Genomic DNA, 72,089 nt, shown 5'->3' with positions numbered 1-72,089 from the left:
AAATGTTTTATAATGTATTATGATGGCATTATGGGTCCTTATGAGTGTTTATAACTGTAATTATACAGTTTTTAAAAGCATAATCACAATGCATTTATACTTGACCTTATAAGTCAGTACAGAATGCCTTATGTGTTATGATTATTGTTATAAATCTATCTATCTATAAAGTATTTATGTGTGCTTATTACTATACAGTTATAAGCAGATTATAATGCATTATACGTTATGCATTATAGACATGGGATGCATAGCAAGGGTTCTGAAGTGACTCCAATTCAAGTATTACTTGTTTGATGTATCACTGTGCACATCATTTAGTTTTACAATCTAACTTAGGTATTTATTATTTACAAAGTGTAATCAGAGTAAATATCATAAACTCTAGTCAACAAAAGGCAGAGTCATTGACCATGTAAATACTGAAACAAAACTATTAAATGCTACAAAGTAATAACTAGGATACCAGGTACGCAATGAACCTTGCATCTGTTTAAACAACATGCTGTCTAAATAACATACTGTACAAACTATGATAACAAACAGATTCACCATCAAATAGTGAATGAGCATCTCTCATCTGCACACAGTGGGTTTCAATGTATTATGATTACATGTAGGGGTGCAAAAGTTAATCGAGCGAATCGATTAAAAAGATATAAAATAATTGATTGTAATAATATAATAGATTTTCCCAAAAAAATGCAGATGTAGGTCTAGAATTAAGCTCCCAAGTGAGCTTGTAGATATCTCTAGCCTTTTATCAATGTTTGCATTATCATATCTACGAGAGAGTCTCAGCGGCCCAGATTGCCCTGGCATGTCACCAGCCAAGCCCGTTCTTCTCCTAACATGTACAAAATGCTAAATATAAGGTGCTTACCCGCTTGCCCCACATGTTAACTAGGTGTCCGGAGTATTTGTGCAATGTATTAGTCCATATTGTTCAATAAAGAAGCGATTTAATCACGTCTGTGGCCGATTCTGTCGGCAGTCAATGGGCGGTAGTGACGGGGCGCAGCCGGAATTACACTCAATGTAAACAGGAAGGGAAATGGCTTTCGCCCACACGGGATTAAAACACTTCTTTATTGAACAATATGGACTAATACATTGCACAAATACTCCGGACACCTAGTTAACATTTGAGGCAAGCGGGTAAGCACCTTATATTTTGCATTTGTACATGTTTGGAGAAGAACGGGCTTTGCTGGTGACATGCCAGGGCAATTTGGTGGGTGGTCGCTGAGACTCATAGATGTAAAAATGTCAAAATACATCTACGATTCTTTTTTTGCATAACACCATTGTACAAAACAATAATAAAACAGGCTTAAGTAATCAGAGCAATCAATTTAGTCTATTATTTAAAAAATATAATAGATCATTATCTAAAATATTTGACCTGATTCATTGATTTATAAAAGATAAAATAAGTTAGTTCAACTCACCTAAGGGTGATGGTGGGTGCAGGTTTGCAGTGGGTGCAGCGGCCAGTGGATAAACACCCAGCAGGGTGACACAAAACACAACACTGCACATTCCTGCCAGGTGTAGATCCATGTTAAAACACATTTAAAACGTTCAACCCGTCGATTAACTTTGAGCAGAGCAGAGCTTACATGTGTCTGATACCAGGAGCACAAACAGAATACGACCGTTTGGCTGGATGTTCACTTGACGTGAGTCGAGTCGAGTTCACCGTGCAAACAGGTTCCAGCTTGCAAAAAAAATGCCGATCTACAAGCTCACAACGCTTGGGGATGCGACGCGTTGTGGGCTTGTAGATCGAAGTATAAAATCGGCCACTGGCAGCACTTCCTAGGTAAATAAGCCCTCCCGTCAAGCGCAAGAAAGCCTGCTGGTTTGTATTTACTGTTCAAGTGTTCACATCCGGCCTAGAACCCGCCCTACTGTATCCCGTCATTTACCCGCACACACACATGAAAGCACAGTTTCCGTATCCGCTCCGTGGTGCCAGACCGGATCAGGAACCTGCAGAGTGATTGATCTCTGTCTAAAGAAGACACGCCCCCAACAGAAGAAAGGTTTATTGTTATCAGCTGTTCTCGTTCCAACTCATTTTAAAGCTTGTAATCTTGTTTTAGAACTTATTTGAGTGAATAAAAAGGTTATTCTAATCAATTTGGGTGGAGGAGTACCCTATCTTAATACTTGGGCAAAAAGTGTTGATATTTTAGCAAATGTAGCACATTACTTATTAGTGTCACTTGTGTTGAACACAAAGGCCAGCAGGTGGGGCAAATGTTCCACTGAGAGGATCATTGGCACCATTGGCACACATACCCCTACAGACTGCATAATCTGTCTGTCTGTCTGTCTGTCTGTCTGTCTGTCTGTCTGTCTGCCTGCCTGCCTGCCTGCCTGCCTGCCTGCCTGCCTGCCTGCCTGCCTGCCTGCCTGCCTGCCTGCCTGCCTGTCTGTCTGTCTGTCTGTCTGCCTGCCTGCCTGCCTGTCTGTCTGTCTGTCTTTTCTGCAACTAACTTTAGTGATTCTAAGTTAAAGAAGAACAGACCTGAATAATACTGTGAAAGTGGATTCACAGTATTCACAGATGGCAGCAATTCCCTGTAATAGAAAGCAAGTCCAGTCCTGCCATGGGATAAAAGTGTCCACCCAAAATGTTGAAAAGTCCTTTAATACTACTTTTTTTTTTAATAGCATATCTACAAGCTCACACGTTGTGAGCTTGTATATCTGCTATTTTCAAATTATCGGTGTATATACTTTCTCTTCCAACTTGATTCAATTGGAAGAGAAATACTGACAATACTGCTGTATATATCTATATATATATATCTGCTGTCTGGCAGAAACCAGCTATCTCCAAAATGTTAATTTGTCAGGAAATGACAAAAAAACAAAACAAAAAGTTTTAGGAGGTTTTGTTCATCATTGATAAGAACAGCTGAATGGACCTCCAAGCTCACAATGAGGTTGGAGGTCAAAGGTGGAGCCTGGAGTCAGCAAAACCAGCTAACTCCACCCCTCTTTGGTGGATCCAGTGGAGTTAGCTGGTTTTGTCAGAAGCGCTTTTTAATACTTTTCATTGGTTCAATATTGTTCTAATCAACACACACACGTAAAGGGTGTTCAATAGCACTGATTTATGGGGGGGAAAATGCTAAAGCGGAAAAATTGAGTTAGCTGGTTTCTTCCGGACAGCAACAACAACACTGTTCATGTCTTTATATTTACAAATATAAAATAATACAAATATGAACCCGCTGTTATTTTTCACAAATTGCAACCTCATTAATATGAACATTGAAGCATGAGGGGGAAAAGGAAAAACATGTACAAATTCAATAACGGTTTGATTAATCTTTATTTACACAATCCTTGTAGCAGTGTGTGTGGATCTATTGGAGACTTCATGTCAAAACAGTTCAGTTAAGGGACATACCGTGGGATTATGCATATTTCACATCTATCTGTCATGTTCAGTGGAAGGAAATTAATAACAAAGATAAAGTGTATAGCATTAAACTTTACAGTGAAATACAGTGCCCAATACCACATAAAGTGTATAGCATTAAACTTTACAGTGAAATACCTGAATATACCTCCAGTTACTTTAAAGTCCCCCTCTAGGGTGCGCTCCCACCAAAACATGGTTGGCTGCTGTTAAACGCAGGTTGTGCGCGGCCACAGTTTTTTGCAGCCAGCGGATTAAAAAAAACGGGAGTGACCCCCCTGTCACTGACTTTCAGGACCCTCCCCGTAGCCCGCACGCCTTCTGCCTTGAGCACCATGGTGCTTACTGAGTCTTAGGACAGTCCGCCTTACCCAAGTTGTGTAGAGCGGATAAACGCAAGGTCTGCGCGACAGGCGAAAAAATGCGCTCTTGCGTGAATCCACGCATTTACATTGACAAAGCATTGGCAGATTCCGCCCCAGAGGTAAAATAAAAGTGCGGTGGGAGCGCGCCCTTAGATACATTCTAAAGTATGTAAGAATACTCTGCTATGATCAACATGGTTTCTTTTAACATGCTTATCATGGTTTTCCTTCATTAAAAAGTAAAAAGCAAAACTGAAAAAGGGACTAGAAGCACATCCACTCTTTCTCCCTCATTGAGAAATCCTGGATCTGAATATTCAAATATGAAAATATCTCAGGCATCGTGCCGCGCCCCCAAACCGATGTCCAAAGCAAAGTGGTTTCAGGGATCAGCAAATAGCAAATGTGCATATTGAACCGTGATAGGTTCGCAGGGATTAGTGACATCACACGGCCGGCTCAGATTGTGAGGAAGTTGCAGAGAAGCTCCTCCTCCAGCATCAGAATGTTAAATGGTTAAAAAACTAAGTTGTGCCTCAAGAGTTTTTGAGTGGAGTGGAGTGGACTTTTAATCAAAACAAAACATTTCAAACAAGTAAAAAAACGATGTAATCAACTATAGACCATACTAATAAATGTACTAAGATAAATGAATTACAGACTGCGGTTAGCAAAGGTTCTTGGAGAATCGGTTCCATTCAAGCTCGAGACACAAGACAGTTCAGAGGGATTGTTATGAGTCATTCATATTCCTTTAAAACATGGGTCTTCAACAGGGGGTCCGGGAACTCAAGGAGGTCCTCAGACTAATGCAGAGGGGCAACCAAATGGTTGTGTCTGTAGGAACATTAAATGTTCTGTTTTTCCAACAAAAAAAATGATGGTTTAATATACCTTACAGTACTTGAGTAAATGTAGTTACTTTCCACCTCTGAGTGGGCTCCCTGCTTAGTCTCTCTCTCAGCTAAGGTCCTTTGCCTGACAAATGTTGAAGACCCTTGTTTTAAAACATTACCAGTGAAATACAAAATGCAAAATACAAACTCACCAAACCCCATTTGAATGTATCTACATTGTACCTACAGTGAGCTGGTCACTAAAGCTTGGCACATTAGAGCTATTTCAAAACAATCATAACATATTGACTGCTTCCCCCAGTGGTGTGGAGGTCTACCAACCGTCCCACTTCCTGTCGGACGAGAGGGAGGGACCTTCTCCTAGCCCCGCCTCATGCTGCTGTCCATCACACAGATTCACTGGCTTGGAATAGTGGGAGGTACCAGCCCTGTCAATCAGTCTGAAACCCCGCCCCTCAACATGGCTCCTCCTCCTCTGCTGCGATCAGTCTGAAACCCCGCCCCTCAACGGTTCCACTGGCTCCTCCTCCTCGGCAGGCAGGTCTGGAGAGAACACAGAAAGGAAGTGATGTCATTGTTCACACAGAATTGATGCACCGCTGTTAGCCGTCCGTATTTTAAACATGTAATTGGACACTGATCAACCATGCTTTAGCAGACTAAAGCCTACAGTGTGCAGGTCAATAAGAACAAAGTTATGTCGGGCGCTCGGGTGGCCCAGTGGTAAAGTGCCTGCCCACCATCGCAGAGGCGAACCCACTGCGTTGCATCCAGTTTGTTTTGCACCTCCAATTAACGGAGAGCAATAGCACACACTTTGTCCACTGTGCATGTCACCAGAAATGACGGAATCGCCTGGGTAAATGATGTTAAAGCATAACAGACTGTCGATGTAAACAAACCGCAGAGATCTGTGGTAAAAAAAAAAGTAAAAATATAGCTGCAAGCAGCGATAATATGGGGCCAGGAGAGAGAAAGAGAAATGATAATTCCTTTAACAGGTCAGTTCATGAAAGTCCTTGCGGTCTTGTTTCCAATGAGTGCCTGTGAGCAATTAGGGGTTAAGAGTCTTGCTCAGGGACAAATTTCATCGACACATTTGCTGACCTGGAATCGTACCTGGGGCAACCAGAGTCTCTGGCTCCCTAACCACTCAGCTATGGCCACCCCTCAGAGAGAGAGAGAGAGAGAGAGAGAGAGAGAGAGAGAGAGAGAGAGAGAGAGAGAGAGAGAGAGAGAGAGAGAGAGAGAGAGAGAGAGAGAGAGAGAGAGAGAGATTAATACGGAATAGATTGAAGAGACTGAGAGAGAGACATGGAAACGGAATAGATTGAAGAGAAAGACATGGAAATGGAATAGATTGAAGAGAGAGAGAGAGCGCCATGGAAACGGAATAGATTGAGTCATGTTTTTTGCATTTCAACTTAAATGAGTCTGCATCAAGTGAGGCTTAAACCGGCAACCTTACGGTCATGAAGCACTCTTAGGTAGCTGCAACACTACCTATAGTGCTATATCTTTGTCCAGGCTGATATCGTCTGTGGAGGATCACAAACTCTTGCCTTCTGTCATGACCCAAGCCCCTGTTTCACTAACACTAAGATCACTCGTTCACAAACCATTTACCAATGAAGAAATTGTACATCTCCTCAGAACCAAAATTAGTGAAAGTAGCCGATCTACAAGCTCACAAACCATTAAAAGTTGTCAGATTGTACATCGGCTATTTTCACAATGAAGTATGTTATACATTGAAAAAACATACTCTCATTGCTATCTGAAAAGTTGTGAGATTGTAGATCAGCTGTATGTAAAAAACACTGAATTAAGTATTTCATGTTATCTTTAACAATTGCAGATGTATTCATTGATAGTCATGTTGTGTGAAATGCAACTTAGATGAAGTCTGCACCAAGCGAGGCTTGAACTGGTGACCTTCAGGTTGTGGGGCACACATTTAAGCGAGAAGCCACCAACAGACAAGAACCTGTGAAAGGAGATCACACAGATGATACAGTTTCACGCAAATAGCTGAAAAATCCTGGGTTTAAGTGTTTTTCAAACTGCTCAAGATTGCGGACAATCTAAGGGCGGTGCTTACTGGTCAACGTGATAGATGTGTTCCTCATTAGTCAAGGCACATGTGTAAGCAGGTCTAATGGCTGTCGGCCAAACGAGGCATGACTTTTGCCTGTTTAAAGTTTCAATTTTCAAAAAATTGCTATAGCGCCCCCGTTTGACCAATTGGAGTAAGATTGGTTTCAGTGATATTTGGAATGGCCCTTTACATTTCTGCAAAGTTTCAAAGAATGGTAAGTCTGCATGTATGTGTTAGGGGCAGATGAATAATTGTCATAAAACTGCAATATTCATTGGCTCATTAAAGCTTCATTTTTTCACTTATGGAAGATATTTTGCAAACGTTTTTTGGTATAGGTCCAAAGTTCATGTGTAAAAAGTTTCGTGCAGATTACTCAAAAATCCCAGGAGGAGATAGGTTTTAACTGTTTTTCATATAATTCCAAATGGTGGGAGATCTAAAGGTCAGAGGTCAAAAGTCAGAGTGTGAAAGTTGTTCAGCATGAGGAGACGCATGTGTGCATCGAAGTTTCATGGCTGTAGGTCAAACACGGCATGAGTTGTACCTGTTCAAAGTTGGCATTTTTCAATTGAGTGCTATAGCGCCACCTTTTGACGAAAGATTGTGAGAATTATTTCTTGATCGTTTTTCATGACCATCTATCATATGGCCGAGTTTCATAAAAAGCGACTGCACGGTTCAGCCAGAACTGCCAAAAGTGGCAGAAGAAGAAACGGAATAATGCGAATAACAATATGGGTCCATGCTGGAAGCCTGGCCCCATAATAAAAAACCTAGATCCAACACAACATACAGTGGGTGGATCTAACACAGTCTTTACCAAACACTGGGTTGGGACCCATTTTTGGGGGGTCGCGAGTAAATCTCCCTTTTTTTCGTGTCCTACTTTTTTATTATTATTATTATTATTAAAAAAATCAAAATCGTTCATGAATTAATACATTTCAAAAATAAAATAATTTCATAAATACAAAAACAAAGAAAATCCCATGAATAGAAAAATAGATGACAACTTTTAAGAAGTAGCTAAAATAGCCGATTGTCGTGATGCGACGCTTTGTGAGCTTGTTGATCGGCTATTTTCACTCGGTGCCCAGCTAAAAGGTTTGGGAAGCACTGGTCTAACGCTCAGAACTCAGAGCTGAGCCACAGTGAGTATAAAACACAGGTTTGTCCTGTTAATTTAACTCTGAGAGTGAACACATGGTACCAAATGGACCCTTACATTAGTGCAAATAGTCCATGAGCCAGAGCCCCAAAATTGAGCAATGATTACCGAAAGAGTGGGCAAAACCATACCTATATTAAATTGTTCATAGGGTCAATACGAATAAATAAATATATGATAACCTTTCCACAGGAGCAGCTTTTTCATAGTTATCACACATTTTGTTATTTTCCCCATACGTACATGACAGGTGAAAAAAATGACAAAATTTAAAAAAGAGTTATCATGATGAAACTTCCCCAGTTGATTACTTACATGAAGACAACGATTTATCGTATTACAAGTTTTCTGAAATTGTATATTTAAATATACAAATTAGGCATTAGGAAAATATGCCCACATTTGCATAACTTTCCAGAATCAACATTGGAACATTGGACAAAGCCAGAGTCTTATTTCATTTTGTTAAGATGTTGGAGTCAAAGGTTTTTAACGAGGGAATATTCAATATCTGGCTCAATTTTGGGGCTCTGGCTCATGGACTAAATGCCTAATTTGCATATTTAAATATACAATTTCAGAAAACTTGTTATACGATAAATCATTGTCTTCATGTAAGTAATCAACTCAGGAAGTTTCATTATGATAACTCTTTTTTAAATGTTGTCATTTTTTCACCTGTCATGTACGTATGGGGAAAATAACAAAATGTGTGACGCACCTGCGTACGCACGCAGGTGCGTGCGTACGTGTGTACTGTATGTATATGTTTGTATGTATGTGTATATTGTGGATTGACGGGTCATGTCCTGTGAAATTATGTAATGAATAAATACCTGCCGCCTGAGGCTGGTGGTCTCCGGGGTCGTTGTTGTCATGACAACAGACGTGTTCTGGGGGCCAGCGCAGTTCCCCGCTCTCCACCTCCCCGCCCTCACTGAGGTCCACCACGATGGAGGGGGTGAAGATATTCTGTAACAGGTCATAGAAATAATCCACTTAATCACTTAACGGTCGGGTATAAGTGATATTTGTTATGATAGTAAATATTGCTATAGAGTGTTTTTGTTTCATCAAAAATACACTTCTCTATTACTCATTAATAGAAAAAGAAATAGATAGAATGATCGCTAAGAAGATAATGGATGGTTGAGTACTAATCTATAACACACACACGCACGCACGCACGCACGCACGCACGCACGCACGCACGCACGCACGCACACACACACACACACACACACACACACACACACACACACACACACACACACACACACACACACACACACACACACACACACACACCTTATCATCCTTAGGGTTAAGTTTAGGGTTAGATCAGGCAATGTTTTTGGGATCCAAAATGTTATCACTGTTTCTGCAAAACACACATGTGTGTGTGTGCGTGCGTGCGTACGCATGTGCCTGTGTGTGCGCTTGCGTGTGGGAGTGTGCGCGAGTTTGTGTGTTTGTGCGTGTGCGTGCATGTAATTCTACCTGAAAGGGGATCCTCTTCTCTCCCGAGGCTCCGCCCATGCTGAAGTCCCCTCCAATGCTGAAGTCCCCTCCGGACGAATCACAGCTCTTCATCACCTCTGTCATCTCGTCCAATCAGAGCCTAGAGATGGTACAATGCAGAGCCTTCTATTAGAGAGTTGCGCCAATGAGGGGTCAGAAACAGCGTCGGTCACGTGGTTCATCTGGCTGGAAATAGTGACAAGGAGCCGTCGACTTCAATGCATTCCATGAACTTCCGGTTCAGGGATTTGTCACTATTCGCCAATGTATGTGTATGTAGAAGACCTGGCCCAAAGAAGTGAACGGAGTTGGCGTAACTCTCTAATAGATGGCACTGGTACAATGCAGTCACTCCGTTTAACTATTAGAGGTGGAACATCAAGCAGTGAAGACATTGTTCAAGGCACTGCAGCATGCCACCACCAGAGTAGAATAAATAAGTAAAATAAACCAGTTCAGTTTGAAAACTACAGCAGATTAAAAACATGGCAGACAACACAGCTGCACCAAACACATTATTAATGAGTATGCTAGATTTGTGTGTCCATGCAGAGCCAATAGGGCATGCCTAAAATCTAACACACCCATTATTAATTTGATTGGCTGCAGCTGTGTTGCCTACATCACTGTGTAGGTCAGCGTGATGCAGGCTGCCATGTTTTACCCTGCTGTAGTTGTTAACCTGAAGTGGAAAATCAGCCCAGGATTTCATGCCCAGCCGTATATACTTGGTACGACAAATACTGTGTGCAAGTGCATGTTGTGAGCTAGATATTTAGAATTTTAAAAAAATACGTTTTGATAAATGTTGTTGTTAATGTGGTTGAAAACATTTTTAATTATATTGTTAAATGGTGATTTTATCAAACACAAGTCTACATTTCCCAAAAGGAAAATCATGTGTTTAATCCAGTCTGACCAGAAGCAGGGATAAAAACATATCCCCTCACCGGACATAAAAACTAATTACCAGGAGGGGGATATCAAAAGCAGAAGGCTTGAACATCTGCTATTTTTGAACATTTTTGACAAATCTTGAAAGTGTTGAAAAATTGGTTGTATTTTGTTTCCTTGCTCTTCTATTGAGACATTAGATCCGGTGTCTAGGTGAGACGTGACCTTTGACATGATGTTTCCGGTTTGACACAAAATTTGATTTTGATTTTGAAGATTCAATTTATCCCCTGAGCAAGCAGGCAGGCTCTATTAGCGCAATGGCACGTGTGCAGGAAACCCGGGTTCAAATACGGGGTGAATAGATAGAGATATGGAATGGTAACGCACGCACGCACGCACGCACGCACGCACGCACGCACGCACGCACGCACGCACGCACGCACGCACGCACGCACGCACGCACGCACACACACACACACACACACACACACACACACACACACACACACACACACAGAGTACAGAGCATGTGGACTGATACACACTTGCTGATCGCATTGCTTTTGAATGGTGGTTCATGGTCGTAAATATACACACATAGCCAACACATCTAGAGCCTGTATGTTGTCTAAACATGATCACACTCGGCTAAAGAAATCCAGCTATTTCTTCACTGCAGCCTTCTGTATTGCATCATACTTAAATGTTGAAATCACATTCCTCAGCCTGTGTTCAGGCCTGCAGAGTTACACACATTATAGTAACTAGACCATACCCGGTCGGCGCAGCGCATCCGTGGGGGGATATGCGCACATGATCTGGCAACCCGGGAGGCAGTTCGTCCCATAGCTGGGCAGCCGCAGCTATGGGACGACATTCTTTGACACCAAAACGCTAATAAGAAGCTGAGATTTGATGAAATTGAAAAACGGGCTTCACAGTTAAGTTCAGATGGTAATGGTCAATGGCTGTGTGCAAAATCAGAGCAATTGGTCCAGCCAGTGGGGAGAACCGGGTAGCTTCACCACCACCACTACAAACGCACGCACAGAGGTTACTAGAATTATAGTAGGATATTACATGTAATATCTGTTTTCCATAACAATTACTATAGTGTTTGTTCAGTAACAGTGTTAAACAGCTCTATATTGTGACCGTAATCATTGCTATAGAGTGTTTGTTCACTCAGTAACAGTGTTAAATAGCTCTACTGTGAAAGTAATCATTGCTATAGAGTGTTTGTTCAGTAACAGGAGTGTCCTTGTCTCTCCAGCTCTTTAATAAACAGCAAATGCAATCTCAGGGCAGGATATACATTTTTATCCAATCAGGATAGAGAACTCAGACAGGATACAGATTAAACAAGTGAAATTGGAAGTGATGACAAAGAAATGAGCAGACAATTGGAACTGTAGAGACAACTGGAGCTGAAACTGGCTTCTGATTGGCTGACATTTTGCCACAGACCTGAAAACGTATTTTCTGTTTAATAAAGATCTGGGGAGACATGGAGACTCCTGCTACTGAAAAAAACACTCTATTAATGCAGGGGTTCTCAACCTTTTCAGGCCGCGACCCCCAAAATAATCATATTATTTCCCGCGACCCCCCGCGCGCGCAAAGCGCGCGCGAAAAAAAATTGCGGTTATTGGCGGGTTTTCCCCCGGTTTTTGGTTACTTTATTTCGGTTTTAGGGTTAGGGTTATACAGGGTTAGGTTATTTAATTATAATAGTTTTTTTGCTAATTATTTATTATAATAATTATTGGGCGGATTGGGTTTGTTTTATCCCGGTTTTTGGTTACTTTATTTCGGTTTTAGGGTTAGGGTTAGGTTATTTAATTATAATAGGTTTTTTGCTAATTATTTATTATAATAATTATTGGGCGGATTGGGTTTGTTTTATCCCGGTTTTTGGTTATTTTATTTCGGTTTTAGGGTTAGGGTTAGGTTATTTAATTATAATAGGTTTTTTGCTAATTATTTATTATATTAATTATTGGGCGGATTGGGTTTGTTTTATCCCGGTTTTTGGTTACTTTATTTCGGTTTTAGGGTTAGGGTTAGGTTATTTAATTATAATAGGTTTTTTGCTAATTATTTATTATAATAATTATTGGGCGGATTGGGTTTGTTTTATCCCGGTTTTTGGTTATTTTATTTCGGTTTTAGGGTTAGGGTTAGGTTATTTAATTATAATAGTTTTTTTGCTAATTATTTATTATATTAATTATTGGGCGGATTGGGTTTGTTTTATCCCGGTTTTTGGTTACTTTATTTCGGTTTTAGGGTTAGGGTTAGGTTATTTAATTATAATAGTTTTTTTGCTAATTATGTATTATAATAATTATTGGGCGAATTGGGTTTGTTTTATCCCGGTTTTTGGTTACTTTATTTCGGTTTTAGGGTTAGGGTTAGGGTTAGGTTATTTAATTATAATAGGTTATTTGCTAATTATTTATTATCAAAACATTTTTTTGCAAAAAGTGGGGGGTAGGAAATCACAGCCACAGCACGCCTTCACGGTGTGGTCCAAATTAGCGATAATAATGCAGCACAACATTAATTCCTCAATACCCGGCCAGCTTGTATAGCCAAAATTCAACCAGTTACTGTAGGCCTAAAATAAACATTAAAGTGAATTCAAACATTTTAGGGGCTGGCATTCATGAATCATTAGGCTGAATGTTTTTCTGACAAAAAATATAATAAACAACACAGACACATGATATGATTAATGACGCATTTACTTTCTTATTGCTGCATTAATTAGGCTCATAACATTTTCACATGAGAAACTGTCCAGCAAAAACAAAGGTGAAACAAATACAATATGTGAAACTATACACTGTTGGTTTGCATTTCCACACAATATATTTTAAACGGCACTAAAACATCTAACTGCACTTTTAAAGTCTGTAACAATGTATCAATTGTATTGGCCGTACCTTGTTGTGAAATTAATGGGATGGTTGCGCCTGTTTGTTTGAACAAAGAAGCGCTATTCTGGGCTCTATGTTGCTCACTGCAACACGAAGATCATCTTCAACTCTGCTGAGTCGTGATCTGTATTTAGTTTTTATGCAAGTGAGCGCAGAAAATGTCTTTTCACAGAGATATGTGGAAGGAAAATGAATCAGAACATCCATTGCTGCTTTTGACAGTCCTGTGTATTGCGCAGCCACAGAGAGCCAGAATTCCTCCAGTGTGGATGATGTGAATTTGATCTGTAATGTCCGATCAGATGAAAGGTCCAGCAGTGAGTCCTGAAGTTCTGATGACAAGTGAGCTCCCGCGGAGTCGGACTCGGTGAAAGGATAACGTATCCAATCATATCTTTCTGGAGCCTCATCTTTTGGGAAGTACTTGCAGAAACAGTCAATCAAACCTCTCAGATGAGAGACGATAACTCCATTAATTATGTCTCTACTTATGTCGTAATTATCCATAAAATCCACAAGCTCAGGAAACATTTCAATATTCCCCTCATTGACTCGTGTTGCCCACCGTTCCAGCTTCCTCTGAAACGCAGCGATTTTATCAGAGATATTGAGAATGTTAGTGTTAGGGCCTTGGAGCGACAGGTTTAGTGAGTTCAGTTTATCAAATATACCTGCCAAGTATGCCAGGCCACAAACCCAGTGAGGGTCAATCAGGTGGGCAGCAAGGGGGGAATTACAATCTGATAAAAACATGCGGACCTCTTCACGCAGCTCAAAAAGTCTGGTCAACACTCTGCCCCGTGAGAGCCACCTGACCTCTGTGTGGAATAGGAGGGATTCATGCTCAGAACCCATTTCTTGGCAAAGTGTAGCAAATAATCTGGTTTTTAGCGGGCGGGATTTTATAAAATTAACCACTTTAACTGCCGTTTGTAGAACCTCCTGCAGCTTTGGTGGTAGGGGTTTGCTGGCCAGGGCTTCACGGTGAATCATGCAATGTGTGAATTTAACATGCGGTGCTACCTCCATAACTTTGGCTTTTAATCCCTTTCTTGATCCCTGCATAGCACCAGCTCCATCTGTACAAACAGATTTGCAATGTTCCCAACTTAGTCCCTCCTCCCGCATTTTACTGTCCACTGCATTAAAAATGTCCTGACCAGTGCACGTTCCCTCAAGGGGCATGCAAAACAGCATGTCTTCATTTATTTTCCCATCATAACTGTACCTTGCAAACACAAGCAAATTGGCAGAGCTGGCAACATCCGTGGATTCGTCCATCTGCAGTGAAAACGCTCCACTTTTCTTCAGTCGCTCAGTGACTTGACATTTAATGTCATTTGCAATATCGCCGATGCGCCTGCACATAGTGTCATTTGACATCGGGATGGTCTCATATGATTTAGCTATTGTGTCGCCATGCATATTTCTTGCCATTGCCATCGCAGCAGGGCGGATCAGCTCCTCTGCAATTGTGTATGGTTTCTTTAATTTGGCCACAAGGTGCGCCACTTCATAAGAAGCTGACAGGGCTTTGGAAGGGATTGAAGCATATTCAGTTATTCTTTTCTTTTGTCCCCCCATGTCACGCTCCTTTTCCCGAAAAAATGCTAATGGTTGGTCGATCTCAGACTCATGTTTCGTTTGCAAATGTCTCTTCAGTTGGAAGGGTTTCAAGCTCTCATTAGCAAGTAATTCACTGCAGAGAACACACAGTGGGTAATCAATATTGTCTTTCACATGGCACGTAAACCCATACTGCAAAAACTCTGGTTGATATTTTCGACGCTTGGAGGTGGAATGTGTAGAATGTGGAACAGTTTTTCGTCTTGCAGCAACAACCTTTGCAGAACATGGTTCATCTTCATCTCCTGTTGTTGTTGTTGTTGAACTTGTTAATGGCTCCTCCTGAGACGGTGGTTCTGGTTCTTGGCCTGTTTCAGGGGGCGGTCGTTTTCTGATAACCCACCTGTCCATGTTTTTTGTGTCATGGACCAACAATGTTTTACTTATTTATTTTCAACTTTACTTTTATTAAAAAAAGAAAGACAGGTAGCACGTTTCACTTGTTTTAGTGGCAGGCTGGTAGCTGTCCAGTTACGTTGTCGTTGAGAATGATTTGTGAGTTTCCGGGGTGAAAGGGAGGAGGGGGAGGAGCCTTACAGGCCAACCCAGGACACACACACGCACATCCACACACACACTTTCTCGATTTTTCTCTCATATAAAAATGTTTTCCTAATGTTAATAATGAAATATTTTTTATCTTGAATTTAGTAAATTAACTGATAAAACATGAATTAATAAAAACATAAAAAAATATTTTGTGGAAAAAAAAAATTATAAACTTTTTTTTTTTTTTTCAAATTCACCAAAAAATCTGGCGACCCCTCCAAATTATTTGGCGACCCCCCTGGGGGTCGCGACCCACAGGTTGAGAACCACTGTATTAATGATTGCTATTACAATACATAGCTTTAACATTTTAACAAAAAACATTTTGTTTTAACCAAACAATATCACTCTCTCTTCCTTTAATTAATTAATTTAAACCTATTTGATCCCATGCTCAGGGAAACCTCGACACATTGCCGGGGCCGGGAATCGAACCTGGGACCTTCTGTTTTAGACAGATACTAGGTTTGATGTTTGCCTTCTACCACTTTCTCAGAAGCACTACATGTAAATGGTCTGACTATCTAGCGTGTCATTTAACACGTGTTTGGGTTATAGCGTTTAGCTAACAACAGTGTGTGGACTCTTATTTAAATGTTTAAACTTTATTCTGTGGAAGCAGCATATAGACAACAAACTGTACTTACACAAACTGAGGCATTATTATTTCCCTAATTTATAAATGAACTATGTTTTTTGGGGGGGAATTGGGCCGGATGTTAACATTTATGTGGTGTTATCCAGGTTTAACTATAAAGAAACTGCTTCTATTCCACTGAACTAAACATCCACAAGTCATCGATCTACTGTAGTACCGTCAATTTCAAAACCACACACACACACACACACACACACACACACACACACACACACACACACACACACACACACACACACACACATACACACACACACACACAGCGAACTAATTTAGAAAATGGCCTTACCAATAGCAGATATACAAGCTCATAGCGCGGCACCGAGTGCCGCGCTATGAGCTTGTAGATCTGCTATTTTTGAAAAATCTTGTTTTTTTTTTGTTTTGTTTTTTAAAAAACTGCCAGGATTTTTAAGAATCGCTTCAGGTCTTAATAGGTTAAAAGGTTGATGTCCTCACAAGTGTAGTAATACAAACGTGTGTGTGTGTGTGTGTGTGTGTGTGTGTGTGTGTGTGTGTGTGTGTGTGTGTGTGTGTGTGTGTGTGTGTGTGTGTGTGTGTGTGTGTGTGTGTGTGTGTGTGTGTGTGTGTGTGTGTGTGTGTGTGTGTGTGTGTGTGTTATAGGCCTACTGTATGTAAAACTATTCAAATGTCCAGTCACCAGAAGAGTCATACACACACAGCTCGCATGACAGCTGAGAGATTTTGCAGATGATGATGATGATGATGATGATGATACAAGAAGAACAAGAAGAAGAAGAAGAAGAAGAAGAAGAAGAAGAAGAAGAAGAAGAAGAAACCTGCATTAAACGGTTAATAATCTGCTCTGTAATTGGTCTCTCCTGTGTGGGAGACCAAACTCCTACCGCTCATTAAAAGCCAACATAATATGGCTAGACAGAATAGTGTTCATGTATATTTTGAAACATATAGTAGGCTATGTATTGTCCTACAGTATATGTTGAATTGGTCTGCCAGACCGTCCCAGTCTACACCAGGCTATATAATCAGGGTCAGAATGGAGTGTGTGGCATGACCTGGCACGGCCCAGACCCGCTTACATCACAGCACCTCTGGGTCCGAGCGCTTCTGACTTCCATCCACACGTCCTCACATTCACTACAACCCTCAGTATCCATCTAAAGGAGTAGTTCACCCAAAAAAAAGTGCTTTCTTTCCTATCAATTACACACCCGCATGAAGCCGTGAATTCATAGAGATTCTTTTGTTTCTTGTCACATTCGTGACCCAATAAATTGATGACCGGATCATCGGTCAATAGGAGACCGGAGACTCTGCTGGTCATCAAATTATTGGCTTAGGAATGAGACAAAAACAAAACCAAGGCTCCATGGGGTGTGTAATTGATAGAAAATGAATAATATTTTGGTGAACTACTCCTTTAAGTGATATGTGTTGGTTTTTAATGATTTTTGATAGTAGCCATTGAGCTTTCTAGTAAACTGGAAATACATATATTCAGGTCAACTCAGGATACCAATTGTATAAGATAACATTGTCTGATTACTAAAGAGCTGGAGAGACAGGGTGACCCTGTCCCCTGTTACTGAACAAACACTATAGCAATGATTACTATCACAATATATAGCTATTTAACACTGTTACTGAACAAACACTCTATAGCAATGATTGCTGTCACAATATAGAGCTATTTAACACTGTTACCGAACAAACACTCTATAGCAATGATTGCTGTCACAATATAGAGCTATTTAACACTTATTTTAACTTTAACTCAGAGTGTTTGTACACTATCAGAGTTACAAATTAGATGACAGAGATTACATTTCAAATATTTGAGGGAAAAAAATACTTTCATAGAATCTCTAAGAGGTTATTTGTTCCTTGGAAGTCACTCTCAACAGCCTATCAATGGAGATTATAATGCATGTGAATAAACTAGACAAAATGTGTTCATACCTGAGTCGCTGATAATCCTTTTCCGTGCAGCACAGATAGAGAGAGAGAGATAGACAGATGGGGTTGTTTGTCTGAATCAACGGGCTGAATGTGCTGGAGAACTAGACACACCTGTACACCACATGAGAGAGAGAGAGAGAGAGAGAGAGAGAGAGAGAGAGAGGAGGGTGGGGGAATGCAATTGTGTGTGTGTGTGTGTGTGTGTGTGTGTGTGTGTGTGTGTGTGTGTGTGTGTGTGTGTGTGTGTGTGTGTGTGTGTGTGTGTGTGTGTGTGTGTGTGTGTGTGTGTGTGTGTGTGTGTGTGTGTGTGTGCCGGAGGGGGAGAGAGTGACAGAGAGAGAGAGACACACACACACACACACACACACACACACACACACACACACACACACACACACACACACACACACACACACACACACACACACACACACACACAGAGAGAGAGAGAGAGAGAGAGAGAGAGAGAGAGAGAGAGAGAGAGAGAGAGAGAGAGAGAGAGAGAGAGAGAGAGAGAGAGAGAGAGAGCACACAAGCCTGCAATTTGGCGGTTATGAAAATTGCCACCATTATTTGAATGATAATAACAATGTAACAATGTAACCAGCCAGTACTGTTGGCAACATCCTATAAACACACACGCACGCACGTATATACGCACGTGCGCGCGCACGCACGCACGCACGTACGCACGCACGCACGCACACACGCACACACAGGCAGGCAGGCAGGCAGGCAGGCATTGTCATGGATTCAGCATGTGTTGTACAATGTCCACAGTGATTGATATGAGGCAGCAGTAGGCCTACTGTTGCTCAGGAATTCAAGTGACCGTCTTGGAATCAGAAGGTTCCCGGATCGACTCCCGCCTCCTTCTAACTACGTGTTGTTGAGCAAGACACTGAACGCCTAACTGCTTCTGATGAGCAGGATGGTGCCTCGCAGAGTCTCCACCGTGTGTTTGCGACGGGACCCGGGGGTGGGGGGGGGCTGGGGTGTGACGGAACGAGCAATAACCCCATGTTTGCAACTACTTTCGCCTGCGCACTTCACCGGGGATGGACTAGTAATAATAATAAGAAAAATGAGGTATTCCAAACTTCTTTCACTGTATTTGAGATTGAAGCCAAGCAGTACATTAAAACAATGTATGACTCAAATAATAAGAAAGCTGCAAGAACTGTCCTTTTGTGTTCACTCTTTAATGTTTTCTGTTAGTAAATCTTCCTGGCTCTGATGTTGTTGTATTGATGTACAGTATTGATAACTCCTTTGTGTGTGTTGGTTGTTTGTGTTTGTTTTGTATTGTATTGTATGTCATGATTGTTATAAATAAAGATTTGTGAAAGTACAATAACAAAAAAGGAACAAAAAAAGAGCATCCTAGCATCCCTGTTCTGTGGCAAAGACAGAGTGGAGGGCCAAAGGGAACAGACCTAGTAGCCCTGGGGGACCCGAACAACTAAGTATTTAGGGTTTAACTGGTTAATAGGGAGGCTGGGCAGCAGTACTTCAACCCGGACAGAAGACTTTGCCTCGGGGGCTCAAGTGTGGATGTTCGACCCATCACAGAAAGGGGATCTCCCCCAACCTCTGTAGCACATACAATGGGTCACTGGTCAGTCATTGATAGCCCTCCATCGGTACAGACTGTCAACCTTACTGGCCCCTCGCCAGCACAGAAGAAAACCCATGGGGGATACGGACAGACCGCCCACACCAGACCACCCTGACAGGCCATTCACACTGCACACTATAAATGTAACAATAACTATAACTATATAAACCACTGTATTTCTTATAGTTGTGATTGTGAACTGCCATCCACTTGACTCGGTGTGAATGGCCTGTCACACTGGAGCACTAGAACGTATACCAGGGCTGGGAAGGAGTTTGTGTTGGGTGCATTGGCAGTTGACCAGAGCTCTATACAAGTAGGTCTGCCCCCCCCCCCCCCCCCCCCCCCCCCCCCCCGATTATATATGGGAATCGATAAGAAATTGGAACTAACGGGTCCCAACCAGGGACGTGCACAGATAGACTCTAGGTGGTGCTAGAGCACCTGCCCTTTGCCCTCTTGACCAGAAGTGCCCTTTTGAAAAAAAGGGCACAGCAGGGGTCTTCAACAGGGGGTCCTCAGAGTTACTACAGGGGGTCCGCCAAATCTTTGTGTGATATGATTTTTCTTTTTACCATAACCACTCGAAACCTATTATCCCTTTTCTGAGGAGAACTTTAGCCATAAATAGCAGATCTACAAGCCCACAACGCCTCGCGCTGCGAGGCGTTGTGGGCTTGTAGATCGGCTATTTTTGGCAAAGAGGTATAGGTGTAGAGGGAAAAAAGAGCAGACCAAGTAAACAAAAAAAAGTATAATTTACTTGAGCGCCTGCCCCTCAAAATGTCTGTGCACGCCACTGGTCCCAACCCTAGTTGTGCCGCGTTTTGATTCATTGATGGAATATTTTATTAGGCAGAATGTAAAAACAGCACAAGTACAGTTAAAACACGTTGTCTAAAAGGTCCGTCCAAAAAAGTCCTTGCGGTCTTCTATCCATTGAGGTCCTTGGTATTCAATTCATTCGTGTGTGTGTGTGTGTGTGTGTGTGTGTGTGTGTGTGTGTGTGTGTGTGTGTGTGTGTGTGTGTGTGCGTGTGCGTGTGCGTGTGTGTGTGTGTGTGTGTGTGTGTGTGTGCGTGCGCCCTTGTCTGTGCATGTGTGTGTGCAACTGTGTAAGTTGGTCATACCATCCATGCCCTGTTCCTTCTATAATTGATCAGCAGACTGTCAATAATTAATCGGCACCTATTGATCCAGTTACATTGATGGGCATGCAGGTTCTAAGTACAGTTTAAGTACTATCACACACACACACACACACACACACACACACACACACACACACACACACACACACACACACACACACACACACACACACACACACACACACACACACACACACACACAGACACAGCAGTGTGTCATTGTTGATCTATAGTGACAACAGGTTTTTCTGTATGAGTGTCCTTTCAAGTGTAGATAGTGTGAACATTCAGGTCAACATCAAGAATCAAGATAATTCCCCTTTAACACAAACAATTATTAATGTTTTCATGTACACACCATGTCTAAAAAAAAATCAGTTTTGTCAGTAGGCTATACCATCACTTTTTGGTTTATTTTTGTATTGTTCAATGTCCTCATTTAGTGCTCTGACAGCTGCTGGGGAAAAAAACAATTTTGTTCAGCCTCGAGTCCTTGGCTGTGAGGCATCTCAGACGTTTCCCATTCCGCATCATCATCACAAACAGTTTGTTGCCAGGATGATGTTTGTCCTTCATAATCCTTGTCGCCCTGTCTGTCTCCTGCAGAGCTGGGAGAGAGCTCCCTGTGGTGCGTTCAGCCACCTTCACCACGGTCATAAGTCCTGTGAAGAGCTCTGTCCATACCAAGGTCATGCCCCCTGACAGGATGCTCTTGAGTTGTGGCGTGAACCAGTGGCGTGCACAGACATTTTGAGGGGCAGGTGCTCAATTAAGAAAAAAAGGGCACCTTGCACGGCGCGCGGAACCGCCGGCTGCCTTAGTAGTGTGAGATTTATAGAAGAAAATTGCAACGCACATTTTGGGGAATTGTTAATATATTAGAAGCTTTTAATCCAGAATTGATCTATGTCACCATGGGCTACGTACTGTAAACCAGGGGTCTTCAACGTTTTCAGGCCAAGGACCCCCTAGCTGAGAGAGAGATGAAGCAGGGACCCCTCTATTTTGTATAAAATTGTGTTTAAGATTATACTTTTTTTTGTTTACTTGGTCTGTTCTTTTTTCCCTCTACACCTATACCTCTTTGCCAAAAATAGCCGATCTAGCGCGAGGCGTTGTGGGCTTGTAGATCTGCTATTTTTGGCTAAAGTTCTCCTCAGAAAAGGGATGCTAGGTTTCGAGTGGTTATGGTAAAAAGAAAAATGATATCACATAAAGATTTGGCGGACCCCCTGTAGTAACTCTGAGGACCCCCTAGGGGTCCCGGACCCCCTTTTGAAGACCCCTGCTGTAAACCTTTTTTCTTTTTTTCAAAAGGGCACTTCTGGTCAAGAGGGCAAAGGGCAGGTGCTCTACCACCACCTAGAGTCTATCTGTGCACGTCCCTGGCGTGAACGTTGTGGCAGGTGCCATACCTTGGCTCCAAATTTTTTTTTTTTATAAAAGATTAATAGTAGCCTAATGCAGGGTGTAAGACCATTGTGTTTGTATTGTGTTATAGGTATAATGCATAGTTTTCTAAGCATTTTGTAACTTTTGTTTGACCCCCAAAAATGATTTTGGCCGCTCGCCCAGGATAGGTGTCCCTTATTTGAATCTCTGGGAGTTGGCAACCCTAGCGTTGTGCCATACCTTAGCTTTTGCTGAACTGATGCCACTGGGCATGTAAAAAAAGCCTTTTGGAGCTTTTTTCTCACCTGTCTCATGTGGAACAAGCTTTCTTCGCCACACAGCCTCAGTGTGCAATGCATAGAAGGCTTTCTTAAAAAAATGTAATATGAAAATTGTTGAAGACCCTTGTATACATGATAATCGTTTTGTAAATTGTTGCTGTCAAAAAGAAACCTCTATCTCCATTTTTTCTGTTTTGTTTGGTAAATTAATGCCCTACTTTGTCCTACTAATGTCACACAAAAGTAGCAAAACTAGCCGATCTACAAGCTCACAATGTGTCTCATCGCTCAATGTGTCTCAGATCGGCTATGTTTGCTATTTTTGTAAAACGAATTGAGTGAAAGTGGAAGTGTAAAATAAATGATATAACTACACTATAACTAGTTTTTTTTTTCTGTGTCCTGAAAAGTAACCTTTTTGGTTACTTTTCTTTTGGTGATAAAATGTTGGTTCCATACTAGTGGAGAAGTGTTCACAAGATAAACAAACAGCTAACTATAGTTTGTTTTTGTCCTTGATCTTGTTTTGGACTTGACAGCACGCACGCACGCACGCACGCACGCACACACACACACACACACACACACACACACACACACACACACACACACACACACACACACACACACACACACACACACACACAGAAAGCGAGAGATCTCTAGTCTTTCCACTGTTGGTTCTCAGTGGAAACCAGGGCAAGGTTTCAAAGGTCATGACTCAGCCCCACTCTACATCTGATTGGCTGAGGGCAGTGTGATGTCATCAGTGGAAAGTCGCTCTCATGGATGGAAGTGATGCTGTAGCGTGCCAAGCTACCTCCAATCTGCACTGGCTCCATTACCCAGCAGGCATTGGGTGTCTGGAGAGAGAGAGAGAGAGAGAGAGAGAGAGAGAGAGAGAGAGAGAGACGGACGGACGGACGGACGGAGAGACACACACACACACACACACACACACACACACACACACACACACACACACACACACACACACAGGGCATGGAGGCACAAATGTTAGAGAGCTTTAATGAGTCACCATGGTGTGCAGTCCACGTTGACCAATCTACTGATGTGGATAACAAGGCTGTTTATGTAACTGATGCAGTTTTTGTGTTTCATTTCTTTATCGCACTGCTGGTCCCCTCGTAAGCTTGTATTCTTGTATTGGTCTTACTGAACTTTTAATGTAGGCTATGCTATTGAATGACCTCTTCCACTAAGGAAAGGATTCCAAATAAGCCTGTTGGCTTCTTCCTTTTCGTGCACAATAACTTTTGATGTGTATCGTTTCTATTTTATATTACAATGTGCTAATAAACTGTAACAAAAAAAACATCACATGGATGCACGTGGGACGTATCATCAGTGTTGTAGCCTGGTGTCATAGGACGTTTCGGGTCTCGCAACATACAGGGTGTATGTTTTGAGACCCAGGTGACCCAGCCAGGGTTGATCAAGCCCCGACTTACGTCCCAGGTAGCTACCCACGGTCAGCCCTAAACAGGGAAAGACAGGGCCACTCAATACGCTTGTCCGAAACTACTCTGCCAGGAATGGGGGAGAGGAGAGGCTCTGGCACGTGGAGGGACTAGGCTCTGTGGATGGCCTCCTGGCCGGGCTCCTCCTCCGTCTCACCAGGTCCAGGACTTGAGCTGAACTAAACTTGGCAACAACATGGTTGATGGAAAGAAGATGGGAATCCACGACGTCAGCATTGGATGCGAAAAGTACCCACAAAGTTCAAAGAAATGGATCCACGATGCCCTTGTGAATGGCCCCCATAGCCCTCGAAACCCCAAACCAAACACACAAACGCACGTGTGCACACACGTGACCAAGGTTGAATGTTTCTGTTAAATAGGGTTTTTCATCTTACATTCAGTGCTGTTAATCATTACTGTTTGCTTTGCTTTGAAATAAATTGACAAATGACTTGCCAAAGTTGACTTTCTTGTGTAAATTGGCATCTTGAACCAATATGGTTGCAGTGTTGCTGCAGTCTATGGTTGCAAAGGTGAAGTGCTCCCTCTTGTGCTAAAAATGTTAATTGTGAGTATAACAAGAGTACAATTCTCTAAACGTTGTGGGTTAATAATTAGGCTTAATACATTTCTTATATTATTTTAATTGGATATTCAGTCAGTCAGGCAGTCAGTCAGTCAGGCAGTCAGTCTGTCAGTCAGTCTGTCTGTCTGTCTGTCTTTCTATTGTTGCGAACGCAGCGGAAGGAGGCGCGCCTTCGCGCAAGTGGAGCTTACTATGAAACCGTGCTCGGCTTGTATGTGTCTCTGTGTCTCTGTGTGCAGTATGTGTGCAGCCGCGCCCCCATGTGACTCACGCTCTCATTGGCTGCATGCACTACAGTGTGGCTGAAATCCCCCTGGGTGACTAATTACACTCCTCTGAGATAAATATAGCAGCTACAGTCAAAAATAACACATCTACAAGCATCTACACGAGTTCATCTATTGGGATATCTAAGAATTCCATGTCATTTGTGCATATTTCAGGCCGGATGGCAAGTTGTTATTTACACTCCTCTGAGATAAATATAGCATGACTGTAGCTGCTATATTTATCTCAGAGGAGTGTAAATAGTCACCCAGGGGCAGGCGGATTTCAGCAATTTTTTGGGGGGGGGCAAACTGTCCTCCAACTAAGGCGTTTTCAACTTGCCATCCGGCCTGAAATATGCACAAATGACATGGAATTCTTAGATATCCCAATAGATGAACTTGTGTAGATGCTTGTAGATTTGTTATTTTTGACTGTAGCTGCTATATTTCTGTCAGAGGAGTGTAATTAGTCACCCAGGGGCAGGCGGATTTGAGCCATGTTTTTTTTTTTTTTTTTCAGCCACACTGTAGTGCATGCAGCCAATGAGAGCGTGAGTCACATGGGGGCGCGGCTGCACACATACTGCACACAGAGACACACACACACACACACAGAGACACACCCCGAGCACGGTTTCATAGTAAGCTTCACTTGCGCGGACGCCTCCTTCCGCTGCGTTCGCAACCACTGAAATATACACAACACACTGTTTCTACAGTGCAGTTCTGTATTTCTGTCACCCTGGCTAGGAACAGTATGCACAGTATTCTGTAAATTCCACCTAGAATAGGATTACGTACATATAATTGTTGTTGTAATGCCTAGACAGTGAAGTCACCCATTGGTTTCTACTCGGCTAATTCAAACCCGCCATCTTGGAATTTCCATCCCCAAATGGAACCGGAAAACAAATTGGGAGGAAAGGCAGCGAGGACGGGTCTTCAGGCTGTAGAACCAGCAGCCCTAGAAGCATACCCAAATGTGTCATCAATTTTAAAATGAATGGGGCCATAATGTAAGGGATGCAGAAAAGATCAACGCTGGAGCAGCGCAGGCCTTTTATTATTTACGTGGAAGTACAAAAAGTGACTGACGTTTCGGTCTTACGATCTTCCTCAGAGTTTTGTACTTGCACCAAAATAAAAAAAAATGCTTAAACCAGTGGTTCTCAAACTTTTTCATGTCAAGGACCCCCAAATTGACACTTATTAGCCCGCGGACCCCCATTTCAAAAGATATGCCAGGGACCCCCCATAAGAGAAGATTTTTGTACGGCTCTAGCAGTGATTCTCAACCATTTTAATTTCAAGGACCCCCAGTTTGACATGCATTATGGCTACAGACCCCCATTTAATGGCATTTCTATCACTTGGACCGCAATTTATTGTAAAATCTATGTCAATTTAACTCTGAGAGTGTACAAATGGAACCAAATTACAGACCCATAAGGGTCCATTTGGTGCCTAATCTATCATTTAGCTGGGGACCCCCTGGAACTCCCTCAAGGACCCCTGGGGGTCCCCGGACCCCACTTTGAGAACCAATGGCTTAAACTGTCCGTGCTGCTCCAGCGTTGATCTCTTCTGCCTCTGTTCTCCCTGCCTCTGTGAAGCACCGGACTGGCCGTTTTAGGCTGAGATCAACGACAACCAAGTCCAGATACTAGAATGTGTAAATTGGGACAATGAGAGATTATCTGTGCTGTGCCAAGTGGGCCGGCCAGACACATTAAAAATGCAAATAAGACAACAATAAGGTATAGTTTTATGGTGTGTGTGTGTGTGTGTGTGTGTGTGTGTGTGTGTGTGTGTGTGTGTGTGTGTGTGTGTGTGTGTGTGTGTGTGTGTGTGTGTGTGTGTGTGTGTGTGTCTTATCTCCACCCCCTTAGCATCCTCATTTGAGACAATAAAAGCTTGACCATCAGTTCAGATCAAACACACAACTCACAGTGAGGGAGGACAGACTGTCTTTCCACAGCTACAGGAGGCTCTATCTTCACTTACACACCTCTTCCAGCAGGAGGCGAAAGGCACTAAGAAAGCAACAGTGCCTGGATCATTCAATGCACGTGTGAAACACGTTGACCCGGAAGTAAGTGCGTGTTGTGATCTTTGTCGAAAAAACGTGTCATAAAGGAGGTAAAAACGTGTCAAATGGAGTCTGTACGGCTGAAGATAAATGAGCACATGACGACGGTGGGAGAGGAGATATTGTGTGTTTTGGACAAACAGCAGCGTGGTGCTGATGTTTGTTGTGTGAAGCTTGTCAGAGTGTTTGTGTTGGAGCGCCTCAGTGCGGCTGCAGAGTTCATGTGCAACCTCTTCCAGAGAGAGATAGAGAAGCTAGAAACTCTGCTGGAGAAACAAAACAAACTGATGGACATTGATTTTGATATGGACATCGATCTACACACTGCAGGTATGTCTGTTACACACACAACATCGAACTATACACTGCAGGTATGTCTGTATACACACACACACACACACACACACACACACACACACACACACGCACACACAACATCAAGTAGGCTTTGTTTTGATGACTGAGATTAACTCCTCGCACACACACTTAATATCATAAATATATATAGTCTCTATATATAGTGTCTAGTCCTTATTTGTGTGACATCATAGTCCTAACTAGACACGTCGCAATTGGCAATTGCAAAGTGTGGTTGCGCCGACGCCGGTCGGGACTCGAGTAATACGCCGGGAGGAATACCGTCGGAGACTGCGCCAATTACATTGTCACGTCACTCCTGAGATCACTTGCGTTTAATTTTGAGAGGATTGATCCCCCAAAAATCATGTTTTTGCATCAAACGGTTACATCTTGCGCATTTGTGGCGCCCCCTATGGATCAAAGTGGAAATGCTTTTGGAGATCCGTTGAGTAAACCACCCTTGACATGTGATTCAAATTTGGGATTGACCGGAGGTTTCGTTTGTGATTTTTGGCCTTTTTTGTAAAACGGGCCCCTCCCGCTAACTTTGGAAGCCATTTAAGGGCGAACCGTAAGGACTATCAAAATTCTGCTTGGAGATCTTTATCGCATGGGTCCAGAGATCATGTGTACCCATTTTTGTGAAATTTGGACAAAATATGTGGGAGGAGGAGCTAAAAGTGTGTTTTGAAGAAAATTCAAAATGGCGGAAAATCTGTCCTGACGCAAATGGGCGTGACCTATATGGGGAGTTGCGTCATGACCCAAGGAATCTAGGGAAAAATAAATTTTGATTTTACGACCTACGGTTCAAGAGTTATAGGCCAAAACGTAAAATGGGCTGTTATAGCGCCACCATGTGGCCGACTGGTGTGATCCTTTTTGAAATAATTTTGCAATAAACTATCAACCTCCCCTCCAAGTCTTGGACCTGTAGCCCTTACGGTTTCCGAGAAAGAAATACTTGAATGGGATTATTTGCAATTCCCATTAAAGTGGATGGGGAAATTTAATGCACTAATAAATCAATATCAAAAAATCTATCTAGACGCAAATGGGCGTGGCCTATAAAGTTGCGTAATGACCCAAGGAATCTAGGGAAAAGGAAATTTTGATTTTACGATCTACGGTTCAAGAGTTATAGGCCAAAACGTAAAGTGGGCTGTTATAGCGCCACCATGCGGCTGACTGGTGTAATTATTTTTTCAATAATTTAGGAAAATATTATGAACCTCTCCTCCAAATGTGGTAACTCTAGCTCTTACGGTTTCTGAGCAAAAAATACTTGAACTTGAGTTTTGGCACTTTTCCATGAAAGTGGATGGGGCAATTTAATGCACTAATAAATCAATATCAATAAAACTATTTAACCAATCTCTTAGCCTTATACAAGCGCACGATTCCCGGTCAGGACGGTCATTTTGACATATAGCACTAAATTGGGAAAAATAAACTGTGGGAGGAGATGCGCGGCAAAGTATTGTTTATCTAGAAGAATAATAAGTCAAGTGTGAAGATAACTATAGTCTGGTTGCCCTGTTGGGCAACCACTCTAATTATGAAAGTCCTTCTTCATGTCACATTAAAGACCTTATTATGAAAGTCCTTATTTATATCACATCAAAGTCCTTATTATTAAATTGCGTATTGTATTCCTTCATTCCAGACCAGTGTGTGGAGTCCAGTCTGCAGGTGAAGATCAGTTCTCCAGCCAGGACTGTTTCTATTAAACAGGAACCTGAAGACCACCTTAAACAGGAACCTGAAGACCACTTGGATCTCAGTAAGTTATAAGCACTTTCTCTTGATTTATTTTACTGGTGAAAGTGGGCCGGTACTTAGGGTGTAAAGATTTTTATTTTATTTAAGCATTGACAATGCTTAAATCAATTAATGAATGGGTTCACTGAAGCCGTTCAGTTAATTCTACTTCAATATTAACTAACCAGCTGCAGAAGACTCAACTGATCTAACATTTACAAGTATTTAGTTTAAAGATAATAGGGACTGCCAAGAGTATACCTAGCGCTAAAGTAAAAGTGCAATATATCAGCTACCTAATTTCATAAACAGATGAGACAAAATAGGAAAATCAAATGAGCAAGAGCTAAAACAAATACGTGTATTGAATAAACAAGATCTAATAAAACAATAAAACAAGAGTTTGTACAACCATCAAATAAAATATTTGCAAGATGTGGGCAAAGAGTAATCTCGTTGATACTTTTTCCAGACACAACTGGTCACTGAGGTACTGCAGTGGACGTCAAACCTTTTACAGAGTCTCATTGTATCTTTTTCCTAGACTTCCTGCATGTACCTGTGTGTAAAGAGGAGATTTCACCTGAAGAGGAGCGGAGCCCCAATCTGGTCCAGGAGGAACCGGAACCTCCACAGATTAAAGAAGAACAGGAGGAGTTACTTGAAAGACCAGAAGAGGCTGGTGGGTCAACATGACATTACTAGCAGTGAAAAGCGAAAACTAGCCGCCATTAATTCCGAAACACCAGGACTCACAAATCACTTAATTATTATTTTTTTAAAATAGCTAAATTAGTTGATCTACAAGCTCACAACGCATCACAAGGCAGGATGGAGGCAATTATTCTAGCACTTACCTAGTGACTGCACCTTTCAACTGAACAGAACATGGTAAACATCTATGGTTTGATTTGATTGCATGGTATATGTAAGGCAAAACTTATTGCTACTGGTGATTTCCACAGAGCACCACATGGAGAGGTCTACATTACCTAGAGAGATTGCCTCCCAAACATCTTCAACATTTCCAGAGGAACAGCGAGAGACGGACGAGGGACGTGGACTGTTTGATTCAACGATGCAACCTGTTGTAAAGTTGTACAGGATAGGTATATAATGTTTTATTTACTTTACAACCTGTAGTATCTGCTTGTACGGGATAGGTATATACTGTTTTATTTACTTTACAACCTGTAGTATCTGCTTGTACGGGATAGGTATATACTGTTTTATTTACGGGTAGTTTAAACCTGTAGTAAAGTTGTACAGGATAGTTATTAAGGTTGGACGATATGCCAAAATATGTAATACATCGTCGCCCCCAAACATTGCAGATTGACGACATATTTGCTCTAGAAAAGCAATATTGTGAGAATAGATCCCTAGTCCTTTAAGCTCGAGTTATACTTCGCCGTACAGCGGGTCGTGTGTCGAAAATAGCAGATATACAAGCTCACAAGGTGTCGGGATGCGACACATTGAGAGCTTGTAGATCTGACATTTTCGGCGCACGACCCCGTCGTACGACAAAGTATACATTTGGCTGTGACATGTAACTGCCATCACACAGTTTGTGTACAATTTAAGAAGCAAGGCAGAAATGTGTTTTAACAAAAGTACAAAAAAGGTTTTATTTAATTAACAGGTTATTTCATTCTTTTCAGTCTCATCAACATCATTATCATTAAAAGGTGAATGTATCCAATGGGATGAGTAATAACAACAGTGGGTTAACAATAAAATATACTGGGCATATATGGGCCAGTGCTGGGGGAAGATGGGCAGGCTGACCGGCCCAGGGTAGTGGCACCCCAATAGATCACAGCAAACCAAAGCAAAATAAACAACATGAATTAAACAATAGCAAAAACCACAGAAAAGGGGCATTACCTCAACCATTAAGCGGCCGTCACCTGTTCCCAACGTGGATCCCCAGCACCAGGACTGTAATGGAAATGGTCATTAATAACCCACAGCAAAATATATGAATCTTTATTTATTTTATTGGTGAAAGTGGGCTGGTACTGAGGGTGTAAGGTCTGATATGAATCAGGTGATCGATTTAAGCGTTAACAATGTGACTACATCGATGCATGGACCCCTGCATCTATCTAAATGTACCATGAATAGCATGATGGTTCTGTTGTAAAGGTATTAATGGGTTCACTGAAGCTGTGCCGTTAACTCACCAGCTGCAAAAGACTCACTGAACTGGTCACTGAGGTACTACAGTGGAGGTACAAGATTCAAAACCTTTTATAGTCTCATTGAATATTTTTCCTAGACTTCCTGCACGTCCCTGTGTGTAAAGAGGAGGTTTCACCTGAAGAGCGGAGCCCAAATCTGGTCCAGGAGGAACCAGAACCTCCACAGATTAAAGAAGAACAGGAGGAGCTACTAGAAAGACCAGAAGAGGCTGGTGGGTCAATGTTGACATTACTAACAGTGAAAAGTGAAGATGATGATGAAAACAGAGAGACAGAGCCTGTAGCCAGCACCTCAGCTGAACACATGAATACACAAGCTGATGGAACATCAGTTTACAACAACAACATCCAGTTTACGCATGCTGTAGTGAAGTCTTGGACCAGGACTTCGCAACAGCCTAGGGCTGAGGCGCAGGAAGCGATGCAGGAAGCGATGCAGGAGGAGGTGCAGGAGGAGGTGCAGATGCAGGAAGCGATGCAGGAGGAGGTGCAGGAGGAGGTGCATGAGGAGGTGCATGAGGAGGTGGAGGAGGCGCTGGAGGAGGCGGTAGAGTGGGCGGAGTGGACGCCGGAGGAGGCCGCGGCGTGGGCGGCGGAGTGGGGCCCAAAGGGCAAAGACCACGAGGACAGACTGGATGGCTCTGCAGCCCATCAGATGGTCAAGTTCCCACCCACTGCGAAAAAGTCTGGTCCAACTAGGGCATGCCGAGTCTGTTACCGCCGGGGAGAACGGAAGGAGACAAGATACGCATGCAAATCCTGCAAGGTCCCCTTACATCCTCTTTGCTACTCGGTGTATCACTGTAAGAAGAATTATTTTTGAAAATCTCACACACACACACACACACACACACACACACACACACACACACACACACACACACACACACACACACACACACACACACACACACACACACACACACACACACACACGCTTTATCTCTTTTTGCATTTCATGTAACATGGGCAACTATTGACCAGAGAAGTCAAGGACTGAAACATGATGTGATGATGTGATGATGATGATGATGATGATGATGATGAGGAGGAGGAGGAGGTGGTGATGATGATGATGATGATGATGATGATGATGATGATGAGGAGGAGGAGGAGGAGGAGGTGATGATGATGATGATGGTGATGATGATGATGATGATGAGGAGGAGGAGGTGGTGGTGATGATGATGATGATGAGGAGGAGGTGGTGATGATGATGATGATGATGATGTGGTGGTGATGATGATGATGGTGATGATGATGTGGTGGTGGTGGTGGTGGTGATGGTGATGGTGATGGTGATGATGATGATGATGATGAGAGATCAACTCAGAAAATGTTTTCTTGCTTCAGTATGTCCTGTAACAACCCTGTAATAACCCTGTAACAATTGAGCCCACACACACACGTGTTCAAAAGCAGTTTTTTTTTTTTATAAAGTATTGTTTACATGACTGTCAAAGGCGAAAAATAAACGTCAAAGACTTGAAATCATTTTTTATTGTCTAAACGTGTTTCTTTCACTAAAACTCTGAATCCAAGAAAAAATGACAGTTTTTGGTGAAAACAAGCTGTATTCAACTACCTCTAGCTAAAAAACAGAACATGCTATAAACTCAGATTTTTCTCGGATGAAAGAAGAGATTCTAAGCTTTATTTTGAGATATTCCATGTGTTCATAGTCCTAGCACAAAACGTTTTATGACTCTAAACGTGTTTATTTTACTAAATCGCTTATATCTCTGAATCTAAGAAAGAAAGGTCATTTTTTGGTGAAAGCAAGCTGTATTCAACTACCTCTAGCTAAAGAACAGAACATGCTAGAAACTCAAATCCCTGGCACTGAGGGAACCTTTTCTGAAAAACCCCTCTGGCAGGGAATGTGTTAAAGTGCGTATTGTATTCCTTCATTCCAGACCAGTGTGTGGAGTCCAGTCTGCAGGTGAAGATCAGTTCTCCAGCCAGGACTGTTAAACAGGAACCTGAAGACCACCTTAAACAGGAACCTTTAGACCACTTGGATCTCAGTAAGTTTTAAGCATATTCTCTTGATTTATTTTATTGGTGAAAGTGGGCCGGTACTTAGGGTGTAAAGATTTTTCTTGATTTAAGCATTGACAATGCTTAAATCAATTAATTAATGGGTTCACTGAAGCCGTTCAGTTAATTCTACTTCAATATTAACTAACCAGCTGCAGAAGACTCACTGATCTAACATTTACAGGTATTTAGTTTAAAGATAATAGGGACTGCCAAGAGTATACCTAGCGCTAAAGTAAAAGTGCAATATATCAGCTACCTAATTTCATAAACAGATGAGACAATATACGAAAATCAAATGAGCAAGAGCTAAAACAAATACGTGTATCGAATAAACAAGATCTAATAAAACAATAAAACAAGTGTTTTTGTACGAGTTTGTACAACCATCAAATAAAATATTTGCAAGATGTGGGCAAAGAGTAATCTCGTTGATACTTTTCCCAGCCACAACTGGTCACTGAGGTACTGCAGTGGACGTCAAACCTTTTAGAGAGTCTCAATGTATCTTTTTCCTAGACTTCCTGCATGTACTTGTGTGCAAAGAGGAGATTTCACCTGAAGAGGAGCGGAGCCCCAATCTGGTCCAGGAGGAACCAGAACCTCCACAGATTAAAGAAGAACAGGAGGAGTTACTTGAAAGACCAGAAGAGGCTGGTGGGTCAACATGACATTACTAGCAGTGAAAAGCGAAAACTAGCCGCCATTAATTCCGAAACACCAGGACTCACAAATCACTTAATTATTATGTTTTTAAATAGCTAAATTAGTTAGTAATCTACAAGCTCACAACGCATCACAAGGCAGGATGGAGGCAATTATTCTAGAATACCTATAGTGACTGCACCTTTCAACTGAACAGAACATGGTAAACATCTATGGTTTGATTTGATTGCATGGTATATGTAAGGCAAAACTTATTGCTACTGGTTATTTCCACAGAGCACCACATGGAGAGGTCTACATTACCTAGAGAGATTGCCTCCCAAACATCTTCAACATTTCCAGAGGAACAGCGAGAGACGGACGAGGGACGTGGACTGTTTGATTCAACGATGCAACCTGTTGTAAAGTTGTACAGGATAGGTATATAATGTTTTATTTACTTTACAACCTGTAGTATCTGCTTGTACGGGATAGGTATATACTGTTTTATTTACTTTACAACCTGTAGTATCTGCTTGTACGGGATAGGTATATACTGTTTTATTTACGGGTAGTTTAAACCTGTAGTAAAGTTGTACAGGATAGTTATTAAGGTTGGACGATATGCCAAAATATGTAATACATCGTCGCCCCCAAACATTGCAGATTGACGACATATTTGCTCTAGAAAAGCAATATTGTGAGAATAGATCCCTGGTCCTTTAAGCTCGAGTTATACTTCGCCGTACAGCGGGTCGTGTGTCGAAAATAGCAGATATACAAGCTCACAAGGTGTCGGGATGCGACACATTGAGAGCTTGTAGATCTGACATTTTCGGCGCACGACCCCGTCGTACGACAAAGTATACATTTGGCTGTGACATGTAACTGCCATCACACAGTTTGTGTACAATTTAAGAAGCAAGGCAGAAATGTGTTTTAACAAAAGTACAAAAAAGGTTTTATTTAATTAACAGGTTATTTCTTTTTTTTCAGTCTCATCAACATCATTATCAATAAAAAGTGAATGTATCCAATGGGATGAGTAATAACAACAGTGGGTTAACAATAAAATATACTGGGCATATATGGGCCAGTGCTGGGGGAAGATGGGCAGGCTGACCGGCCCAGGGTAGTGGCACCCCAATAGATCACAGCAAACCAAAGCAAAATAAACAACATGAATTAAACAATAGCAAAAACCACAGAAAAGGGGCATTACCACAACCATTAAGCGGCCGTCACCTGTTCCCAACGTGGATCCCCAGCACCAGGCCTGTAATGGAAATGGTCATTAATAACCCACAGCAAAATATATGAATCTTTATTTATTTTATTGGTGAAAGGGGGCTGGTACTGAGGGTGTAAAGTCTGATATGAATCAGGTGATCGATTTAAGCGTTAACAATGTGACTACATCGATGCATGGACCCCTGCATCTATCTAAATGTACCATGAATAGCATGATGGTTCTGTTGTAAAGGTATTAATGGGTTCACTGAAGCTGTGCCGTTAACTCTACTTCTGTATTAACTAACCAGCTGCAAAATACTCACTGAACTGGTCACTGAGGTACTACAGTGGAGGTACAAGATTCAAAACCTTTTATATAGTCTCATTGAATATTTTTCCTAGACTTCCTGCACGTACCTGTGTGTAAAGAGGAGGTTTCACCTGAAGAGCGGAGCGCAAATCTGGTCCAGGAGGAACCAGAACCTCCACAGATTAAAGAAGAACAGGAGGAGCTACTAGAAAGACCAGAAGAGGCTGGTGGGTCAATGTTGACATTACCAACAGTGAAAAGTGAAGATGATGATGAAAACAGAGAGACAGAGCCTGTAGCCAGCACCTCAGCTGAACACATGAATACACAAGCTGATGTAGAGGACTGTGGAACATCACAACCAACTAGTGATGACCAGCTCCTTTCTTCACACTGTTCTGAATCAGACACTGAAGACAGTGATGAGTGGGAGGAGACATGGGGAGATCAGTCAGCTTTAAACACCCTGAAATCACACAAGACACAAACAGAGTGTGCCAAAATGTTTAATCAAAAGGTACATCTGATTCACACAGGGGAAAGGCCCTTTGCCTGTACAGTTTGTGGTAAAGGCTGTGTTAGCATACGTTATCTAAAACAGCACATGAGGAGGACTCATACAAGCGAAAAGCCCTTTACTTGTAAGGTTTGTGGTAAAGGCTGTGCTCGGAAGGATAATCTAAAAACACACATGATGACTCATACAGGTGAAAAGCCCTTTTCTTGTACAATTTGTGGTAAAGGCTGTGCTCGAGAGGGTAATCTAAAAGTACACATGATGACTCATACAGGTGAAAAGCCCTTTTCTTGTACAATTTGTGGTAAAGGCTGTGCTCACAAGGTTAATCTAAAAATACACATGATGACTCATACAGGCGAAAAGCCCTTTTCTTGTTCAGTATGTTGTAAAGGCTTTGTTAGCACAAGTGGTCTAAAAAAGCACATGATGACGCATACAGGCGAAAAGCCCTTTTCCTGTAAAGTGTGTGGTAAAGGCTGCGTTCAAAAGGCTAATCTAAAAAGACACATGAGGACTCATACAGGGGCCTTTAGTTTAAGTTAGTCACACAGACACATTATGATCATTCAGTCTTATCCAGGATGACAATGATAAAGCAGAGAGATAATCTGACAATCAACATGACTGAAGAAAATAAACATTAATAGTTTCTCGTGATGGATTTTTATTTTATTTTGTGTATGGATATTATTTTCTATTCAACATGATGGAATTTCATTTTCTTTTTAAAATCTTTATAGCATTATTCCCTCCAGCTCATTTACTTATTCAGTTACTGGTAGTACAATATGAGCATCACTGTGTCTGTCCACATTTGTCAGGATTTAGCAAGTCATATTCATTTATATTCATGCAATAATTATGTTCATTGATATGCAGTAAATAATAGTGCAGTAAAATGCTGACAAACTACTGGGTTTGTGTAACTGTTCACTGTGTGTTGCCACGTGTATTGTTAAGATTGTTGGGATTTTTTTGTGTTGTTTTGTTTTGTTTAGGGTTTCACCACGGTTTCACCACTACAGTTCCTCTATGTGTGCTATATCATTCAAATATTCAACTTCTTGTTTAAGCCCAGAATGACAAGGATATCCACAGGTTCTGTAGAAATGTGATCCTTCACAGTAATATATATGTTACAGCCCAAGTGAGAAACCAGCAAAAATGAGAAAAACACAACGGCAGGCGTCCTTTTTAACAACGCTAGATTGGCTATTTCTGTGAATGTGTCCATGTGGTTAAGCATTTTTGCTTAAACCATGAAGGTATTATTAAAGCATCTGCCCTGTGCCTAAATAAAATGGCATATATTTTGAACTGGAAACATGTCTCTGCTCCTCTTTTAAACCTGACATTTGGTATTCTGAACTGTGAATGTTGTGGTATTCTCTGGGTGAAACTCCCAGGGTGGCGTAGTCTGGTATTCTGTTCCGGACCTAGGTGCCCTGGTCACATAATACTTTGTACAATCCAGTCGATTAAATGCCCCTTACATGTTATCAAGTGTAATGGACACAGGTAGGAATGGCCTCCTGTGTCTCCTAGTGGTACATGTTGGCGTTATGAGTCTCTCAATGAACGTGCTCCTTCTATAGTGCATTTGTAATAAATGTGCTGATAAATAGCAACGAGAAATCAGTTGTACAAGAAAGCAGTGAAGTACAAAAATCTTTATTTGTCACACTCATACATGGCACAAACAGTGAAACTGTATACATACAATACCAGATAATACTATAAAATAAAACACAACACTGATTGAGAGAAATAAAGGTAGAGGCAGGCAAAACAGTAGTATACTAAACATAATGACAAGTATAACATATTTTTAGCAGTAGTGTCACAAATGTTTAAGCCACAGAGCAGATGCGTAATATATCTGGTGTGTACATCATAAGGTTTATTATCATCCTTAAATTATCTTACACCAATGTTTTCTCAGAAGGTCATTTGAAGAAGAGTGCAGTCTGAAAGTTGAACTGAGGTAATAATGGTGTCTTCTCTGTATGTATCTGTGTGTTTTCTGGGGTCCGACCGTCTTTGTTGTGTTGATGTAGTAAAGCAGTAATTCCTCCCTTTTGTCTTGGAGTGGAGAAACACCTCCTCCCAGCTCTCCTCCAGTTAACTGCAGTCAGGGTCCATTTCAATGTGAAAGGCCCATAACAAAAGACACCTAGATGATGATGATGGGCCATGGTCAGAGAAACATTTACACAGCCACAAGTTTCAATATATTTTTGCTTAATTGATTACTTTTCATTGCCACAGAAAGCAAACCCCAAGATATTATTTCCAAAGTTATTATCAAATTATTCTGTGAAATAAAATGGACAGCTTCGGCTATGTGAATAAAATAAAGTTATGATCTGTGTTGTTAATATATTTATATAATTCTAAAATCTGAACACATTTGCAAGGCATGGAAATGAAATTTTGTTTGTATATCACATTTCAACAACAAGGCAATTCTCAATGTACTTTACAGAACATCAAGCAAAGGAAACACAATTATACAATGACATTATGATGCATGTGATCAATACAGGAACAATCATAGGGCCCGGTGGCGCAGTCGGTAGCGCTGTCGCCTCACAGCTAGAAGGTCCTGGGTTCAATTCCCGCTGTGGGCGCTGGGGGCGTGTCTCCTCCTCCGCGTCATCAGCGCCCATACCCTAGGTGGGGTTGGCGAAAGGGCCCACTCTGTGTGGAGTTTGCATGTTCTCCCCGTGTCTCTCAGGGTAGTTGATACCCTCACAAAAACATGTAGTAATCCTGGTCACTAAACTCCTCCCCCATGACAGCCGGGGCGCCTGATGGAGGGGAAGGGAACTTGTTGGAATAACGTGTTCCTTCCACGCGCTACGTCCAACCAGGGAAACTCCCTCCTGTCAGGTGACAAGAAGGTCAGTTGGCTCTCATGCATTGAAGGGGGCATGAGCTCGGCCCTGGCCTCCCTAGGCTGGTGAGGGGAGTGCAGTGCCCAGGATCACTTAGAAAATTGGCACCGGGTGAAAAATAAGGGTTACAAAATCGTGGGATAAAAAATTTAAGAAAAAAAAAAAAAAAATACAGGAACAATCACTGTGTCATTGTACAGCCTGCATATCTTGTGCTTAAATTATTACTACAGAATACATGATGGAAGTAAGTATTCATTTTACAGTCTGCATACCTAGTTGTTGTTGTTTTTATTAATGTCTCCCCCAGGCCGAAGGTGTGGCAGAGACAATGCTTTTGCCCTTGTCCGTACGTGTGTCCTGTTGCACACTCAATGGTAAATATTGTTGTTTCTGCAGACCACGCATTAAAATCACTGTGTTAATCGTGACTTTTCCTGCCAATCACGCATAAATGCGATCTATTAAATAGCGCACTTGGCCGCCAAGATCGCATAAATGCGTTCTATTGAAAAAATTGGGGGAAAAAAGAAAAAAAAATGTATTTTTTTCAATTTGACCCAAAGACCAAGGAGATATGATTTTTCGAAGGAAAAGACTCCTATCCACTTCCTTGTTAACTTAAAACTTAAAAATGATGTATCTCGGCTCCTGAGTACTTTTTAAATTTCAATGAAAAATCTCTGGCAGACAACAGCAAAAAATCTGAAATAACTCTGGCAGGGAAGGGTCATTCACACCAAGCACGATAACGACAATATTGTTGGGTCAATTTCAACGATTTTATGAAGCATTGACAGCCATTCAAAATCCATCAGACATCTGGGATGCAATCTGTCACTAATCCTCAAAAGATTGTGTTATTAATGTAGATGATGAGGAGACTATTATGCAGCTAACACTAGCTGGTAGGTTAACTGTCATTATCTCAGGTAGGGTACAACTATCTCACCTCCTTATAATTAATAATCAGAGTCAGATTATCCATATACATCTTCAGCACTCAGAGATCTCTCTCCCTTCTCTGTGCTCTGACACAGTTGGACTGCACAGCGTTTGGTGCCTCTGTTTACTGTTTTATCAGTGTGGATGCTCACATACGTATCGTTGTAGTTATACTGTAGTTGTGCTTCCTGTGAATGAACTCAGTAGAGTGAACACAGAAACGTGAACACATTGAACCAAATGAAGTATTGTATTTGTAAGATGCCCATCCAACAGTTAACTGAAATGAACTTTAACATTATGATAGCTTTGCCAGTTGCATGGCTTTGACTTCTCCATGGTCTTTCATCAGGTAAAACACTGACAAGGGACTGACCTTTTCAAAGCTCTGCTTGCACAACATGGCAACCTCAAACACTGTCTCCTCCTTGGTCACATTGACATGGTCGCTGGCTTTTAGTTTTATTAACAAAATACTGGAGAGACATGATACTGTGGCAGGCTTTGAATCCCAGGCATTACCAGATCGTCACATGTATACAATCACATTATGAGACATCAACAAGTCAAATAACTATGTAACTCCTAGACAACAAGCTGAACATGGTTCAAGATGTCTTGCCAAACTCTAAATATAGATTACATTTCAAGTCTTCATTCTTTCAGGAACACTTTGATGAATATAAGTATTGAATATATTTTATATCCATCATACTATTACATTTAGTCATATACAAACCAATGGCGACACCATGTGGTTTGAGATACATTTACCTGAGTTAGATTTTCAATATTTTATACTTCTACTCCAGTACATCTCAGAGTTAAATATGTTACTTCAACACCACTACAATTATTTGAAAACTTGGGTTAGATCATTATTACAAAATACACATTTACCACCTATGACATACTTTATACTTCGGCTTTTCAAATATAGCCGTCTACAAGCTCACAACGCATCATGATGCAACACAATGTGAGTTTCTAGATCGACTATCTTCTTAAAATGCTGATGCTGATGTAAAAGCTCACAAAGTGTTGAATTGCAACGAATTGTGAGCTTGTAAATTACCTATTTTCTGTGAATGTTTGCCTTTTATGACCTGCCCAGAATAGGGTTGCTAGGGTTCATGTGGTTTGCTCATTTTGCTGGGGTCCCCCTGAAACACCCTGAACTAAAGGACCCCTAGTTTTTTAAGTATTTATTTTTAATTAGAGTGAAAATCTGCACAGAGAGATGGGCGTTGAGACGATAATGCTTAATATAATTTTACATCTCCTCTCCTGTTCAGGATTAGCCTGGTAAACGGTTTACCGTAAACCCTCCCTCCGGAAATCTCATTTCCATTTGATTGAAATCAAATGGAAATGAGATTTCCGGAGGGAGGGTTTACCAGGCTAGTTCAGGATTTGGCTGATCAAGAACCTTTGCACTGCACACAGAGTGGGGGAGTGTTTACTAATGAATGACATTGTTTCAGTTATTTTAAATGTAGAATTTCTCCAACTACCACCAAACACATGCGATGTACCGAACAGATATAAGTATATCAATCATGGTGTCTCTAGTTAGTTCTTAATTTGCCATATTGTAGATCAGTGGATCTCATTGTAAGGTTTGGGGACCTCCAGGAGTCCTTGACGCAGGCTTCCAGGGGGTCCCCAGCTTAAATGATTGATAGTTAATCTTGATCATTCCAATATATTCAACTAAATACAACAAGATACAACAACTATTTTGAATTTGATCAGAACTTCACTGTGATCTCCATACCTCCATACCTTATATCATTCGATTTGGGTTCCAGAGATAAACATGGAGTTATGTGGTCTAATGCAAATCTAATGTGGGGTCCTTGAAATTAGAGAGTTTAAGAATCACATGTAGATAAACGACAACCAAGTCTAGATACTAGAATGTGTAAATTGGGACAATGAGAGATTATCTGTGCTGTGCCAAGTGGGCCGGCCAGACACATTAAAAATGCAAATAAGACAACAATAAGGTATAGTTTTATGGTGTGTGTGTGTGTGTGTGTGTGTGTGTGTGTGTGTGTGTGTGTGTGTGTGTGTGTGTGTGTGTGTGTGTGTGTGTGTGTGTGTGTGTGTGTGTGTGTGTGTCAAGCTCCACCCCCTTAGCTGCCTCATGTGAGACAATAAAAGCTTGACCTTCAGTTCAGATCAAACACACAACTCACAGTGAGGGAGGACAGACTGTCTTTCCACAGCTACAGGAGGCTCTATCTTCACTTACACACCTCTTCCAGCAGGAGGCGAAAGGCACTAAGAAAGCAACAGTGCCTGGATCATTCAATGCGCGTGTGAAACACGTTGACCCGGAAGTAAGTGCGTGTTGTGATCTTTGGCGAAAAAAACGTGTCATAAAGGAGGTAAAAACGTGTCAAATGGAGTCTGTACGGCTGAAGATAAATGAACACATGACGTCGGTGGGAGAGGAGATATTGTGTGTTTTGGACAAACAGCAGCGTGGTGCTGATGTTTGTTGTGTGAAGCGTGTCAGAGTGTTTGTGTTGGAGCGCCTCAGTGCGGCTGCAGAGTTCATGTGCAACCTCTTCCAGAGAGAGATAGAGACACTAGAAACTCTGCTGGAGAAACAAAACAAACTGCTGGACATTGATTTTGATATGGACATCGATCTACACACTGCAGGTATGTCTGTTACACACACAACATTGAACTATACACTGCAGGTATGTATGTCTGTTACACACACAACATCAAAGTACACACTGCAGGTATGACACAGCGTTTGCATGGTGAGGTGTTAGGTTAGATCTGTTTTTGGGATCATTGCTTTTAGATCAAATGACCATGCAGCCATTAGGCTCCGTTTTGATGACTGAGTTTAACTTCCCCCTCCACAGCTATTCTCACACGCCTACTTTTAAAGTGTAATGTTATACATATCTATAGTATCTATATATAATCTAGTCACTAGTCCTTATTTACGTCACATCAAAGTCCTTATTATTAATTTCGTGTTGTATTTCTTCATTCCAGATCAGTGTGTGGAGTCCAGTCTGCAGGTGAAGATCAATTCTCCAGCCAGGACTGTTTCTATTAAACAGGAACCTGAAGACCACCTTGAACAGGAACCTGAAGACCACGTGGATCTCAGTAAGTTTTAAGCACTCTTTATTTATTTTATTGGTGAAAGTGAGACGGTACTGAGGGTGTACCTCAGTACGATGGTTCGGTTGTAAAAGTATTAATGGGTTCACTGAAGCTGTGTAGTTAATTCTACTTCAGTATTAACTAATCAGAAGAAGACTCACTGATCTAACATTTACAAGTAAGTACTTTCCAAAATAATATGGACCGCCTCTCATTCAGCTTGCCTCGCATCTTCTATGAGAGCTGCAATGTAAACAAACAAAGGCCACATTATTGTGGCAGTTTAATTAGCAGTTTATTTAGGAAACAAATGCAAATACAGCAATTCAAATGCAATGAAAACAGCTGAGATTCTTTTTTGGACACATGAAGCAGAGGGAACGGCATGATATCATGTGACGTTCTATAGAGTCTCATTGTATCCTTTTTCCTAGGCTTCCTGCTCGCCCATGTGTGTAAAGAGGAGGTTTCCCCTGAAGAGGAGTGGAGCTCCAGTCTGGTCCAGGAAGAATCAAAATCTCCAAAATATGAGAGGAGCCCCAGTCTGGTCCAGGAGGAACCACAACTTCCACAAATTAAAGAGGAACAGGAGGAGCTACTTCAAAGACCAGAAGAGGCTGGTGGGTCAACGTTGACATTACTAGCAGTGAAAAGTGAAGATGATGATGAAAACAGAGAGACAGAGCCTGCAGCCAGCACCTCAACTGAACACATGAAAACACAAGCTGATGTAGAGGACTGTGGAACATCACAACCAACTAGTGATGACCAGCTCCTCTCTTCACGCTGTTCTGAATCGGACACTGAAGACAGTGATGAGTGGGAGGAGACTAGGAGAGATCAGTCAGCTTTAAACACACTGAAATCACACAAGACACAAACAGAGTGTGCCAAAATGTTTAATCAAAAGGTACATCTGATTCACACAGGGGAAAAGCCCCTTGCCTGTACAGCATGTGGTAAAGGCTGTGTGAGCATAAGTGATCTAAAACAGCACATGAGGACTCATACAGGCGAAAGGCCCTTTACTTGTAAGGTGTGTGGTAAAGGCTGTGCTCACAAGGGTAATCTAAAAACACACATGATGACTCATACAGGCGAAAAGCCCTTTGTGTGTACAGTGTGTGGTAAAGGCTGTACTCACAAGGATAATCTAAAAACACACATGATGACTCATACAGGCGAAAAGCCCTTTGTGTGTACAGTTTGTGGTAAAGGCTGTGCTCACAAGGGTAATCTAAAAATACACATGATGACTCATACAGGTGAAAAGCCCTTTTCTTGTAAAGTTTGTGGTAAAGGCTGTTCTCAAAAGGGTGATCTAAAAAAACACATGAGGACGCATACAGGCGAAAAGCCCTTTACTTGTAACGTTTGTGGTAAAGGCTGTGCTCAGAAGGGTCATTTAAAAACACACATGATGACTCATACAGTCGAAAAGCCCCTTTCTTGTACAGTTTGTGGTAAAGGCTTTGTTAGCACAGGTAATCTAAAAAGACACATGAGGACTCATACAGGGGGGAAAGCCTTTTAGTGGAGTTAGTCACACACAGGCACATTTATTATCATTCAGTCTAATCCAGGAAGAGAATGACACAGATACTAAAGCAGAGGAATCACATAATCTCACAATATCAACGCAAATAAAAATAACATAGTAGTAATAGTTTCTTGTGAATCGATTTTTTTGTTTTATCTTGTGGAACTTATTTTTGATTCAACATGATGGAATTGCAAATGTTTTTCTTTGTATAATCTTGTATTATTCCCTCCATCTCATAGATTATTAATGGTAAAGCAATATGATCACTCTTGTCTGTCAACATTTGTCAGGATTTTAAAAAGTCAAGTTCATTATTATATTCATTAATATGCGATGCAATAATTATTATTTCATTGATATGCATGCAATAATGGTGCAATAAAGTGCTGACAAGCGGTTCATTATGTGTTGACATGTGTGTTGTTTGGATTGTTAAATTAGCATAGTACATAGTTGGTAGATGCCAAAGAAGAATATTGATGATGTTTTAAATTTGAGCTATCACACCACCTACTGAACGTGGTCATCACAGTGATGACCACATCACAGTGATGACCGCACTTGAAGAAAAGTATAGCTTTGCATTGAATTTGTAGGGGTTAGGGTGTGGGATGGGGGGTGTACTGTGGCGGCCAATCACAGTGCAGCAAATGTCGATGTCCCAACCTCACTTATAGGGGCGGTTACATCGCCCAACAAAGGAAACACAGCTGCTATAATAGAACAGTGAGAATCATGTAGATCTCAGGATTCACATGGGAACGGTGTGGCTCCAATGATGTTCAGATGTTCATACAGTGAAACTGTATACATACAATACCAGATAATACTATAAAATAAAACACAACACTGATTGAGAGAAATAAAGGTAGAGGCAGGCAAAACAGTAGTATACTAAACATAATGACAAGTATAACATATTTTTAGCAGTAGTGTCACAAATGTTTAAGCCACAGAGCAGATGCGTAATATATCTGGTGTGTACATCATAAGGTTTATTATCATCCTTAAATTATCTTACACCAATGTTTTCTCAGAAGGTCATTTGAAGAAGAGTGCAGTCTGAAAGTTGAACTGAGGTAATAATGGTGTCTTCTCTGTATGTATCTGTGTGTTTTCTGGGGTCCGACCGTCTTTGTTGTGTTGATGTAGTAAAGCAGTAATTCCTCCCTTTTGTCTTGGAGTGGAGAAACACCTCCTCCCAGCTCTCCTCCAGTTAACTGCAGTCAGGGTCCATTTCAATGTGAAAGGCCCATAACAAAAGACACCTAGATGATGATGATGGGCCATGGTCAGAGAAACATTTACACAGCCACAAGTTTCAATATATTTTTGCTTAATTGATTACTTTTCATTGCCACAGAAAGCAAACCCCAAGATATTATTTCCAAAGTTATTATCAAATTATTCTGTGAAATAAAATGGACAGCTTCGGCTATGTGAATAAAATAAAGTTATGATCTGTGTTGTTAATATATTTATATAATTCTAAAATCTGAACACATTTGCAAGGCATGGAAATGAAATTTTGTTTGTATATCACATTTCAACAACAAGGCAATTCTCAATGTACTTTACAGAACATCAAGCAAAGGAAACACAATTATACAATGACATTATGATGCATGTGATCAATACAGGAACAATCATAGGGCCCGGTGGCGCAGTCGGTAGCGCTGTCGCCTCACAGCTAGAAGGTCCTGGGTTCAATTCCCGCTGTGGGCGCTGGGGGCGTGTCTCCTCCTCCGCGTCATCAGCGCCCATACCCTAGGTGGGGTTGGCGAAAGGGCCCACTCTGTGTGGAGTTTGCATGTTCTCCCCGTGTCTCTCAGGGTAGTTGATACCCTCACAAAAACATGTAGTAATCCTGGTCACTAAACTCCTCCCCCATGACAGCCGGGGCGCCTGATGGAGGGGAAGGGAACTTGTTGGAATAACGTGTTCCTTCCACGCGCTACGTCCAACCAGGGAAACTCCCTCCTGTCAGGTGACAAGAAGGTCAGTTGGCTCTCATGCATTGAAGGGGGCATGAGCTCGGCCCTGGCCTCCCTAGGCTGGTGAGGGGAGTGCAGTGCCCAGGATCACTTAGAAAATTGGCACCGGGTGAAAAATAAGGGTTACAAAATCGTGGGATAAAAAATTTAAGAAAAAAAAAAAAAAATACAGGAACAATCACTGTGTCATTGTACAGCCTGCATATCTTGTGCTTAAATTATTACTACAGAATACATGATGGAAGTAAGTATTCATTTTACAGTCTGCATACCTAGTTGTTGTTGTTTTTATTAATGTCTCCCCCAGGCCGAAGGTGTGGCAGAGACAATGCTTTTGCCCTTGTCCGTACGTGTGTCCTGTTGCACACTCAATGGTAAATATTGTTGTTTCTGCAGACCACGCATTAAAATCACTGTGTTAATCGTGACTTTTCCTGCCAATCACGCATAAATGCGATCTATTAAATAGCGCACTTGGCCGCCAAGATCGCATAAATGCGTTCTATTGAAAAAATTGGGGGAAAAAAGAAAAAAAAATGTATTTTTTTCAATTTGACCCAAAGACCAAGGAGATATGATTTTTCGAAGGAAAAGACTCCTATCCACTTCCTTGTTAACTTAAAACTTAAAAATGATGTATCTCGGCTCCTGAGTACTTTTTAAATTTCAATGAAAAATCTCTGGCAGACAACAGCAAAAAATCTGAAATAACTCTGGCAGGGAAGGGTCATTCACACCAAGCACGATAACGACAATATTGTTGGGTCAATTTCAACGATTTTATGAAGCATTGACAGCCATTCAAAATCCATCAGACATCTGGGATGCAATCTGTCACTAATCCTCAAAAGATTGTGTTATTAATGTAGATGATGAGGAGACTATTATGCAGCTAACACTAGCTGGTAGGTTAACTGTCATTATCTCAGGTAGGGTACAACTATCTCACCTCCTTATAATTAATAATCAGAGTCAGATTATCCATATACATCTTCAGCACTCAGAGATCTCTCTCCCTTCTCTGTGCTCTGACACAGTTGGACTGCACAGCGTTTGGTGCCTCTGTTTACTGTTTTATCAGTGTGGATGCTCACATACGTATCGTTGTAGTTATACTGTAGTTGTGCTTCCTGTGAATGAACTCAGTAGAGTGAACACAGAAACGTGAACACATTGAACCAAATGAAGTATTGTATTTGTAAGATGCCCATCCAACAGTTAACTGAAATGAACTTTAACATTATGATAGCTTTGCCAGTTGCATGGCTTTGACTTCTCCATGGTCTTTCATCAGGTAAAACACTGACAAGGGACTGACCTTTTCAAAGCTCTGCTTGCACAACATGGCAACCTCAAACACTGTCTCCTCCTTGGTCACATTGACATGGTCGCTGGCTTTTAGTTTTATTAACAAAATACTGGAGAGACATGATACTGTGGCAGGCTTTGAATCCCAGGCATTACCAGATCGTCACATGTATACAATCACATTATGAGACATCAACAAGTCAAATAACTATGTAACTCCTAGACAACAAGCTGAACATGGTTCAAGATGTCTTGCCAAACTCTAAATATAGATTACATTTCAAGTCTTCATTCTTTCAGGAACACTTTGATGAATATAAGTATTGAATATATTTTATATCCATCATACTATTACATTTAGTCATATACAAACCAATGGCGACACCATGTGGTTTGAGATACATTTACCTGAGTTAGATTTTCAATATTTTATACTTCTACTCCAGTACATCTCAGAGTTAAATATGTTACTTCAACACCACTACAATTATTTGAAAACTTGGGTTAGATCATTATTACAAAATACACATTTACCACCTATGACATACTTTATACTTCGGCTTTTCAAATATAGCCGTCTACAAGCTCACAACGCATCATGATGCAACACAATGTGAGTTTCTAGATCGACTATCTTCTTAAAATGCTGATGCTGATGTAAAAGCTCACAAAGTGTTGAATTGCAACGAATTGTGAGCTTGTAAATTACCTATTTTCTGTGAATGTTTGCCTTTTATGACCTGCCCAGAATAGGGTTGCTAGGGTTCATGTGGTTTGCTCATTTTGCTGGGGTCCCCCTGAAACACCCTGAACTAAAGGACCCCTAGTTTTTTAAGTATTTATTTTTAATTAGAGTGAAAATCTGCACAGAGAGATGGGCGTTGAGACGATAATGCTTAATATAATTTTACATCTCCTCTCCTGTTCAGGATTAGCCTGGTAAACGGTTTACCGTAAACCCTCCCTCCGGAAATCTCATTTCCATTTGATTGAAATCAAATGGAAATGAGATTTCCGGAGGGAGGGTTTACCAGGCTAGTTCAGGATTTGGCTGATCAAGAACCTTTGCACTGCACACAGAGTGGGGGAGTGTTTACTAATGAATGACATTGTTTCAGTTATTTTAAATGTAGAATTTCTCCAACTACCACCAAACACATGCGATGTACCGAACAGATATAAGTATATCAATCATGGTGTCTCTAGTTAGTTCTTAATTTGCCATATTGTAGATCAGTGGATCTCATTGTAAGGTTTGGGGACCTCCAGGAGTCCTTGACGCAGGCTTCCAGGGGGTCCCCAGCTTAAATGATTGATAGTTAATCTTGATCATTCCAATATATTCAACTAAATACAACAAGATACAACAACTATTTTGAATTTGATCAGAACTTCACTGTGATCTCCATACCTCCATACCTTATATCATTCGATTTGGGTTCCAGAGATAAACATGGAGTTATGTGGTCTAATGCAAATCTAATGTGGGGTCCTTGAAATTAGAGAGTTTAAGAATCACATGTAGATAAACGACAACCAAGTCTAGATACTAGAATGTGTAAATTGGGACAATGAGAGATTATCTGTGCTGTGCCAAGTGGGCCGGCCAGACACATTAAAAATGCAAATAAGACAACAATAAGGTATAGTTTTATGGTGTGTGTGTGTGTGTGTGTGTGTGTGTGTGTGTGTGTGTGTGTGTGTGTGTGTGTGTGTGTGTGTGTGTGTGTGTGTGTGTGTGTGTGTGTGTGTGTGTCAAGCTCCACCCCCTTAGCTGCCTCATGTGAGACAATAAAAGCTTGACCTTCAGTTCAGATCAAACACACAACTCACAGTGAGGGAGGACAGACTGTCTTTCCACAGCTACAGGAGGCTCTATCTTCACTTACACACCTCTTCCAGCAGGAGGCGAAAGGCACTAAGAAAGCAACAGTGCCTGGATCATTCAATGCGCGTGTGAAACACGTTGACCCGGAAGTAAGTGCGTGTTGTGATCTTTGGCGAAAAAAACGTGTCATAAAGGAGGTAAAAACGTGTCAAATGGAGTCTGTACGGCTGAAGATAAATGAACACATGACGTCGGTGGGAGAGGAGATATTGTGTGTTTTGGACAAACAGCAGCGTGGTGCTGATGTTTGTTGTGTGAAGCGTGTCAGAGTGTTTGTGTTGGAGCGCCTCAGTGCGGCTGCAGAGTTCATGTGCAACCTCTTCCAGAGAGAGATAGAGACACTAGAAACTCTGCTGGAGAAACAAAACAAACTGCTGGACATTGATTTTGATATGGACATCGATCTACACACTGCAGGTATGTCTGTTACACACACAACATTGAACTATACACTGCAGGTATGTATGTCTGTTACACACACAACATCAAAGTACACACTGCAGGTATGACACAGCGTTTGCATGGTGAGGTGTTAGGTTAGATCTGTTTTTGGGATCATTGCTTTTAGATCAAATGACCATGCAGCCATTAGGCTCCGTTTTGATGACTGAGTTTAACTTCCCCCTCCACAGCTATTCTCACACGCCTACTTTTAAAGTGTAATGTTATACATATCTATAGTATCTATATATAATCTAGTCACTAGTCCTTATTTACGTCACATCAAAGTCCTTATTATTAATTTCGTGTTGTATTTCTTCATTCCAGATCAGTGTGTGGAGTCCAGTCTGCAGGTGAAGATCAATTCTCCAGCCAGGACTGTTTCTATTAAACAGGAACCTGAAGACCACCTTGAACAGGAACCTGAAGACCACGTGGATCTCAGTAAGTTTTAAGCACTCTTTATTTATTTTATTGGTGAAAGTGAGACGGTACTGAGGGTGTACCTCAGTACGATGGTTCGGTTGTAAAAGTATTAATGGGTTCACTGAAGCTGTGTAGTTAATTCTACTTCAGTATTAACTAATCAGAAGAAGACTCACTGATCTAACATTTACAAGTAAGTACTTTCCAAAATAATATGGACCGCCTCTCATTCAGCTTGCCTCGCATCTTCTATGAGAGCTGCAATGTAAACAAACAAAGGCCACATTATTGTGGCAGTTTAATTAGCAGTTTATTTAGGAAACAAATGCAAATACAGCAATTCAAATGCAATGAAAACAGCTGAGATTCTTTTTTGGACACATGAAGCAGAGGGAACGGCATGATATCATGTGACGTTCTATAGAGTCTCATTGTATCCTTTTTCCTAGGCTTCCTGCTCGCCCATGTGTGTAAAGAGGAGGTTTCCCCTGAAGAGGAGTGGAGCTCCAGTCTGGTCCAGGAAGAATCAAAATCTCCAAAATATGAGAGGAGCCCCAGTCTGGTCCAGGAGGAACCACAACTTCCACAAATTAAAGAGGAACAGGAGGAGCTACTTCAAAGACCAGAAGAGGCTGGTGGGTCAACGTTGACATTACTAGCAGTGAAAAGTGAAGATGATGATGAAAACAGAGAGACAGAGCCTGCAGCCAGCACCTCAACTGAACACATGAAAACACAAGCTGATGTAGAGGACTGTGGAACATCACAACCAACTAGTGATGACCAGCTCCTCTCTTCACGCTGTTCTGAATCGGACACTGAAGACAGTGATGAGTGGGAGGAGACTAGGAGAGATCAGTCAGCTTTAAACACACTGAAATCACACAAGACACAAACAGAGTGTGCCAAAATGTTTAATCAAAAGGTACATCTGATTCACACAGGGGAAAAGCCCCTTGCCTGTACAGCATGTGGTAAAGGCTGTGTGAGCATAAGTGATCTAAAACAGCACATGAGGACTCATACAGGCGAAAGGCCCTTTACTTGTAAGGTGTGTGGTAAAGGCTGTGCTCACAAGGGTAATCTAAAAACACACATGATGACTCATACAGGCGAAAAGCCCTTTGTGTGTACAGTGTGTGGTAAAGGCTGTACTCACAAGGATAATCTAAAAACACACATGATGACTCATACAGGCGAAAAGCCCTTTGTGTGTACAGTTTGTGGTAAAGGCTGTGCTCACAAGGGTAATCTAAAAATACACATGATGACTCATACAGGTGAAAAGCCCTTTTCTTGTAAAGTTTGTGGTAAAGGCTGTTCTCAAAAGGGTGATCTAAAAAAACACATGAGGACGCATACAGGCGAAAAGCCCTTTACTTGTAACGTTTGTGGTAAAGGCTGTGCTCAGAAGGGTCATTTAAAAACACACATGATGACTCATACAGTCGAAAAGCCCCTTTCTTGTACAGTTTGTGGTAAAGGCTTTGTTAGCACAGGTAATCTAAAAAGACACATGAGGACTCATACAGGGGGGAAAGCCTTTTAGTGGAGTTAGTCACACACAGGCACATTTATTATCATTCAGTCTAATCCAGGAAGAGAATGACACAGATACTAAAGCAGAGGAATCACATAATCTCACAATATCAACGCAAATAAAAATAACATAGTAGTAATAGTTTCTTGTGAATCGATTTTTGTTTTATCTTGTGGAACTTATTTTTGATTCAACATGATGGAATTGCAAATGTTTTTCTTTGTATAATCTTGTATTATTCCCTCCATCTCATAGATTATTAATGGTAAAGCAATATGATCACTCTTGTCTGTCAACATTTGTCAGGATTTTAAAAAGTCAAGTTCATTATTATATTCATTAATATGCGATGCAATAATTATTATTTCATTGATATGCATGCAATAATGGTGCAATAAAGTGCTGACAAGCGGTTCATTATGTGTTGACATGTGTGTTGTTTGGATTGTTAAATTAGCATAGTACATAGTTGGTAGATGCCAAAGAAGAATATTGATGATGTTTTAAATTTGAGCTATCACACCACCTACTGAACGTGGTCATCACAGTGATGACCACATCACAGTGATGACCGCACTTGAAGAAAAGTATAGCTTTGCATTGAATTTGTAGGGGTTAGGGTGTGGGATGGGGGGTGTACTGTGGCGGCCAATCACAGTGCAGCAAATGTCGATGTCCCAACCTCACTTATAGGGGCGGTTACATCGCCCAACAAAGGAAACACAGCTGCTATAATAGAACAGTGAGAATCATGTAGATCTCAGGATTCACATGGGAACGGTGTGGCTCCAATGATGTTCTCCAATGATGTGAGAAGCTTAATCCACATGGATTAAGCTTCTCCATCATGGAGACAGATTTACATTTGGATTTACAATTGGATTCCATAACTCTGTGTGTGTGTGTGTGTGTGTGTGTGTGTGTGTGTGTGTGTGTGTGTGTGTGTGTGTGTGTGTGTGTGTGTGTGTGTGTGTGTGTGTGTGTGTGTGTGTGTGTGTGTGTGTGTGTCAGGGAGAAACTAAAACAAAAGCCAGAACACAATAAAAGTATCTTAACAGTCCTGCTTTCAATAAACCAAATGAGCACGTGCGCGTGTGTGTGGTCGCAGCCATATATGTTTGTGCACTTTAGTTGGGAAGTCTGGAGCGTGGCTCCCTCTAGTGTTGTTTCTAAATTGAAAGCATGAGCGTGTGCGCGTATGGGTGCGTGCGCATGTGTGTGTGGTCGCGGCCATATGTTTGTGCACAAGCCTGGCTTGTGGCTCCCTCTAGTGTTGCTTCTATAGAATTGCTGGGTGGGTGGTAAAAACGAGTGCGCCTTCTTCAATCTCCCTGGTTCTCCAATCTCCCTGTAACATATTATGTGATTAACATAGCATCTGGGCTGGACTGTTTCAGTAGTTGAGACAGAATAAAGGGAAGAGAACTCATTAAAGTCACTACCATTACTACCAAGCTGATCAGAATAATCCTAAAAGCCCTTATCTTCATGTCATTGCCCCTCTGTCCTTCTCCTGGTCCAGGCTGTTTCAGAGCTCTGAGGACCGAGAGGCAGCAGAAAGATATCACAGAGATGCACACAATGGAAAAGCCCAGAAAGATGTAATACATCACTGTCATGTAAAACAAGCTGAATGCAAGGACCATCAGCCAGACAGCGCAGCAACAGGCCACCCTGTACCGAAGAGCTTTGTACCTGAGAAATACCACAGGGTGAACCACCGCTATGTAACGCTCCACACAGATACAGCACTGGAACGATGGAACAGAGAACCAGAAAAAAAACAACATAAGTAAAGAGAGCAACGATATAAAAAAATAACGTTGTTTGTGTAGAGCCATGCAAAGGCAAAGACAGGGGCCAGGGTAGAGATGATCACAGATACAGTCAGGATGAGATAAAAGAACTCGGAAGCTATCGTCCCACCAGCTCCACTCAGTATCAGCCACAGAACGTAGCTGTTGCTGGGAAGAACCAGGATGAAGTTGATAGCCAGATCGGTGATTTCTGCTGGGGACGCGAAGGGGCTGGAGGAGTTGGTGCCATTTTCTAGGGTGTCATTCATCATGAGGCTCTGTGTGTGCCCTGCAGCCGGTTCAGAAGAACAAGACATAATGGCTGGATTTTAGTGCAGTTGACTAAATATAATAATGACACGACTAAACATTTTAAACAATTCTTCTCAGTGTTCCTCTGAAAACAACTTTTCTACTGAACAATGAAGTGAAGTGAAGTGTAAAGTGATCTCACGTTTTGGATGCCAGCCGAGTGTCACAGATCTCTGAGTCGGGTGTCTTGGTGAAGTCTCTTCTTCAGACAGTCACTGTCTTCCTGATAGAACATCCTTCGAATGATGCACTTTCCACTTTGCCTCCTCTAACCATTCCCTTCCCTGCTTCTCCTCCCCATGTAGCCTTTATTTTCCCTGGTTTAAGGGGTGACTAGTCACTTTCCACTGACTAGAAACACAACAGACCTTTCACTGAATGTCACACAGACTAGCCTGTACTAACCGGTCCCAGACATAATTATTTTGGCTTTGATTTTGATTATGTTTTGAATGTGGGGGGGAGGAGTGTGTGAAGGCCTTGACAGATACAAAGTGACAACAATGATCATCATAATCATATATGAGGCCACCTGTTTACTATCATTTTAACGCAATCATCATAACTACATTTTCAGGTCACTACGCGGCCTTCAAATCTAGCCCTATACTGTGCTGATCACAGATCTCAGTTATGTTCATTTGAAGCGTCAACACTGCTGTAACACTGCTGTAGTGCCCATATGTGTGAAATTCAGTTTTTTTTGTATGCCCATTGTCATACCAGACCCCTGAACAGTGTTTGTGTCGAGTTTTGTGCGGATCGGAATAACAGTGTGCTTTGACAAAGTGTGGCCCTCTGGGGCCCATGGCAGCTGGGTTGTACAACGTGGCCCCTGGGAATGAAAAAGCACAAGACGAAGAAGCCGCCACAGGCTACTCCGTATCAAATGAAGACAGCTTTGGCCTTCATTTATTTTTATTGTGTCTCGAGACACGTTGTGTCTCGTCAATCACAAGCATTGCTCTGCATTTCTCCACCGTCGCCCGTGTGTGTATTTTGCGCATTGTGGTTTAGTAACAATGTCCCATGTGACCTGGTCCTAAGCCATAGCACCCCCAATTAATACAATATAAAAATCATCTGGATCGTATGTCTGAGGCCATACAGTCATGTGGATCTAGCGACCAACAATGGGGAGGTTTTTGTCATTGACTGGCTATAGTAGACAGTGTCCAGGGTGTGCACTCACACATAACCGTCCGTGCGTAAAGGTGATCAGATGAAATAGCCACTGCCGTTTCAAATCAGAAGCCGGGGGGAGGACAGCTTTCAGAATCCGAGGTCCGAATGGTCACATAGGGACTATTGCTATTGCAAAATACGCACACGGCATCGTGTGCATATTGCGCAGAGATTTTCATGAGATGACTTCTGTAGCCTGTGCATTGATAAACGAGGGCCAAATCTGTCTAATTTGATACAAAGTAGGCTATGGTGGTTTCTTCGTGTTGTGCAGGCCAACTGTAACCTGACTCTGTCAAATGGAAGAAGCTTGCGACACACATTTTGTTTCACAGCCTACTTCCATCTGAGACTCCTGAAACAGAATCGATGACAGACGGCATTTTCATTTTTGCATTTTTCAACACGCAGCGGTTCGGGCAGCTTTACTCCCTGAGCGATCCCAGACCTCCTTCCTGAAATCAAATGCAAATGAGATTTCCGGAGGGAGGGGGGTTTACCAGGCTAGGCCAACTGGGCATAAAAGGGGCGAAGACTGAGAGACACAGAGAAGTTCTCTACCCTAGGGTAGGTACCCTCACAAAAAACATGCAGTAATCCTGGTCTCTGTACTGCCTCCCCCTGGTCAGCCGGGGCGCCTGATGGAGGGGAAAGGAACTGGTTGGAATAACGTGTTCCTTCACACACTACGTCATACCGTGCAAACTCCCCCTTGTCAGAAGATAAGAAGCAGCCTGCTCACTCCTCATGCATTGAAGGAATAATTAATTAATTTGGAGCTCTCCCAATGTGTTACAAAAATAGTGTGGGGAAAAAAGGAAGTTCTCTATAAACCTCTTGGCTTTTAGATTTCTCCTACACAATATGGTTATATGCATTTTTTTGGTCTGTTTTAAAGTCTTTATGTGCTAATAAATATAACTAAATACAACTTGCATTAGTCTGGTGTTTTTTGTGTTGTGTATTGTTGATGTGTTTTTTTTTTGTCTGATGAAATCAATAAAAAAATAGCCTGAGGTTACCAAGGAAGGAGGGAGGGAAGAAGGTCAATTATGAATGGAGTCAACTGGCAACAGGAACGTCAGCTGCAGGAATGCTATGCAGTGGAAATGGTTCTCTTCAGGTAACTTAACGCATTCACTGACAGGTATTAATTCATTAATTCATCCAAAACTGCCAGTTTCTGCCTTATGTTGACGATCCACAGAGTCCCACGGAAGCCACGATGTGGACACGGATGTAAACAAAAGCAGTGAAGGTCCATGTGGTCAAGTATGTTTGCTTAAAACCATTAAGGTATTATTAAAGCATCTGCCCTGTGCCTAAATAAAATGGCATCTATTTTTAACTGGAAACACGTCTCTGCTCCTCTTAAACCTGACGTTTGGTATTCTGAACGGTGAATGTTGTGGTATTCTCTGGGTGAAACTCCCAGGGTGGCGTAGTTTGGTATTCTGTTCCGGACCTCAGTGCCCTGGTCACATAACACTACAATCCAGACGATGAAATGCCCCTTACGCGTTGTCAAGTTTAATGGCACACTCATGTGTGTGTCTCCCAGTGGTACATGTTGGCATTATGAGTCTCTCACTGAACGAGCTCCTTCTGCACATATAGTGCATTTGTAATCCATGTGATGATAATAAGCAATTAGAATCAAGAAAATTACACTGAGTGAGAGAAATAAAGATAGAGGCAGGCAGAACAACAGTATAACAAACCTCTTAAGGACAAGCGAGACAACATTTTAGCAGCAATGTCACAGAAATGCAAGTCACAGAGCAAAGGCTTAATATATCTGTGTACATAATTTGCAGCAATACATCATATCTGTGTACATCATTTGTTTTTGTTTGGGACACATTTACCTTTAAAAAAAATACTTCTACTCCAGAACATCTCAGAGGCAAATGCTGTACGTTTTTACTCCACTACAATTGTTTGAAAACGTGGGTGACATGTTAATTTGTAGATTTAGATTATCATAACAATTAAGTAATAATGGTGTCTTCTCTGTATGTATCTGTGTGTGTTCTGGGGTCCGACCATCTGTGTTGTGTTGATGTAGTAAAGCAGTAACACCTCTCTTTTGTCTTGGAGTGGAGAAACACCTCCTCCCAGCTCTCCTCCAGTTAACTGCAATAAGGGACCATTTTAATGTGAATGGCTCATAACAAAAAACTCATTGCTGATGGGCCATAGCCAGAGAAACATTTGCATAGATGCAATTTCAATGTATTTTGCTTAATTGATTCATTTTCGTTGCCAAATAAAGCAAAACAGAAGATAGACATCATTATCAGACCTACATGTTTTATGTCCAAAAATGGCAGGATATCCACAGGCTTTGTATCAATTTGTATCAATTGTAGAAATATTACGTGTTAAATGGCATTTAAAAATGACTTTATTTATTTGGCACCCATTTATATAAAATAATAAATAAGTAACAACTAAAATAAAAGACACACACACACACACACACACACACACACACACACACAAAAATGCTAAAAGGAAAACACAAAAAGCCCTAATGGCTTCTTTCCTTTGTGGTCCTATGTGTTCAATTCATCAAGAGACTAATGGTCTGTATATCCGCAGTGGAGGAGTGTTTACTAATCAATGACACTATATCAGTCATTTTAAATGTTGATGAGTTTTTTTTAAACTACCAAACGCATGAGACATCAGTATATCTGTATTTCTGGTGTTTCTGGTTAGTTCTTCCTTTGCCATACTATTGTGTGATGATCAATGGATCTCAATGGGTTTGGGGACCCCCAGGGGTCCTTGATAGGTTCCAGGGGTTCCCAGCTAAATGATTGCTACTTCATCTTCATCAATCATGCCTAAAGATAAAACATGTTCTTATATTTGGGTTCCAGATAAATATTGTCACAAGGAGTTACATGTAATGCAAATCTAATTGGATTTGAGAATGTGTAGATGTGACCAGTGTGAGCAAATTGGGGGATACTTGGAGACAATGACACCTAAAGTGTGTAGATTATCTGTGCTGTGCTGAGTAGGCCGGCCAGACACATTTAAAATGCAAATAAGAAAACAAAAAGGCCAGTGTGTGTGTGTGTGTGTGTGTGTGTGTGTGTGTGTGTGTGTGTGTGTGTGTGTGTGTGTGTGTGTGTGTGTGTGTGTGTGTGGGGGGGGGGGGGTACTTTAAACAGTGCAGTAGGACAATTTGAAATATTTAACTGTATATGGTGTAATGGAGTTAAACAGTTCATTTTCACCTCCACAATGACTATTTTATTGCACATAAACATGAGGGAAAATGCATTTTATTCACATTTTACTTTTTGTGCAAAGTTTCATAATCAAAGTGATTCCCTTAAATTTGCCAATATATCATCGTATCATTTGGGTTATATTATTATACAGGTATATTTGGTTCCATCTCAGTGTTACAGACACATAAGGGTCCATTTGGTTCCTATCAATCATTTGGCTGGGCACCCCCTGGAACCCCCTCATGGACCCCTGGGGTTCTCGGGACACCTGGTTGAAAACCACTGTTCGACGTAATCAAAATACATCTGATATGATCTGATATAAAGTATAAAGTTATGTGGATTACAGTGAATATGAAGGACTTGATGCAGGCCTGAAGCCCAGAGTCTAATTTGTGTGCCTTTAATTTGTGTGAAATCAGAATAACCATATCAATCAGAAACCAGAGAAACGAATTCATTGTTTTGTTTTTATTTGATACTCATTTCCAGAACACAATGGATTGATTGATCATTAAAATAAACATTCTCTAAACATGCACAGCCCACCATCTGACCAATTAACACGGCGGCCCAGATGGGTGGGCTGTGAACGCTTTGGAGATTGTCAAGTGGGCCCTGATCCAGAAAAGGTGGAAGCCCTGAGGCTGCATCTAGCTTTAATCTCTGTTCACCTGCAGCAAGAGCACTGTTTCTTAAAACATGTGCTATAGATGTTGTTGTGGGTTGTTTTGCTACGATGAACATCGAGAGAGAAAGAGAGAGAGAGAGAGAGAGAGAGAGAGAGAGAGAGAGAGAGAGAGAGACACAACTGTTCCACAATCTCCGAATGCTGTATAGAGTCTGGAACTACACCTAGTTCAAGAATGATATGCATTCACATGTAAAAAGTACTACTGAAACAAGGTCATTCATTCATTATATTAGTAAAGTATATATTAGTAAAAACTCCCCACTCTCAGCGCTCTGTGTGCAGTGCTGATAAAACCCAGAATTTCATACACTTTCAAAAACGAAAAAGGGTGGCATGATGGCGTATCATTGTAATGTCCAACAAACACACTTGTTTTCACAGAGAAGTAACATGTTGTTATCTGAATTCACTTTTGACATAATCAGAATCCACTTTTGTGTCATCACAGGTTTACAAGTGTAATGAAGTCAGTGATTTTTGTTTGTTTCTGGGTTTGCTTTCTCTGAACAGTCAATATGTTGATGAAACAAAACACATTGGAACTGGCATTTATGTAAATGTTTCTCTGATGATGGCCCATCATTGCACTGTCTTTTGTTATGTGCCTTTCACATTGAAATGGCCCTGACTGCAGTGAACTGGAAGAATGTGAGGAGGTGGGAGGAGGTGTTTCTCCTCTTCAAGATAAAAGGTGGTGTTTTCACTCCAGATCTCCACTCTGTCTTCCTGCTCAGACTCCAGGACACACCACAGTTAAACTCTCAGGACTCACATTGAGGGAGGACAGACTGTCTTTCCACAGCTACAGGAGGCTCTATCTTCACTTACACACCTCTTCCACCAGAGTGCGAAAGGCACTAAGAAGGCAACGGTGCGTGGATCCTTCAATGCGCATGTGTGAAACACGTTGACCCGGAAGTAAATGTGTGTTGTGGTCTTGGTGAAAAACGTGTCATAAAGGAGGTAAAAACGTGTCAAATGGAGCCTGTACGGCTGAAGATAAATGAACACATGACGTCGGTGGGAGAGGAGATATTGTGTGTTTTGGACAAACAGCAGCATGGTGCTGATGTTTGTTGTGTGAAGCTTGTCAAATTGTTTGTGTTGGAGCGCCTCAGTGCGGCTGCAGAGTTCATGTGCAACCTCTTCCAGAGAGAGATAGAGACACTAGAAACTCTGCTGGAGAAACAAAACAAACTGCTGGACATTGATTTTGATATGGACAAAGATCTACACACAGCAGGTATGTCTGTTACACACACAACACCAAACTACACACTGCAGGTATGTCTGTTACACACACACACACACACACACACACACACACGCACGCACGCACGCACGCACGCACGCACGCACACACACACACACACACACACACACACACACACACACACACACACACACACACACACACACACACACACACACACACACACACACACACACAACATCAAACTACACACTGCAGGTATGTCTGTTACAACATCAAACTACACACTGCATGTATGACAAGTGTTGTTAGGTTGTAGATCTGTTTTTGGAGATCATTATTTGTAGATCAACAGACCAACCATTAGGCTCCATTTTGATGACTGAGTTTAACTTTGATGACTGAGTTATTCTCACACACCTACTTTTAAAGTTTAATATTATACATGTCTATAGTGTATAATATTAGTCTAGTCCTCCGTATTTATGTCACATCAAAGTCCTTATTATTAATTTAGTGCTGTATTCCTTCATTCCAGATCAGTGTGTGGAGTCCAGTCTGCAGGTGAAGATCAATTCTCCAGCCAGGACTGTTTCTATTAAACAGGAACCTGAAGACCAACTTGAACAGGAACCTGAAGACCACGTGGATCTCAGTAAGTTTTAAGCACTCTTTATATATTTTATTGGTGAAAGTGAGCCGGTACTGAGGGTGTACCTCAGTACGATGGTTCAGTTGTAAAAGTATTAATGGGTTCACTGAAGCTGTGTAGTTAATTCTACTTCAGTATTAACTAATCAGAAGACTCACTGATCTAACATTTACAAGTAAGTACTTTCCAAAATAGTAGGGGCCGCATCTCATTCAGCTTGCCTCGCATCTTCTATGAGAGCTGCAATGTAAACAAACAACGGCCACATTATTGTGGCAGTTTAATTAGCAGTTTATTTAGGAAACAAATGCAAATACAGCAATTAAAATGCAATGAAAACAGCTGAGATTATTTTTTGGACACATGAAGCAGAGGGAACAGCATGGTATCATGTAAAGTTCTATAGAGTCTCATTGTATATTTTTTCCTAGACTTCCTGCTCGCCCATGTGTGTAAAGAGGAGGTTTCCCCTGAAGATGAGTGGAGCTCCAGTCTGGTCCAGGAAGAATCAAAATCTCCAAAATATGAGGGGAGCCCCAGTCTGGTCCAGGAGGAACCACAACTTCCACAGATTAAAGAGGAACAGGAGGAGCTACTTCAAAGACCAGAAGAGGCTGGTGGGTCAACGTTGACATTACTAGCAGTGAAAAGTGAAGATGATGATGAAAACAGAGAGACAGAGCCTGTAGCCAGCACCTCAACTGAACACATGAAAACACAAGCTGATGTAGAGGACTGTGGAACATCACAATCAACTAGTGATGGCCAGCTCCTCTCTTCACACTGTTCTGAATCAGACACTGAAGACAGTGATGAGTGGGAGGAGACTAGGAGAGGTCAGTCAGCTTTAAACACACTGAAATCACAAAACATGGGAGAACAGCACAAACGACAAACTCACTCCATGAGGAGTCACACAGGGAAGAAAAGTTGTACAGAGTGTGGCAAAATGTTTAATCAAAAGGGACATCTAAAGAGACACATGATGACTCATACAGGCGAAACGCCCTTTTCTTGTACAGTATGTGGTAAGGGCTTTGCTCAAAAGGGTGATGTAAAAAGACACATGATGACTCATACAGGCGAAAAGCCCTTCTCTTGTACAGTTTGTGGTAAAGGCTGTGCTAAGAAGGGTGTTCTAAAAAGACACATGATGACTCATACAGGCGAAACGCCCTTTTCTTGTACAGTATGTGGTAAGGGCTTTGCTCAAAAGGGTCATCTAAAAACACACATGATGACTCATACAGGCGAAAAGCCCTTTTCTTGTACAGTTTGTGATAAAGGCTTTGTTAGCACAAGTCATCTAAAAACACACATGATGACTCATACAGGCGAAAAGCCCTTTTCGTGTACAGTGTGTGGTAAAGGCTGTGCTCACAAGGGTGATCTAAATAGACACACGATGACTCATACAGGCGAAAGGCCCTTTACTTGTACAGTATGTGGTAAAGGCTTTGCTCGCAAGGGTCATCTAAAAACACACATGATGACTCATACAGGCTAAAGGCCATTTTCTTTTGCAGTTTGTGGTAAAGAATGTGTTATCTCAAATGATCTAAAAAAACACATGAGAACTCATACAGACGAAAAGCCCATTTCTTGTACAGTGTGTGGTAAAGGCTTTACTGAAATGGGTATATTTTGATGCCAACACTTTTGTACTTTTTCTAAAGTAAAATATCAGATTACTTTCCAACACGGAACAAACAACAGGGTAAATAGTCACACGCATGGAATACAAAGACATCTGTTCATGTGTGGAGTGTGTGTTCTGGGCCCTGGGGTCAGTCTGAGGCTCTGAGCACTGAGCAGGACAGTGTGTTGATGTAGGAGTATAATAAACAGTAACACCTCCCTTTTGTCTTGGAGTGGAGAAACACCTCCCACCTCCTCCCAGCTCTCATCCAGTTAAATGCAGTCAGGGACCATTTCAATGTGAAAGGCTCATAACAAAAGACTCCATGATGATCATCATCAGAGATATTTACATAGACCCAAGTTTCAATGTCCTCATCAACATGCTGACTGTTTTGTGTTCACCAAAGAAAGCAAACCCAGAGATGTTCACATAGTTAATAGTTCATTTCCAATGGGATTTCTGTGTGAAATAAATGGTCAGCTTATGATGAAAAAGGTTATAGTATTTAGTATTCTGGTATGTAGCCTATGTAAATAAAATAAAGTGATGATCTGTGTTGTTAACATTCTTCAAGATTATTCCCAAATCTAAACGCATGGTTTGTAAATAGCTGATCTACAAGCTCACAATGCACCACACTATTTTCAGATATCCTTAGTATAAAACAGGGTAAAATAGTCTGACGCTATATGAACCACTTTGTTGACTGCCTGGTCTAAAAAAAAGCACACAAAGTGTTGAATTGCAATGCATTGTGAGCTTATAAATTGCCAATCGTCTGTGAATGTTTGCCTTTTATGACATGCCCAGAATAGGGTTGCTAGGGTTCATGTGGTTTGCTAATTTTGCTGGGGTCCCCCTGAAACACCTTGGACTAAAGGACCCCTAGTTGTTTATGTATTTATTTTTTAATTAGAGTGAAAATCTGCAGACATAGATTCTTTAGGGTGTTGAGACGATAATGCTTAATATAATTTTACATCTCTCCTGTTCAGGATTTGGCTGATCAAGAACCTTTGCACTGCACACAGAGTGGGGAGTGTTTACTAATGAATGACATTGTTTCAGTTCTTTTAAATGTAGAACTTCTCCAACTACCACCAAACACATGCAATGCACCAAACAGATATAAGTATATCAATCATGGTGTCTCTAGTTAGTTCTTAATTTGCCATATTGTCAATCAGTGGATCTCAAACTAGATACTAGAATGTGTAAATTGGGACAATGAGAGATTATCTGTGCTGTGCCAAGTGGGCCGGCCAGACACATTAAAAATGCAAAGACAACGATAAGGTATAGTTTTATTGTGTGTGTGTGTGTGTGTGTGTGTGTGTGTGTGTGTGTGTGTGTGGGGGTGTGTGTGTGTGTGTGTGTGTGTGTGTCTTAGCTCCACCCCCTTAGCAGCCTCATTTGAGACAATAAAAGCTTGACCATCAGTTCAGATCAAACACACAACTCACAGTGAGGGAGGACAGACTGTCTTTCCACAGCTACAGGAGGCTCATATCTTCACTTACACACCTCTTCCACCAGGAGGCGAAAGGCACTAAGAAAGCAACAGTGCCTGGATCATTCAATGCGCGTATGAAACACGTTGACCCAGAAGTAAGTGCGTGTTGTGGCGAAAAAAAACGTGTCATAAAGGAGGTAAAAACGTGTCAAATGGAGTCTGTACGGCTGAAGATAAATGAACACATGACGTCGGTGGGAGAGGAGATATTGTGTGTTTTGGACAAACAGCAGCGTGGTGCTGATGTTTGTTGTGTGAAGCTTGTCAGAGTGTTTGTGTTGGAGCGCCTTAGTGCGGCTGCAGAGTTCATGTGCAACCTCTTCCAGAGAGAGATAGAGACGCTAGAAACTCTGCTGGAGAAACAAAACAAACTGCTGGACATTGATTTTGATATGGACATCGATCTACACACTGCAGGTATGTCGGTTACACACACACACAACATGAGTGAACTATACACTACAGGTATGTCTGTTACACACACAGCATCAAACTACACACTGCAGGTATGACACAGCGTTTGCATGGTGAGGTGTTAGGTTAGATCTGTTTTTGGGATCATTGCTTTTAGATCAAATGACCATGCAGCCATTAGGCTCTTTTTTGATGACTGAGTTTAACTTCCCCCTCCACACCTATTCTCACACGCCTACTTTTAAAGTGTAATGTTATACATATCTATAATATCTATATATAATCTAGTCACTAGTCCTTATTTATGTCACATCGAAGTCCTTATTATTAATTTATTGTTGTATTCCTTCATTCCAGATCAGTGTGTGGAGTCCAGTCTGCAGGTGAAGATCAATTCTCCAGCCAGGACTGTTTCTATTAAACAGGAACCTGAAGACCACCTTGAACAGGAACCTGAAGACCACGTGGATCTCAGTAAGTTTTAAGCACTCTTATTTTATTGGTGAAAGTGAGCCGGTACTGAGGGTGTACCTCAGTACGATGGTTCAGTTGTAAAAGTATTAATGGGTTCACTGAAGCTGTGTAGTTAATTCTACTTCAGTATTAACTAATCAGAAGACTCACTGATCTAACATTTACAAGTAAGTACTTTCCAAAATAGTAGGGACCGCCTCTCATTCAGCTTGCCTCGCATCTTCTATGAGAGCTGCAATGTAAACAAACAACGGCCACATTATTGTGGCAGTTTAATTAGCAGTTTATTTAGGAAACAAATGCAAATACAGCAATTAAAATGCAATGAAAACAGCTGAGATTCTTTTTTTTGACACATGAAGCAGAGGGAACGGCATGATATCATGTAAAGTTCTATAGAGTCTCATTGTATATTTTTTTCCTAGACTTCCTGCTCGCCCATGTGTGTAAAGAGGAGGTTTCCCCTGAAGATGAGTGGAGCTCCAGTCTGGTCCAGGAAGAATCAAAATCTCCAAAATATGAGGGGAGCCCCAGTCTGGTCCAGGAAGAACCACAACTTCCACAGATTAAAGAGGAACAGGAGAAGCTACTTCAAAGACCAGAAGAGGCTGGTGGGTCAACGTTGACATTACTAGCAGTGAAAAGTGAAGATGATGATGAAAACAGAGAGACAGAGCCTGTAGCCAGCACCTCAACTGAACACGTGAAAACACAAGTTGATATAGAGGACTGTGGAACATCACAATCAACTAGTGATGACCAGCTCCTCTCTTCACACTGTTCTGAATCAGACACTGAAGACAGTGATGAGTGGGAGGAGACTAGGAGAGATCAGTCAGCTTTAAACACACTGAAATCACAAAACATGGGAGAACAGCACAAACGACAAACTCACTCCATGAGGAGTCACACAGGGAAGAAAAGTTTAAGTTGTACAGAGTGTGGCAAAATGTTTAATCAAAAGGGACATCTAAAGAGACACATGATGACTCATACAGGCGAAAAGCCCTTTTCTTGTTCAGTTTGTGGTAAAGGCTGTTCTCAAAAGGGTGATCTAAAAACACACATGATGACTCATACAGGCGAAAAGCCCTTCTCTTGTACAGTGTGTGGTAAAGGCTGTGCTAAGAAGGCTCATCTAAAAACACACATGATGACTCATACAGGCGAAAAGCCCATTTCTTGTACATTGTGTGGTAAATGCTATGCTCAAAAGCATGATCTAAAAAGACACATGATGACTCATACAGGCGAAAAGCCCTTTGCCTGTACAGTTTGTGGTAAAGGCTTTGCTACGAAGACTCTTCTAAAAAGACACATGATGACTCATACAGGCGAAACGCCCCTTTCTTGTACAGTATGTGGTAAGGGCTTTGCTCAAAAGGGTGATTTAAAAAGACACATGATGACTCATACAGGCGAAAAGCCCTTCTCTTGTACAGTTTGTGGTAAAGGCTGTGCTAAGAAGGGTGTTCTAAAAAGACACATGATGACTCATACAGGCGAAACGCCCTTTTCTTGTACAGTATGTGGTAAGGGCTTTGCTCAAAAGGGTCATCTAAAAACACACATGATGACTCATACAGGCGAAAAGCCCTTTTCTTGTACAGTTTGTGATAAAGGCTTTGTTAGCACAAGTCATTTAAAAACACACATGATGACTCATACAGGCGAAAAGCCCATTTCTTGTACATTGTGTGGTAAATGCTATGCTCAAAAGCATGATCTAAAAAGACACATGATGACTCATACAGGCGAAAAGCCCTTTGCCTGTACAGTTTGTGGTAAAGGCTTTGCTACAAAGACTCTTCTAAAAAGACACATGAGGACTCATACAGGCGAAAGGCCATTTTCTTGTGCAGTTTGTGGTAAAGGTTGTGTTATCTCAAATGATCTAAAAAAACACATGAGAACTCATACAGGCGAAAAGCCCTTTTCTTGTACTTTGTGTGGTAAAGGCTTTACTGAAATGGGTAATCTTAAAAGACACATGAGGACTCATACAGGGGGAATGTCTTCAGTTTAAGACATATGATCATTCAGTCTAATCCAGGATGACAATGACAATGATACTAAAGCAGAGGAATAACATCTGACAATATCAACATGACTGAATAAAATAAACATTAATAGTTATATTTGTATCTTATGTATGGATCTTATTTTCTATTGAACATGATGGAATGTATTCTCTTTTTATTTATCTTTATAGCCTTATTCCCTCCAGCTCATTTACATACTCAGTTAATGGTAGTACAATATGAGCATCACTGTGTCTGTCCACATTTGTCAGGATTTAACAATTATAGAGTTGTCTTTATAGATTCAGATCCCCTTTTATCCCTTGTTTTGTTTAACTAAGGTTTCACCACTACAGTTCCTCTATGTGTGCTATATCATTCAAATATTCAACTTATTGTTTATGCCCAGAATGACATGGATATCCACAGGTTCTGTAGAAATGTGTAGTAAAATGCTAGGCGCGTTTTGGGTCTCAACTGAAAATGTTGAGACACAAAAAACATGAAAGAACCAATGTCCTAGTGGCCTCCTGACCTCCTGTGGCTCCCAGTGGTATATTTTGGTGTAACAAGTCTCTCACTGAACGTGCTCCTTCTGCGCATTTAGTGCATTTGTAATAAACTAGACAGTGTGTTGATGTGGGAGTATAAACAGTAGGTTTTGTCTTGGAGTGGAGAAGCACCTCATCCCACCTCCTCCCAGCTCTCCTCCAGTTAACTGCAGTCAGGAGCCATTTCAATGTGAAAGGCTCATAACAAAAGACACCTTGAACTAAATCTTGTTTATGGATCTTATTTTCTATTCGACATGATGGAATTTCATTATTGTATTTGTTTTATTATGTTTAATTTATCTTTATAGCATTATTCCCTCCAGCTCATTTACTTACTCAGTTACTGGTAGTACAATATGATTATCACTGTGTCTGTCAACATTTAACAAGTTATATTCATGCAATAATTATTATGTTTGATTACATGTTTATATTCTACAGAGTTTTGTGTCTTTATAGAGGTGTTTTTATAGACTCAGATCCCCTTTATCCCTTGAGGAAAATTATTGTGTTTTTGTTGTGTTTAATAAAGGTTTCACCACTACAGTTCCTCTATGTCTGCCATATCATTCAAATATTCAACTTCTTGTTTATGCCCAAAATGACAAGGATATCAACAGGTTCTGTAGAAATGTGTAGCAATTGTAAAAAATAATAAGCGTGAAATGCAAAACTTGCGTTGTGAGCTTGTAGATATAGCCATTTCAATGTGAAAGGCTCATAACAAAAGACACCTTGAACTAAATCTTGTTTATGTTCACTATTAAATAGTGTTTAAAATAGTTTGTTCATGAGGGATTTCTTTTTTGTATGTCTTGAGACACCATGTGTATCTCTTCGGTCCTAGTGGTCTGTTCTATCACATATGTTACAGTACAAGGGCCTTGTGGTCTGTTCTATCACGGTAATATGTTACAGTACAAATGAGAAACCAGTAAAAGTGAGAAAAAGGTAACGGCAGGTGCCCGTTTTAACAACGCTAGATTGGCTATTTCTGTGAATGTAGGAATCTAGGGTCCATGTGGTCAAGTATGTTTGCTTAAATCATTAAGGTATTATTAAAGCATCGGCCCTGTGCCTAAATAAAATGGCATCTATTTTAACTGGAAACACGTATCTGCTCCTCCTTTAAACCTGACGTTTGGTATTCTGAACGGTGAATGTTGCGGTATTCTCTGGGTGAAACTCCCAGGGTGGCGTAGTCTGGTATTCTGTTCCGGACCTCGGTGCCCTGGTCACATAATACTACAATCCAGTCGATGAAATGCCCCTTACACGGCATAAACACACACACACACACACACACACACACACACACACACACACACACACACACACACACACACACACACACACACACACACACACACACACACACACACACACACACACACACACAGTGCTGTCCTGTCCACTGCAGATAGATGATACACTAGTTGGTATCATGGCTTTGTTTGATTGATTGAATATTTTATTAACAGTTTGTACTATATATTGTTAAATAGTACAGTGGTACGATTATACAATGATGCTAAAAGGATAACACAAAAAGCCCTAATGGCTTGTTTCCATTGTGGTCCTATGTGTTCAATTCATCAAGAGACTAATGGTCTGTATATCCGCAGTGGAGGAGTGTTTACTAATGAATGACACTATATCAGTCATTTTCAATGTTGATGAGTTTTTTTTAAACTACCAAACGCATGAGACATCAGTATATCTGTATTTCTGGTGTTTCTGGTTAGTTCTTCCTTTGCCATACTATTGTGTGATCAATGGATCTCAATGGGTTTGGGGACCCCCAGGGGTCCTTGATAGGGTTCCAGGGGTTCCCAGCTAAATGATTGCTACTTCATCTTTATCAATCATGCCTAAAGATAAAACATGTTCTTATATTTGGGTTCCAGATAAATATTGTCACAAGGAGGTACATGTAATGCAAATCTAATTGGATTTGAGAATGTGTAGATGTGACCAGTGTGAGCAAACTGGGGGATACTTGGAGACAATGACACCTAAAGTGTGTAGATTATCTGTGCTGTGCTGAGTAGGCCGGCCAGACACATTTAAAATGCAAATAAGAAAACAAAAAGGCCAGTGTGTGTGTGTGTGTGTGTGTGTGTGTGGGGGGGGGGGGGGGGGGGGGATTTAACTGTATATGGTGTAATGGAGTTAAACAGTTCATTTTCACCTCCACAATGACTATTTTATTGCACATAAACATTAGGGAAAATGCATTTTATTCACATTTTACTTTTTGTGCAAAGTTTCTTAATCAAAGTGATGCCCTTAAATTTGCCAATATATCATCAAATCATTTGGGTTATATTATTATACGGGTATATTTGGTTCCATCTCAGTGTTACAGACACATGGGGTCCATTTGGTTCCTAACTATCAATCATTTGGCTGGGGACCCCCTGGAACCCCCTCATGGACCCCTGGGGTTCCCAGGACCCCTGGTTGAAAACCACTGTTCTACGTAATCAAAATAAATCTGATATGATCTGATATAAAGTATAAAGTTATGTGGATTACAGTGAATATGAAGGACTTGATGCAGGCCTGAAGCCCAGAGTCTAATTTGTGTGCCTTTAATTTGTGTGAAATCAGAATAACCATATCAATCAGAAACCAGAGAAACAAATTCATTGTTTTGTTTTTATGTGATACTCATTTCCAGAACACAATGGATTGATTGATCATTAAGATAAACATTCTCTAAACATGCACAGCCCACCATCTGACCAATTAACACGGCGGCCCAGATGGGTGGGCTGTGAACGCTTTGGAGATTGTCAAGTGGGCCCTGATCCAGAAAAGGTGTAAGTCCTGAGGCTGCATCTAGCTTTAATCTCTGTTCACCTGCAGCAAGAGCACTGTTTCTTAAAACATGTGCTATAGATGTTGTTGTGGGTTGTTTTGCTACGATGAACATCGAGAGAGAGAGAGAGAGAGAGAGAGAGAGAGAGAGAGGGGTGGGGGGGGGGGGGGGTCCGATACAGAACAGCATTATGGACTGTGCTCAACTCAAGTAGGCTCACGTAGCCAGACAACTGTTCCACAATCTCCGAATGCTGTATAGAGTCTGGAACTACACCTAGTTCAAGAATGATACGCATTCACATGTAAAAAGTACTACTGAAACAAGGTCATTCATTATATTAGTAAAGTATATATTAGTAAAAACTCCCCACTCTCAGCACTCTGTGTGCAGTGCTGATAAAACCCATAACATTTCGTACATTTTCAAAAACGAAAAAGGGTGGCATGATGGCGTATCATTGTAATGTCCAACAAACACACTTGTTTTCACAGAGAAGTAACATTTTGTTATCTGAATGGACAATTCCATAGAATAACCATATCAATAGCTAAACTTCTAAATTCACTTTTGACATAATCAGAATCCACTTTTGTGTCATCACAGGTTTACAAGTGTAATGAAGTCAGTGATTTTTTTTGTTTCTGGGTTTGCTTTCTATAAAAACAGTCAATATGTTGATGAAACAAAACACATTGGAACTGGCATCTATGTAAATGTTTCTCTGATGATGGCCCATCATTGCACTGTCTTTTGTTATGTGCCTTTCACATTGAAATGGCCCTGACTGCAGTGAACTGGAAGAACGTGAGGAGGTGGGAGGAGGAGGTGTTTCTCCTCTTCAAGATAAAAGGTGGTGTTTTCACTCCAGATCTCCACTCTGTCTTCCTGCTCAGACAGGACACACCATAGTTAAACTCTCAGGACTCACAGTGAGGGAGGACACTCAGGACAGACTATCTATCCACAGCTACAGGAGACTCTTCACTTACACACCTCTTCCACCAGAGTGCGAAAGGCACTAAGAAGGCAACGGTGCCTGGATCCTTCAATGCGCACGTGTGAAACACGTTGACCCAGAAGTATTGTGCGTGTTGTGGTCTTGGTGAAAAACGTGTCATAAAGGAGGTAAAAACGTGTCAAATGGAGCCTGTACGGCTGAAGATAAATGAACACATGACGTCGGTGGGAGAGGAGATATTGTGTGTTTTGGACAAACAGCAGCGTGGTGCTGATGTTTGTTGTGTGAAGCTTGTCAAATTGTTTGTGTTGGAGCGCCTCAGTGCGACTGCAGAGTTCATGTGCAACCTCTTCCAGAGAGAGATAGAGACACTAGAAACTCTGCTGGAGAAACAAAACAAACTGCTGGACATTGATTTTGATATGGACATCGATCTACACACTGCAGGTATGTCTGT

The 72,089-nt window shown here is 41.3% G+C and overlaps 2 protein-coding genes across 2 annotated transcripts in view; one reads left to right on the top strand and one right to left on the bottom strand.

The window, feature by feature from the left end:
- The window catches only part of smpdl3a (sphingomyelin phosphodiesterase acid like 3A), a 12,894-nt gene extending 11,229 nt beyond the window's left edge, over positions 1-1,665 (bottom strand). Inside the window, exon 1 of the mRNA XM_084083238.1 lies at positions 1,452-1,665. Within this exon, the coding sequence (XP_083939364.1) occupies positions 1,452-1,575 (124 nt within the window). The 5' untranslated portion in view covers positions 1,576-1,665. The remainder of the gene's footprint in view (positions 1-1,451) is intronic.
- A 22,517-nt stretch (positions 1,666-24,182) lies between these two features.
- On the top strand, positions 24,183-48,769 carry LOC311063032 (uncharacterized protein; the record flags this gene model as incomplete). The annotated part of the gene is made up of 7 exons (XM_084082248.1): positions 24,183-24,215; positions 27,107-27,263; positions 28,960-29,076; positions 29,599-29,736; positions 30,020-30,163; positions 31,630-31,919; positions 48,764-48,769. 7 exons carry the CDS (start codon positions 24,183-24,185, stop codon positions 48,767-48,769), a joined length of 885 nt encoding a protein of 294 aa, XP_083938374.1.
- Between the last annotated feature and the right edge of the window lie 23,320 nt (positions 48,770-72,089).

Source organism: Gymnoscopelus microlampas (assembly GCF_963454915.1).
Source record: "Gymnoscopelus microlampas genome assembly, chromosome: 16".
NCBI classification, from domain to species: domain Eukaryota; kingdom Metazoa; phylum Chordata; class Actinopteri; order Myctophiformes; family Myctophidae; genus Gymnoscopelus; species Gymnoscopelus microlampas.
This window is presented reverse-complemented; position numbering and strand designations above follow the sequence as displayed.